At 38.3% G+C, this 72,089-nt stretch overlaps 1 protein-coding gene across 1 annotated transcript; it reads left to right on the plus strand.

Annotated features, from left to right (window-relative positions):
- The first annotated feature begins 6,271 nt into the window (after positions 1-6,271).
- On the plus strand, positions 6,272-59,451 carry LOC123037169. Its single transcript, XM_044456793.1, has 4 exons — positions 6,272-6,430; positions 6,527-6,588; positions 52,161-52,359; positions 58,282-59,451. The coding sequence occupies exons 1-4, from the start codon at positions 6,272-6,274 to the stop codon at positions 59,107-59,109; spliced, it is 1,248 nt and encodes a 415-aa protein (XP_044312728.1). The 3' UTR covers positions 59,110-59,451.
- The last annotated feature ends 12,638 nt before the right edge of the window (positions 59,452-72,089 follow it).

The following is a 72,089-nucleotide window of genomic DNA, read 5'->3' on the forward strand; positions in this document are numbered from 1 at the left end:
AGCCAACAATTAAGTAGTCAAGATTTCGGAAGAAAAAAGCTTTTGGAGCGGTTGAAGTCAAGGTACGATTACGACGTGCTTATATTTCTAGACTGCATCTCTAGTTTATTCGCCCTTCCAAGTCTTTCGAAGCCCGATCCTTCACAATTACAGCATCTTGTTGACAAAGCTTCAGCCATTCGCGGCTCTCTTCTGTCATTGGGGAGTGCAGAGGATATTATCAATAACGTAATTCACGTGCTTTTATCAAAAAAGGGCTTAATAGAACAAACAGCAATTATTCGAGCAGTTATCATCTTGGAATGAATGTTGATAGGCTCTAAATCGTAGATGTCAGTTTCTCGAATGTCAAACATGTGACGCTAGGAATTCCGATCAGAGGGATCAAAAACTAAAGTCTAAAACACAAAAATACATCGTTACCATAAAACGGTGATTATTTTATAGTAATTCAAGCGCATACTTTATTTGTAGCTGCAAAACATTTGGAGAGTTAGCAATTCAGCAACGCCAAGGCCCCACAATAATATCACCCTAATTACACGTAGTGTAAAAAACGGCATTATTCCGACAGCTGTCGTTAATAGCAGTCCATTAAGTTAATTTCATGACCGAAGAAACATCAAAGCGAGTTCAACTTGACATGTACAACAAAAAGTTGGTGGGATCGCTGAAGTCAGACAAAAGATTCATTATACCGTGATACAGCCTGAAGAATCAGTTCACATTCCAAAATAAAAATTACTAGAAGGCTTGATTCTAGCGGACCCTCAACTTCATGTTTCGTCAAAAACAGACCTTCTTATCAATACGGAAGAGTTCTTAGAAGCGATTCGAGAAGGACGGATCAGTCTGCGAGAAAACTTACAATGTTTAATAAACACAGCGTTTAGTTGGATTGTAGGTTGCAACACAGGCGTAGAAAGAACTACACAAATTCAATTATGTAATGTCATTCAAAAAAAGGTTTTACTCTACAAACTCGTAATCCAATTTTGGGAAATAGAATAGTGTAAAATTGACAAAAGCATTCTCATTGAAGAGGAGTAGCGCATCTGCCAAAACCACCACTGAAAAGTAACTTAAAGATATTGTCTTGGTATGTCCCACAAGACATGTAACCCTGAATTCGCCCTGACAGGAGAAATTGTAAAAATGTATAGACAGTTTTCTATTCACGAAGAAAATATAAAATTTCAATTAATTCAACTAGCGAGATAAATACTTACAAGTTGAATATACCGTAACTTACGGTACGTCAGATGCTTCGTTCTTAGCCGTACGAGCCTTGCGTTACAGCGCAGAAATCAATGGAAAGGACTGCCCAATCGGTGCGGCGGTGCCGCAAAGCGATTTGTATGTTAACGATGTATTAACTGGCGCGGATATCTTAATCGAATTCAAGGAAATAAAGCACCAGATCACCAAAATTGCTCGAATTTCGACATATTAGGGATTATAAGTCCTATTATAATAACTGGGAAAATGTTTCTTCAAGATCTCACATCTACCAGGGGGTTAATACATGAACTAACGACAACTCGCCCGAACTCTGCCCGAAATCCCCGATGGTCAGCGATGGATGGAACGCGTGACGTCCACGGCTTTGCGGATGCGTCCGAGCGGACGTACGGTTGCTGCTTATACATTCGTGTCCAGAAAAAAAGAAAATTGGGATCAATCTTCTGATGGCCAAATCTATGGTGGCACCACTCCACACACACTCATTGCCCAAGCTGGAACTAAGCGCTGAGTTGCTATTAAGTACAACGTGGCGAAAAATTGCAGGTTTACTAAAACATTATCTTATTTTGGACGGATTCAACTATGGTCCTTCGTTGGATGACAATGCATTCCTCACAATTACAATGTTTTGTAGCTAATCGAATTTCCGAGCTACAAGAGAACAACGACGAAATCTTCAGCAAAAAACACGGCAGATATGTCATATATGTCATATCATATGTGGTAACCTGGACCAGCGTTCTTGAGAGAACCAATGGAAACATGGAATCGAGTTGTACTGCGATGCGCCAGTACCGAAGGCTCTGTTGCAGTGTCCATAATCGGCAACAGATTATTATATACAAGAACTGTTCGGATTCTCGCTTATGTCTACCGAGCTATTAACAACGTTCAGAAAATAAACACTTTAAAGTAGAGGACGTCAGACACATTTCTGCGCGCGAAATGGAAAAGATATTTTGGAAAATTATTGCTCACATTCAAACTGTAGTCATTCTAAACTCAAGGGCAATAGCTCCCGCATTTGATGACCTGAATGACGACGAGGCCATTACTCCAGCTACCTCACGAGGACTCTTCAACGCTATATATCCGAAAGGAAAGCGCTACCTCGATCGTTGGCAAAGAGTTGCTTACCTCAAACAACAATTCTGGAATAGGGACACAGTGGACAATAAGGCAGCCAAACTTGGAGGTTGGCTAGTTTGTCGTTGTACCAAAGTAAAACATGCCTCCACAACAATGGCTCCTTGCAAAGAGATCCGAAAAGAAAGCGCTACCTCGATCGTTGGCAAAGTGTTGCTTACCTCAAGCAAAAATGTTTGTACCTTAGGCATACAGTGGACAACGAGGCAGCCCACCTAGGAGGTTGGCTAGCTTCCCGTTGTTCAAGAGGACAACTTGCCTCCACAACAATGGCTCCTTGCAAGGGCGACCAATGTCATCACTGGACGAGACACAGTCGTGCGCGTCTCCGAATTGAAAACTTTAAAGGGTATTTTAAGGCGTCCGATTCATAGGCGTCCGATAAGTCTTGAATTTGAATTTAAACGTAACTAAAAACATGTAGCAAAACACGGCTGCATTTAAATGTTTACCAACACAGCACCACGCATAACATTCTGTAAAATGAATCTAAATTTAATGTTAACGTGGAATCGCAGCTCACTTTGCTTTTGTCGATCACGCTAACAATTTGAAACCCGAGTTACTGGGTCGCCTAAACTTCTCTGTGCCTAATAGAATTACCAGGAACTTTATTCATCTTTCTTTAAATCATTGTAGATTAAACTATTATATGCATGAACCTTTTAGAATATTTAATGACTATAATAGACTATACTATACTATTTCTACTACTGACTCTTTCCCAATCTTAAAAGCAATTATTAAAAATAAATATTAGTATTAATGTTTTGTTTCGTATGCATTCTAATTTAGTCTATCCGTTTCCTTTTTCACATCTCGCGATCTCGTTGTTTATGCCCATTTGGGAATAGGGATCCGCGCGTAACAAGCACTGCTAGGTGTCGTAAGGGCCACTTATTTGCGCTGATCATAGTGCATCAACGTCCGAAAAAAAATTCACCAAGACGACAGTTCGACAGGCAATTAGCCACTGCGTTAAGTCTGATGTGTCTATATTGTTTAAAATTACCGAAAATCACAATGTTGGCTTGCTCGGTAAACAAAAGGTAAAATGGCAACTCAATTGTTTTCCAACGCAACAGCAACAATTCCATTGGGTGATGCTTCGAGTTGGTGTATGAAGTAGAAAACGCATGAGAAACCGCGAATCTTTTAAAATTGTTTATTGATTGGTTTAACCTTTTCAACTCTAAATTTTTAATATCCAACTCTATCGAAATGAAAAAGACATATGGTAAACAGAAGTTCAACGAGTCGTTTTGACTAAAATGACTGAAATTATGCGCTGGATATTATTGGCAAAGCTTATGGTTCCCTTCCAAAAAGGAATTTTGGTCAATAATGCATCCCTTAATGGTCTACTGGGATATTTGTATAAAAACTTTAAGATGGACTTTATACTAACAAGTATCTTATAAAACTTTTGGCTCCATGTGGCTCACAGCTTATTTTAAAGAGTGCTCAAGTAAAACTTTTAAGCGCTGTATTTGCCAAATTAAGAAAGATAATAAAACATTTTAAACGCAGACTTATTACACTTATATATTTTGATATATTTTTTTTAACTTTATATTGGTTTTAAGACTAAAATAACAAGTAAAATGAATGTCACAGCTTATTTCAGACAGCCCTTAAAATTATATCTATTTTTAAGATGATGAACTAAAAATGATAAATTAATATTTTGTATGAACAGCCTCCTGGTAAACAATCATTTTAAGTATTTTTGGAATTGAGTCGACCAATTTTTGAGTCACTTGGAGACTAATTTTGGCATATTCTTCGAGTAATGCGTTTTTTTGATCCGTCTTATTGATTATTTTACGCTTTCGAGCTTTTCTGTCCAATATACCAAACAAATTTTCAACATCATTATTATCTGGAGACTAGGCTGGTCGTTTCATACTAAGCGGGTAATTTCAAAGAGCCATGTCGGCACAGTTTTCGATGTGTGCTTGGGATAATTGTGCTGATAAAATAGAATTTTTTCACCAATCCAGATTTTTTTTTTTTTTTTGGCGGCACCCCTCCTATCCGGAGAACTCGTTAGTTATTAATCAAATGTCAAGATTCTTACTGAAATAAAACCTAGTTATAATCAATTACTAAGTAATTCCCCACGACTTCTACTCTGGGCTGGGTCGGAACTCTCTTTCAGCAACCACGTCTGACACAAACAAATTCTTGTGACGAACCCTGGCCATCCCTGAGTCACCCGACAAAGGTTAAAGTGGTTGCAGGAGATAAGCCGACACCAGCGGAGTAATGTCGAGCTGGGTATATCTGGCACCAAAGAGCGAACTAACGAAATACACGGAAGAGTTCGGATTAGGAACGGCAGAAAGAAGTTAGGATTTAAGACGCTTGTTGGCAGCGTTCGCAAAAAAAACGGATCATACAGAATCTGTCAGATAAAGACTCGCAGAACTGACAGAAAAATATAAGAGAGAAAAAAGCACGGCGAAAGAAACAAGTCCGGCGATCGTGGTAACCAGGGAAAAGGAGGGGATAATGGACATCAAAGGAGCAAGTCTAGGGGACGAAACGGAAGGAAAGTTAGAGATAAAAATGGAAACAGAAGTCATAGACCGGGTACGTGGATGGGGCATCCGGTACCAAGGAACAACAAGCCCACTGGAGTTCCTAAGCAAATTGGTGGAACACCACGCCGAGCAGGATCGTAACATGGACTCAGCTCAGAACAGAACTGCTGGAATACTTTCTGCCGCCGAGGTATGAGGAACAGTTGGAGAATCAGATTGCACAGATGAAACAGTGAGAAACGGAGCCCGTAAGAGAATACGCAATGGGACTAAGAAAACTGATGCAATTCACGAAACTCTCAGAAGAGGCCAAACTGGACCGTGTATACAAAAACAGCAGGAGCAAGATAAAGTTGTACACTAGGAGGGCAGGATTCAACTCGTTGACAGAGTTCCTCAAACTAGCGGAGGAAGTAGAAGAAATAGAGGCAGAGGACCGGACACAGGCAAGCCGACCTGCACAGCAGCAACTAGGACCGGAGATATGCATGCGCTGCGGAGGAACCTGACATCCGCCGAGGCTGTTTTGCTGGATCTGTATAAGAAAAGGTACGAGAACCAAGGAGTGCTGCAGGAGACCTGAGCAGTTAAGGCTGGCTGCTCAGGCGGCAATAAAGGAGCCAGCAGCAGGGGAAAAGCTGTGTTGCGACGGGTTCCAAATAGTAGCCCGGATAAGGGTCGGAAACAAGACAGCGAAAGGAACCGTGGACACAGGAGCATCAAGAAGCGCGATAAGCAGAAGCAGATATCAAGATCTGAAGCAACAAGGCAAATGGTGTGGAACCCGAGCAGAAATAACAATCGCCAACGGAGCAACGCAGAAGGCGATAGGAGAATTCGCGGCAGAAATCAAATTTGGAGGAAGAGCGTTCAGGGTAACATTCATGATACTAACAGAAGTGACAGGAGGAATACTGTTAGGAATGGACTTTCTAGCCGGGGCACGCAGCACGCTGAGGTGTGGAGGCTTGGAGCTAGAGATAAGAGCAGCCGGAGACAAAGTAGACCAACCGGACACAAAAACGAATACCAGGGACTTAGGCGTAGTCCAGTATGGAAAGGGAAAATAAAATGAGGTAGCAGACGCCTTACCCAGAGCAGCACAGGACGAGTTGAAAGCAATAGAGGTTACGGACAACTGGATCAAGGAGAAGCACAAGGGATCACAGCAGAAAAACTCAAGGAAGACGCGGACGAAAGTGGCAGTAAAAAACCCGAACACTTTTAAAACAAAGAGGATATACATTGGAGACACTAAGCCGTACGGAGGAACAAATACAATACAATACAAATACGCACGAAAGCGGACGACACCGGCGAAGAGGAGGGGCAACATGAAGACTCCGGCACCGCAAACAACCAGTAACCAAACCATAAGTGCTGTAGCCAGAATCGCCCAGGATAGCCGAGCAGCCGAGACAACGGACCGGGATATACTAGAGCTCCATGAGGAGGAGCACAACGACGAAGGATGGACACTACCAGAAGGAGCGGTAATATCAAAAACGGCAAGAGACAGTATCAAGGAAAAGCTCGCTCATTTCAGGCTCGCTACGTGGCAACCCACCCCGGGGTCTATTCTCCCGCAGCCGAGATCCCGTGCTGTTCCTCTCGAGCAGCTAGACGGCTCCCGATACCAGGCACTCGAAGTGTACGAAGGAAGCGAAGGCAGCAAGGGTGGCACCCCGCCAATACGGAGAACTCGTTAGTTATTAATCAAATGTCAAGATTCTTACTGAAATAAAACGGAACTCTCTTTCAGCAACCACGCCTGACACAAAAAAATTCTTGTGACGAACCCTGGCCATCCCTGAGCCATCCGACAAAACGACAAACCGTCACACCTGTTATGAGTAAAAGTTATGTGCTTACATTTTTGTTCATTTATTTTAATACGCCAATCAGATAGCCACCTCTCAACTACGATGAGGTGATTGGCTAGTTGTGCTGTTGCTTGGCGTGGGCTCTTCGAGTGACTAAGGATTGCAGGGTCGTCAGCGAACGTAGATGTTGTTAGCTGCTCGTTAACCAGTTCTGGTTGAGTTTCAGCCAGGAGGGCAAATCTGTTGTTATCGGATCTCCCGTCTCTTGGACACGATTTATTTTTGACTTATTACCCACCGCGGTGTTCTGCAGGCTAAGCTTACGCTTAATTTGGATATAACGATCCATGCCGGTCTGTATGACCGGGCCCGCTTGTTGAATACTTTCTTAGTTTTGCTTTATCATAGTTTTAGGTGACCGTATATTTGGCGCTGCAGTCGACGATATCGCAGTCGATTCTTCGGTAATTGCCGTTGCTGTAGAAGTTGTTAGTTTTGCTGCCATTGCTTTAGTTGCTGCTGTTACTTTTGGTGCGATTGCCGAAGTTTTACCGCTGCATGTTGCTGATGCGCCAAGGGTCGTTACTGATGGTGGGGGGGTTTTACATTGAGAACTCTACGCCGTTGGAGTGGGAGTACCAGTGAGTAGAGAGGGTGACAACGACCGTGATATTTGGGTATCTGGGTCTGACAGTAGAGCCCTGTGGCTCTTTGTAGACGTAGAGATATACGAGAAGTACCTATCTCTTCGGCTAACCGAGGTTTTGCGCTCTTTATTTGGTTTGTCGGTCATTAAACTTTTAGCGTGCAACTATAATAAAATAGTTTGCACTTGATTTAATCATACCACTGATTTTTTTGTTTTGCGTCTTTTCGCTCTATTGTGTAATAAACTAATTTAGTTTTTTGAATTCTATTTTTATTTCAACTTTTCACGGACCAAGCACGTGCGCTCTCTTCGGGGTTTATATTTCTATTTAAATTCTATTCAACGGTCAATTTGTCTTAGAGAAATTCGGGAATGCTTTAAAGTAATAGCAGACTATAATTCACGTCTGTTTGACCGCCTTTCAAATGTCAAAAATCGTTACAACGGATTTAAATTGCTTGTGAGATGACCCTCCGGAAAAATTTTAAGAAATAAAGCGGAAGTTCCGACCTATATTCGAAACAAGCAGTCGGGAGTTCGAGTCTGTTTGGCGTCAGGCTCACTAGTGGTCTTGCTAGTTACCGCCATTATAAATACAAGCAATCTCGGCTCCAATTTCCGAGCCCGCGCCCTGATCGACTCAGGATATATGAGAGCGCACATATAGACTGCCAAATTTCTAACGTCAGTACTGCTGGTGCTAAATCCAACCTCTGTGGCTTTTTGGTCGGACACCAGTCTATTTTTGGGTGAGTGCTCATTGCCCCAGTGTCAATGCGTACGACAAGGCGTTAGACAAACTTCTCAAAATAGTTTCTAATAGACCAAAAATTATTATTAAAATTATCATTAAAAAACTAACATTGTTATACCCTTGGAGAGTGTATTATAATTTTGGTGAAAGGTGTGCAACGCAGTAAAGGAGACATCTGCGACCCTATAAAGTATATATATTCTTGATCAGGATCGCGTCCTGAGTTGATATAAGCATGTCCGTCTGTCTGTCTGTCCGTCTGTCCGTCTGTCCGTCTGTCTGTTTCTACGCAAACTAGTCTCTCAGTTGTAAAGATATCGAATTCAAACTTTGCACACACCCTTCGTTCCTTTGCACGCAGTGTGTAAGTCGGGACGGCCGGGATATATCCTATAGCCGCCATATAACTGATTGATCGGAAAAGGATTTTGTATGGGTTTTATATTTGGCCAATCAATTCGACCTACCAAATTTCTTAAGGATCGGCCGACTATATCCTATAGCTGCCATATAACTGAACGATTGAAAATGCCTTAACTTACAGAGTATTCTGCAAGGGTATATCAACTTAGGCTCCGCCCGAAGTTAGCTTTCCTTTCTTATTAATTTTACGATTGCATAAGGCTTTTGTTTAAAAAATTGATTTTATTTATTTTAACTTTATTCTCTACAAATTTTGTGTTTTTTAGAGTAAAGCACACCGACCTATTATTATGAGGTCTCAAACTGTAATTAATTTATGGATCTGACTTATCTGAAAAGAAAGGATTGAGTGAACCCTAAAAATATTCTGAGAGAACTTTCAGTTTCTATTGAGTCGAATTTAAGTACTCTTGGATTCAAGTGCGTTTGCTCTTGGATATAAGTGATTTTTTTACTTACTACTTTATTATACCCTAGCAGAGGGTATTATAATTTTGGTCAAAAGTGTGCAACGCAGTGAAGGAGACATCTCCGACCCTATAAAGTATATATATTCTTGATCAGGATCACCTCCTGAGTTGATATAGCCATGTCCGACTGTCCGTCTGTCTGTCCGTCTGTCTGTTTCTACGCAAACTAGTCTCTCAATTTTAAATATATTGAAATTTTGCACACACCCTTCTTTCCTTTGCACGCAGTATATATGTCGGAACGGCCGGGATCGGCCGACTATATCCTTTAGCTGCCATATAACTGATTGATCGGAAATGTCATAACTTTGGTGTTTGTTAAGTTAGGAAGTTGGGATTTCCTATGGGTTTTATTTTTGGCCAATAAATCCGACCTAACAAATTTCATAAGGATCGGCCGACTATATCCTATAGCTGCCATATAACTGAACGATTGGAAATGCCATAACTTTGGTGTTTTTTAAGTTAGGAAGTTGGGATTTTTAATGTGTATTAAGAATGCATCATATGAATAATTTTGGAGAATATAATTTACAGAGTATTCTGCAAGGGTATATCAACTTCGGCTCCGCCCGAAGTTAGCTTTCCTTTCTTGTTTATGAAATTGGATTTTTATGTGTCTGGGAGCCAAAATTCGATTGTCTTAGAACGTGGGATCGTGACAATTGGAAGAGGGTTTTGTGTAGCATGCTGCTTTCCGCTTAGCCTTAGAGGCTTTCGTTGCAAGTGTGCCTAAAGGCTGACTCAAAAGACTTAACGTATACATGCTATGTGTGTATGTGTTCATAATATGGTAAAGTAAGCATATACATAGCCATTTGGTACTGTGGATATGTCACTTTCCCAACCTTTGAATTTGGCCTGTCCTCAGGATACAAAATATTGGTTTCTTCAATATTAGCTTGATTATCAAAAAACAAAATCAATTCGGCTGCGTGCAGACGTGTTTTATTAACGCTCCGGAAAAACAATTAGCCAATCAGTCGAAAACGTTCGAAAAAAAAAAATAAGCGCGAGGTTTTGCGTTTCGCGATGCAAATCGCATATCGTAAACTAAAGTTTTAATTAATTAAATAATTAATCTTTACGCACTAACTATAAACAAATGAGTAAGAACGTGGATCAGCGCACTCAACGACAAAAACAACAAGACGAAACCCGTGAAAAAATTCAGAGAGAACAAGACAAACGTCGTCTCTCTTTGGCCCGTAACAACGCCTATTTTACGGTGACGAGTAACACTCTAGAACCGAAAGTGCTTGAAGGTGCAAGTTTACTGACCGCCGAAAACCAGAGAGCTAACTCTTGCTCTCCCGCCCTGCTCTTCACCGCTCGAACGCCATGGAGTGAGCAATGCAAGACTCCAACAGAGCTTCTGCCGCCTAGCGCAACAACAACAGAAACTACTACGACTACTACAACGGTCTCTGTCGCCAACAATGCAATAACGACTCCACCCTCTTCTTGTGCGGGTAAAGCAACAACACAACCAAGTGCAAAAATCGGTGCAAACAGCAAAAACAAAGCTACGGTAGAAGAAGTGACAATTCTGCAAGCGGGTTCGGCCATTCAGACAGGCATGGATCGCTACATTAATATCTCCAAGCGCAAGCTAACACCCCCAAAAAACTCGGACGGCAATAAGCCCAAAATAAATCGTTCCAGCAAAGGCCCTGTAAATCCCGGGCCATTAGATGAAAACAGATTTTCCATTCTGGCGGAGCCTGAAACAGAGTCTGAACAATTAGCCCCAAGGAAACTAAAGCCCCCACCTATTTTTATTCGGGAGAAGATCTCGAATGCCCTAGTCAACAAAATAGTTGAGCTTGTCGGAAAAGATAACTTTCATGTTATTCCGCTTATGAAAGGGAATATAAGCGAAACTAAACTCCAAACCAAAACCGAAGACGATTTCCGAGCAGTGTCGAAGTACTTAAACGATGCCAAAAATAATTACTACACGTACCAGCTGAAAAGTTGCAAAGGTTTGCAAGTTGTGCTTAAGGGAATAGAACCCGATGTGACCCCCTGCGAAATTACAGAGGCCTTAAAAGAAAACAGTTTTTGCGCAAAAAATGTTATAAACATTATGAACAAAAACAAGAAGCCGCAACCACTCTTCAAGGTCGAGCTGGAGCCAGACAGCAGAACTTTGAAAAAAAACGCAGTGCACCCGATCTACAAGTTGCAGTACCTTCTGCACCGTAGGATCACAGTGGAAGAGCCGCACAAACGGACCGGACCAGTGCAATGCACAAACTGCCAGGAATACGGTCATACCAGGGCTTACTGCACCCTCAGGTCAGTATGTGTAGCTTGTGGAAACTGCCACGGCTCCGAACCCTGCCCTGCCAACAAGGAAGACTCTCTCACTAAAAAGTGTGTAAACTGCCAAGGAAACCACACAGCTAACTACAGAGGCTGTCCAGTCTACAAGGCGATGAAAAGTCGGATGCAACGAGCAACAACGGCACGCTCCCTGAACAAAACACTTACATGAGATTACAAACGACACCGGAAGTTTTCTTCGCAAAAGCAGCCAGATCATCATTTGGCCCTTCAATTACCACCAACGGAATTTCTAACGCCAGTGCTCTAAGATCAGGCACAGCTCACATAGAGCCGAAAATTGATAACATCCAGCAGGCCATGGGACAGCCACAAAGTAACATGGAATCTATGATGATTACTTTGCAACAAAATATGATGGAATTTATGTCCTTCATGAAAACCACCATGCAAACCCTTATGCAAAACCAAAATATCTTACTACAAATGCTTGCAGCTCAGCAGTCCAAATAAACCATGCCTAGCCTTCGAATAACTCTGTGGAACGCCAACGGTGTTTCACGGCATAAACCTGAAATAACTCAATTTCTGAACGAAAACCACATCGACGTTATGTTGCTGGCAGAAACGCATCTCACCAGCAAATATAACTTTCAAATACGGGGATACACGTTCTATGGCACAGATCATCCAGATGGTAAAGCGCATGGCGGCACTGGAATCTTAATAAGAGACCGCGTCAAACACCACTTTCACCAACGGTTTGCTAAAAATCATCTGCAAGCTACATCGATAAAATTACAGTTGGGCAACTGCAACCTTGCCATTGCCGCTGTCTACTGCCTACCCCGCTTTACAGTCTCCGAAGACCAATTCATGGACTTCTACAATTCGCTTGGAGAGCGATTCATAGCAGCAGGAGATTACAACGCCAAGCACAAGCACTGGGGATCCCGCCTTGTGACCCCCAAAGGAAGGCAACTATATAATGCACTCATTAAAACATGCAACAAACTGGACTACGTTTCACCAGGCAGCCCTACATACTGGCCTACAGATCCTAGAAAACTACCTGATTTAATTGATTTTTCTGTGACAAAAAACATCTCTCGCAATCTAGTATCTGCAAAATCGCTTTTGGATCTATCATCGGACCACTCACCAGTGCTAATAACTATTCTTCAAAGCCCGGAATTAATCGAGCACCCTCGCAGGCTGACGTCGCATCGAACCAACTGGCTGAAGTTCAAAAAGTACGTAAGTTCCCACATTGAACTATCTCCACAGCTCAACATCAAGGAGGACATCGACTGATACGCCGATGCCCTGGAGTCTGTACTCGTCGCAGCAGCCAAAGTCTCAACACCGCAAGGGAGGGATGGGCACACACACCAACACAAAACTAACCATGAAATCGAACAGCTTGTTCTGGAGAAAAGACGTTTGAGACGTACTTGGCAAACCAGCAGATCGCCATCCTCAAAACAAAGTCTTAAAGAAGACTTACCAGGGCTCTAAGGCAAGAAGAAGAAAAAGCACAACGCCAGTACATTGAGAAACTTTCACCCACCAGCACTAAGCATCCCTTGTGGAGGGCCCACCAAAAACTAAGTGCGCCGGCCGAAACAGTAATCCCCATAAGAGACTCTTCAGGCAGCTGGGCCAGAAGCGAGAAAGACAGAGCTTGTACATTTGCTTTACACCTTCGAAATGTTTTTCAGCCAAACCCTGCAACTAATTCATTCGCACTACCGTCGCCGTCAATTCAAATTGAATCTGAGACGGAGCCAATTCTGTTTCAACCAAATGAAATTGCAAAAGTAATCAGCGAGCAATTGAAACCAAAAAAGGCCCCAGGCGGTGATCAAATAACTCCCAAAATGTTAATCGAACTTCCAAACTGTGCAGTTGAGGTTATTTGTAAACTCTTCAACGGGATTACACAACTTGGCTATTTCCCAAAAAAATGGAAAAAATCGGTAATCATAATGATCCCAAAGCCAGGGAAAGATCACACAATACCAGCTTCGTATAGACCGATAAGTTTACTCTCGTGTCTGTCAAAACTGTTCGAAAAATGCCTTTTGACGCGCATCATTCCATATCTGAAAGAGCACAACGTTATTCCAGCACATCAATTTGGCTTTCGAGAAAGCCATGGAACAATAGAGCAAGTCAACAGATTAACAACAGAAATAAGGACTGCATTCGAGCTTCGGGAATACTGCAGTGCGGTATTCCTTGACGTTGCACAGGCTTTCGACCGAGTCTGGCTTGATGGCCTTATCCATAAAATCAGAACGATCCTGCCAGGAAACACTCACAGGATACTGGAATCGTACCTTTACAACAGAGCCTTCGCCGTGAGATGCAACACCACAACATCCGATGACTACGCTATAGAGGCTGGAGTTCCCCAAGGTAGCGCCCTTGGTCCAACTCTATTTCTCCTCTACACCGCAGATATTCCCACGAACGAGCGGCTAACTACTTCTATATTCGCAGACGATACCGCGATCATAAGTCGGTCCAAATGCCCAACTCAGGCAACAGCACTACTAGCTGATCATCTCGTTGTAGTGGAGAGGTGGTTATCAGACTGGCGTATAACAATAAATGCGCAAAAGTGTAAACACGTTTACTCTTAACAGACAAACGTGTCCCCCGCTAACCCTGAATAACACCCCACTTCCACAAGCTGACGATGTAACGTACCTTGGCATCCACCTAGACAGGAGACTTACATGGCGGAGACATATCGAAGCTAAGAAAATTCACCTAAAACTAAAATCAAACAGTCTCCATTGGCTTTTAAACGCGCGCTCCCTCCTCTGCCTGGACTTCAAGGTCCTGCTCTACAATTCAACGCTTAAGCCAGTCTGGACCTACGGCTCCCAATTGAAGGGAAACGCGAGCTGCAGCAACATCGACATTATTCAGCGAGCACAATCAAAAATCCTGAGAACTATCACTGGGGCACCTTGGTATGTTCGGAACGACAGCATCCACAGAGATCTTGGCATTCTACCCGTAAAAGATGAAATATCAAAACAAAAAGCGTCCTACCACACCAAGCTAACTTCTCATCCAAACCAGCTCGCCAGGGGCCTAGCCAGGGCTTCCATCCGGAACCGATTGCAACGCAATGACCTTCCAGCTCAGCAATAGTTATTAGAGCCCCTAAATTTTCGCGCCAGTCACCTTGACTGTCAGATAGCTTTTTAATTTAAGATTCTATATACTTATTGTTAGTCTCAATTCAGAGAAGATCCAGTAAATAAAATGCAAATGTTAAAAAAAAAAAAAAAACAATTGTGATGGTATGTGTGTCTTCACTTAGTTTTGGATATCTTACAATGAGTTAATTAGAAATACTTTTAAATTTATTAGCTTTATAAGCTTGTACTATATTAAACTTATTATTAAAATTACAAACGTGGTTATACAGATTATTTGTAGTACATTGTAATAGTTTTGTAACATTATAGTTCACATAAATGGTTTTGGTATATTCGTCAAATTTTATTAAAAAAAAATTTATTGAATCTTCTCCTTTCGGATACTAACAATAAGTGTATGAAATATAATAGTAATCTAACTAACAGTCATATGACTGGTACTGAGTGGGCCCTGAAAATTATTGCTGGGTTGGAAAGTCGTTGCGTTGTAGGCGAGTTCTGTTGGAAACCCGAGTCAAGCCTCTAGCGAGAGGATTGGGTGCTTAGAGAGTTTTTAATTCCAGCTAATTTTTTGTTTTTTCATCTTTTACTGCAAGAGTGCCGAGGTCCCTGTGGATGTTTTGGTTGCGAATATACCATTGTGCCCCAGTGATAGTCCTCAGGATTTTCGATTGTGCTGTATGATGTTTAAGTTTCTGCTGCTCCCTAGCTGGGAGCGATATGTCCAGGCGATCAAGCGTTTAATATCCAGTGGAAGCTGCTGGTCTTTAGTTCGATGTATCTTCTCCTGGTTAGTCGTCTGTCGAGGTGGACGCCGAGATACGTTACTTCGTTGACTTGTGGAATCGGCGTACTATTCAATAATAGTGGAGGGCATGTTTTCTTGTTGAGAGTAAACGCTATGTGTTCACATTTTCTTTCATTTATTTTAATAAGCCAATCAGATAGCCACCTCTCAACTACGATGAGGTGATTGGCTAGTTGTGTTGTTGCTCGGCGTGGGCACCTCGAGCGACTTAGGATTGCAGTGTCGTCAGCGAACGTATATGTTGTTAGCTGCTCGTTCGTAGGAATAACCGCTGTATATAGGACGAACAGAGGCTCAGGTGCACTTCCTTGCTTCGATGATGTTGTTGTGTTGCACCTTACTGCGAATAATTTGTTGTTGAGATACGCCTCAAGTGGTGTATGTAGGCAAGTGTGTTTTGATCTTATGCATTAGGCCATCGAGCCAGACTCGATCGAAAGCTTGAGATATATCGAGGAACATTGCCAATGCTTGAAGGCTCTGCGTATTTCTGATTTTAATTTGTTACCTTGTTCGATTGTTCCATGGCTTTGACTGAAACCAAATTGATGTGCCGGTTAACACTGTGTGCTTCCAGATATGGTGTTATTTATTTATCAATTTCCTCGAATAGACGTATGCTCCCACTGAAGAGTTTACAAATAGCCTCAATGGCTGAGTTTCGAAGTTCAATTAACATTTTTGGTGTTATTTGGTCACCAACCGGACCTTTTATTGCTTTCAGATCCCCGATGACTTTCGGAATCCGCTTTGGCTTAAACAATGTTGGTAAGGATATAGTTTCAGATTCGATTTGTGGAAGGACAAATGGACCAGTGGCAGGGCTCGGCTGAAAAACGCTTCGGAAATGTGAATCATAAAGTTTCGGCTTTATCATCGTCGCTGCGGGCCCAGCTACCCGATGAGTTTCTTATCGGAGTGACTGTTTCGAGTGAGCTCAGATTTGGGGGAGCCCTCCACAGAGGTTGTTTTGTACTGGTTGTCGAAATTTTTCCGATGTACCGTAGCTGTGGATTTTCAGCGTCTTTCTTCAGGAATCAGTTTAGTGTGCGAGTTCCTTTGTTAAGACGTTGTTTTGAAGATGGCGATCTGTTGGCTTGCCAAGCACGTCGCAGACGCCTCTTTTCCAGTACAAGGTGTTCCAATTGCAGATTTGTTTTAAATTGTGGTGTTGAAATAGTGGCTGCTGCCACAAGTACATCTTCAAGAGCATCGGTGAAGCAGTCTATGTCCGCTTCGATGTTGAGCTGCGGGGTTAGTTCAATGTGGGAGCTTACATATTTTTTATATTTTAACCAGTTTGTTTTGTGCGTTGTCAGTATCTGGGGGTGATCTGCAGTTTCTGGGCTTTGAAGAAGAAAGAAAGACACTGGCACTGTTTTTTTTTGTCACCGCAAAATCTATCAAGCCTGGGACATTTCGGGGTCTGCTGGCCAGTATTTGGGACTGCCAGGGAAATCATAGTCCAATTTGTTGCTCAGTTTTTTGATTGCATTATATAATTGCCCTACTATGGGAGTCACGAGTCGTGCGTATGTTTGGCATTATGGTCTCCTGCACCTAGGAAGCGATCTCCAAGTAAGTTGTAAAAATCCATGAATTGTCCTTCTATGGAAAGCTGTCCGTTTCCTGAGTGCACTTTGATAGACGAGGAACTGTGTTATTTAAAGTTTATGCTGGGAAACGCGATTGCCGTTCCACTTGTTATTCGTAGATTTGTCATCAATTATTTGGACTGCTTAGCTGCAAGCAACATGTTACAACGCTCCAATATTTCGTTCCATATTTTCTGGCAAATAAATTAAAATAGTCCCTTAACGCGAATGCATTACTTTTCTTTTTCTCTAAACTCTGACGTAACTCACGGATAGTTTATTTTTGTTTTTTCATAATGAAAAGTTTAGTTCCAAATTGGAAGAAAATCTAATACTTATATCATATATTCTAAATGCTGTTCAACATTTTACTTGTTATACCATCATGATGTTTAATAGGTTTACTTTTTAGGTTTATTTGTTTCGAGATAATTTCCACAACCTTATATTCCACATTTTCCCAATTTTTTGGGAACAGTTCGTCAAAGTTCAAAGTTGATTTATGTAGGTGCATGTAAAATTTGATTACACTTTTCTAGTTTTAGACTCATAAGTCATAATTCGCCCTGAGAATTTACGCAATATCTGATGACCAGCCATATCCATTGCGGCTGATTCAAGCCAAGCTATGTAGCGTCTATCATATACATCTATTACGGTGTATGAATTGTTATAAAAAATAGGAAAAACATCCAATACCAGCTTTTCCGGCATTGTCGGTTGGTCTTTTTAAAGTCCGACAAGGTCGTTAAAAAATCCACTCTCTGACTAGTCCTTTAAAAACAAGTGTAAGAAGTCTCAATTGATCGCTATTCAAGTGCTAATGTGTAATACCATTAAGTTCGAAGGACATAGAAAATATTTTGCATATTCTCAATATATTTTGCATGTTATTGAAATATTTACAATTTTCTCTTGCATAAAAAATGTCCTCTTTTAATATGTCGATTTAATTCGAATACAAGTTTAATACAGTGAAATCAAAAATTTAATGGTTCTTGAAGCCATGTATTAGTCTAAGAAATTGCGACAATTATCACACCCAGAACAATAATAAAACTAAGACAGAAATTCTTACTTAATTACACATTGTGCTCTTATTTTTTTAGGGACTATTTTCTTAAACTATCATTTGCCCATAAATGACGCGATTTTAAAATTAGTCAAGTATCCACCGCCGTGGTTAAAATGTAAAGCTTTTTTTTTACAGGGTTAACATGCTTGGTAGAGCATATTCCTTAAATGCGTATAGAACGGAGAAAACGAAATACAACTTATTTTTGGAAAAAGCAACTTATGGCTAGAAGTGCTAAGAGCGTAGTTATGAAATATGGCGCAATATTTATAACCAACGCAGTTTAATATGTTCTATTATTTTTCTGCTTGTGAAATAACAGTTGAGACAAATATTCATGAAATACTAGATTGTGATTTGATGCCGATTGACCTTTTTGCTTTATGTGCTAAATAAATTTGAATTAAAAGCTGTTTATCACAGGTAAATATTAAAATTAATCAATCTCTTAGAAGCCATATGCTCGGGCGACTTTTGGCCGGATAATATGGTTGTAAAAGAGTTCGAGGCTAAGATAAAGAAGAAGGGGCCCGTAGGAGTAAAACTTCCTAGTCGAGGCCAAACCAGTGTACCAATTTCAAAAAACTAACTTCTAACCTCATTCTTTCATTCCTATTAGAATGCAAGAGGTTTACATAGCAAGCTCACTAAATTGTATTCCGGTAGCCTTTCCTTTGCATCTCATATTATTGTGTTTACAGAAACCTGGTTAAAACCGGAGATCTTTAGCTCCTAAGTTTTTCCAGGTAAGTACACAATATATAGGTATGACCGTCCCTCTAGACGGGGAGGTGGAGTCTTAATTGGAGTTGATTTAAACCTCCCGTCTGAGGAGTTTTTTTTTATGAATTCAATACCATTGAATTTATTTGTGTAAAGTTATCGCTTCCTGGAAGCTCTATATACACAACTTGCTCATATATTCCGCCGTTGTCTGAACTTCCTGGTTATTTAAATCACCTTTCCGTTATTAAGTCCGTTGCAAATAAGCTTTCCGATAGGGATCAGTTGGTAGTTCTAGGTGATTTTAATATACCTGGAGTTACTTGGTCCACTGAGGATGGATCGAATGTCTTACTACCTATAGCATAGCATGATTTTATTGACGGCCTGCTTGACATATCCTTATCTCAAGTAAACCAAGTTCGAAATTCAGTAGGTCGCCTACTTGATTTGTGTTTTGTAACAAATCCTGAAGGTGTGTTTCTGTCCAGAATAGCACCACTCACGCAACCTGAAGATCCATATTACCCTACAATCGAACTTTCATTTGATACGGGTAGAGTTATAGAAGAAAAATCAGAAAAATCCAAACGAATACATTGAAACATGACGGCAACCACAGATCAGGCAATAGCCGATTTATTTGCCCAATTTTTTCAAACGACTTACTCTACTTTAGATTATTCATCACAGCTTTATTCTTACACCATGTCCAAGTCAAACCTCATATTCTGCCCCACTTAAACAGAAAGCTCTCTTCTTTTGAATCTTCTTCGTATTAAGCCTGTTTATTAGCCAGGCCCGATGGTATTCCTGGGTGCGTGCTTAGGTACTGCGCCCTGTGCAAACCTCTTTACAAGTTGTTTACCTTATCTCTAGAAACTTCCCAATTCCAAATATTTTTAAGGAATCATTTGTTATTCCTCTTTTCAAAAAAGGTAACAAGTTAGAAGCCAGTAACTACAGAGGTATTTCTAAGTTGTCAGCTATTCCTAAGCTTTTTGAAAAAAGCATTACTCCTCATTTGCAGCACCTTTGTAGATCAATCATTTCTCCGTGTCAACACGGATTTATTAAACGTAGATCCACAGTCACAAACCTTCTAGAGCTCACTACATTTGTGATAAAAGGCTTCAGTAGTAGTTTTCAAACAGACGTCATTTACACTGGCTTTAGTAAAGCATTTGAGTCTGTAAATCACTTACTTCTTGTTCAAAAACTTGAATTGTTAGGTTTTCCAGTTGATCTGCTTAAATGGACTTCAAGTTATCTAAATGGCAGGTCACAAAGGGTCCTTTTTAAAAATTCAATTTCTGAAATTCTCCGTGTTACCTCCGGTGTCCCACAAGGGAGCCATCTGGGTCCGATACTTTTTACATTATTAATTAACGATCTTCCCTCAATTATAAGTCATTCTCGCGTACTTATTTATGCAGATGATGTTAAGTTGTGCCTGCAGTATAAGGACATTTCCTGGCATTTAGAATTACAATCCGATTTAGATAATTTTCAAAACTGGTGCCGAGATAATTTACTAAAGTTAAACGCATCCAAGTGCAAGCTGAGGACTTTTTATCGGGTCAATCTGATATACGCGACTTACACATTAAGTGGCAGCTCTTTGGATAGAATAACTCTTGTAAACGATCTTGGCGTTCTCCTGGACCCTAAACTAAAATTTTCAAACCACATATCGTTCATGGTTAATAAAGCCAGAGGAGTGCTTGGATTTATTAAAAGGTGGTCAAAAGAATTCGATGATCCTTATTTAACTAAAACTTTATTTATTTCATTAGTCCGTCCGATTCTGGAGTATGGGTATCCCGTCTGGAGTCCACAATACGGAATATATATTCGTCGTATTGAATCTGTACAAAAAAACTTCCTTCTTTTTGCTTTACGGCGCCTAAACTGGGATGCAAATCTTAACTTACCTTCTTATTCTAGTAGACTTCTGTTGATTAATTTACCCTCCCTAGCCAACCGTAGAACGATGCTTGGTACTGTCTTCATTTATAAACTTATACATGGTGATATTGACTCCCCCGACTTGGTAAGTCGGCTAAGCTTTTCTGTGCCAAATAGATTAACTAGAAATTATATTCCCCTAATTTTAAATCATTGTAGATCTAACTATGCCTTGCATGAGCCTTTTAGAGTATTGTATTCTGACTATAACATACCTTTTCCAATAGTCTCAAATCTTGACTCTCTGCCGCTCCCAAAACGATTAATACTAGCTTCATTGGCACAAAGTTGATCTTACTATTACTTTTTCTCTGGGCTTTTACCTATATTTCCTTATCTCGCGTCTATCTTCTCGCGAATCGTGCCGTACGATACACGGCTGCGCCCCTCGGTCGGTTGGGCGGGTAAGTGGGCCGTGAAACTCCGAGCAAATAAAAAAAAAAACAAGAGAGAACGCTATAGTCGGGTGCCCCGACTATCAGATACCCGTTACTCAGGTAAAGGGAGTGCGAGGGAGATGGAGATAGAAACTTTGATCACGCATAACTTTTTAACGAATGGTCCGATTTGAAAAATTTCTTCTACATTTCGATAGGTATTGATAAACACAATAAAACTGCATTTTTACTTTTCCGAAATATTTAAATTTTTAAAATCGTATATAAGCGATTGTGGGCGTTAAAGGGGGCGTGGCACCATTTTGAAACAAACTTGCGCTGCGTAGGAACTTCTAAAATCTACATGCAAAATGCCAATTTTCTAGCTTTTATAGTTTCCGAGATCTCAGCGTTCATACGGACAGACAGACAGACAGACAGACAGACAGACAGACGGACAGACAGACGGACAGACGGACAGACGGACATGGCTAGATCGACTCGGCTAGTGATCCTGATCAAGAATATATATACTTTATAGGGTCGGAAACGCTTCCTTCTAGCTGTTACATACTTTTGCACGAATATAATATACCCTTTTACTCTACGAGTAACGGGTATAATAAAAATAATTACGAGTTGCACAAGAAAATGAAAAGACCCATCAGCTTATATTTAAACAATTTAAGCAAACAAAGAATTATTTGAATTTATAATTTTTTTTATTACTCAAAGGTAATGATTATTTTTAATTTTGTTAGTTTACGCTCTTTATACTAGAACTCTTTTACTCCCTCTCAATCTCTCCCGCTCTATTTTATAACTGTAATTTACTCTCTATGAACTTCTGGTAGACTTTTTTGGTTATTTCTCTAACTCTCTCTCTCTCTCTCTCTTGCTTGCTTTACATTGCATTTGTTTATGCTTAAAGTTGTTGTGTCGCACAAGCCACGCTCAGTCGATATAAGATTTATTCTCTCTTGCTCTCTTTATTCGATTTAATTCGTGATCTCCCGCTCTTATTTTTTTCGTGTTCTGTCCCCTTGTGGTTTTTGGATTTGATCCCAGTGCCAAATATACTTTGAGGTATTTTTCATATTTAATTTTTTGGTTGCTTTATACTTACAATGGCTCTTGTCTGTTCAAAAAAAAATTGTACTCTTGCGTCTTCAACTAAAGACCCTTTTATTTTTTGCTGGCTCTGCGATTCGATGATGCACGTTAAATGTGCAGGATTTACTGGCAGAGTTAAAGATTTCATTGATCTTAATTCTGGTCTCATGTGGTCATGTGGGTCCTGCAAGGAAATGGTAGTTGAGATGAGTGGCTTTATGAAGCAGACTCGCCTATTGAATATCTCAGGAGCTTTTAAACAACTCAATGAGGGGTTCAATTCCGTCTGTGCCCAGTTTAATAATAAACAAGAAAGAAAAGCTTACTTCGGGCGGAACCCAAGTTGATACACCCTTGCAAAATACTCTGTAAATTATATTCTCCAAAATTATTCATATGATGCATTCTTAATACTCATAGAAAATCCCAACTTCCTAACTTTAAAAACACCAAAGTTATGGCATTTCCAATCGTTCAGTTTTATGGCAGCTATAGGAATCCTTGTGAATATGATCCTTATGAAATTTGGTAGGTCGGATTGATTGGCAAAAAATAAAACCCATAGAAAATCCCAACTTTCTAACTTAACAAACACCAAAGTTATGGCATTTCCGATTAATCAGTTATATGGCGGCTATAGGATATAGTCGTCCAGTCCTTATGAAATTTGGTATGTCGGATTGATTGGCCAAATATAAAACCCATAGGAAATCCCAACTTTCTAACTTTACAAACACCAAAGTTATGGCATTTCCGATCAATCAATACCGCAAAAAAGCCAGTGTAACCGCCGTTAATACGATTGTGGAATCCACCTCAAATCCGAACTTGGTAGAAGCAGTTTCTGTTGACACAGGGGTAAATAAACCAACTGTGCCTATGGATACAGCTAGTTCGGGTGGAGACCCTGTTTCCAGAATAAAATCTTCAGTACTGGCTAAGTCAAAGAATTCGTTGCCGACCGTACCTATAGGTACAGTAGGCACCGTTCCTGGTCCTCAGCCTAGTGAGGTTCAGACTGCTGCTGGGGGGGCGTAAGAAACTTTCAGTTGTTCCACAAAGGAAGCAATTATTTGTTTCTAGATTAACCCCAAATACCACATCTGAGGATGTTTTGGAATTTAGTTGAACAATTTCGATTTAAAATATTTGCTCCGCCTGATGTGTTTAATGTATTACTTTCTGAAAGATTTTGGCTTAATTATGGTTTAGTAATTAAAGAATTTGTTTCCAATAAACCGAGAACAAATAGCAGGCCTTCCACTGTGCCAAAAAACTAAAAAGTTTATTTTTGGCGTATCAAAATGTTAGGGGACTAAATATGAAGCTACACAAGCTTTCAGCTGACTCCTCTGCATTCACTGAAGATATTTTGGCTTTTAGAGAAACTTGGCTAAAACCAGAGATATCTGACTCTGAAGTTCTGTCAAATAAATTTAATACTTAAAGGACCGATCGCCCCTCATGTAGGGGAGGCGGTGTGCTGATTGCCGTTACCTCTAGCCTGACATCTGAAAAAATTTTCACTCATATCCCAAACGAAATTGAATTTGTAAGTGTGAAAGTTTCCTTGCAATCTTCATCTATTTTTGTTACATGTTCTTATATTCCACCTGGCTCTGATCTAGTAATTTATGAGCACAATCTTTCCGCAATAAAATCCGTTCTATCCCTTCTTTCTAACAGAGACCTTTTGATTGTTTTGGGTGCCTTTAATCTACCTGATATTTCTTGGTCTCCTCTCACTGACTCACTTTTCGCTATACCTTTATCCGCCCATGATTTTGTGGATGGCCTTCTAGAATTATCGTTAAAGCAAGTAAGCTTTATATGAAACTCCTTAAATTGACAATTAGATCTTGTGTTTGTTTCAGACCCGTCTGAGGTCACGGTATGTAGAATTGACGCTCTTGTTGTACTTGAAGACCGATATCATCCAACAATGGAATTGACAATTGCCTCAAATCTAAACAGGCCTCCTTGGTTTACCAATGCGCTTCAAAGACTTAAAAACCTGAAATCAAACACTTATAAAAAGTATAAGAAATCGGGTAAGCCATCAGATTTTTCGAAATATGTAGTGGCTCGATCGGATTTTAATGTTTTCAACAGTCATTGCTATTCTATGTATTTAAATCGATGTAAATTTGAATTTTCCGAAACAGTTTTTCAACTTTGTTAATGCCAAGCGTAAGTCAAACATTGCCTTCATTCAACGGAAGCATCGACGGATTCTGATTTATTTACTGAAAATTACTGAAAATGTTCTCTTAATTGATTTGGCAACAAAAACGCCGAAGTCCAGATGGACTTCCTGGATGTGTGCTCAAGTTTTGTGAGTCAACCATTTGTAAACCAATTCTTAAACTTTTTAATTTGTCTATTTCATCATCAGTTTTTCCTACTATCTGGAAGGACTCTTTTATTATTCCACTTCAGAAAAAGGGTGCGAAGGCTGATGCCAAGAATTATATAGGTATTTCCAAATTGTTGGCAATTCCAAAAGCATTTGAACGTATTATCACCTCTCATTTGCAACATTTAAGTCCCTCGCTTATATCACCGTGTCAGCATGGTTTTGTTAAGCGAAGATCGACCACCACCAACCTTCTTGAATTGTCATCTAGTGTAATAAATGGATTTAAAAAAAAAATGCAGACTGACGTTATATAAGTTAACACCCAAAATTATATAAAGACCCAGACATAAGTAAGAGTAGACATTGATTGCACAACACATGCCCTCAATAAAGTTCACACTAAGTTCACTAAGCCACGTGCGCTGAGCTTGCACCTTTCGGTCAGCGATCGTGGGAAAAATCAGTTCTTAATTAGTTCTTAATCCAAATAAATTCTTAATCCAACTCAGTTCTTTTTGATTTGATTTTTTTTATATAAAAATAATAATCAATCTTTTAACTTATATCAGATTTTAGTAAAGCCTTTGAGTCCTACCATTCAAGTAACTTGCAATCCAAGTTAATAGATTACCAGAAACCCAAGCTGATCTAATTTGAATAAAAGAAGAGAATGGTTGCTCTTCTTTTATTCAAATTAGATCAGCTTGGGTTTCCTGGTAATCTATTAACTTGGATTGCAAGTTACTTGAATGGTAGGACTCAGAGGGTTATATTCAAGAATGCTGTTTCAAAATTGATCTACGTGACATCTGGAGTGCCTTAGGGAAGTCATCTGGGCCCTTTGCTGTTCACTTTGTTTATCAACGATCTTCCCTCTATCATAACACATTCTCGTGTACTAATGTATGCTGATGATGTTAAGCTTTGTTTATCATATAATGATATAGCGTCGGGACTTAACTTACAGTCAGATATTGATTGTTTTCATGGATGGTGTGAGTACAACCTTTTAAAGTTTAACGTTTATCAGTTACTTTCTTGAAAATATGCCACTCGACCGTATATATTCAGTTAACGATTTAGGTGTTCTTCTGGACCCTAAACTTAAATTTGACTGCCACATAATGTCCACTGTTAACAAAGCCATGAGTGTTCTTGGGTTTATAAAGCGTTGGTCAAACGAATTTGATGACCCTTATACGACCAAATTATTATTTACCTCCCTTGTCGTCCTATTTTGGAATATTGTTTGTCGGTTTGGAGTCCACAATATCAAGTGCACATTGACCGTATTGAGTCGGTACAAAAAAAATTTCTTCTATTTGCCCTTCGTAGTTTGAACTGGGATCAAAACGTAAGGCTACCTTCCTACCAGAGTAGATTACTGTTGCTTAATTTACCTACACTTGTAAATCGTAGAACAATGCTTGCTACTATTTATATGCAAAATCTGATAAGAGGAGATATTGATTCTACAGAACTTGTAAGCCGCCTAACTTTTAATGTTCCTGTTAGACTAACACGAAATTATATTCCTCTAAATTTGCCACGATGTACATATAATTTTTGTCTGCACAAGCCCTTTCGCGTTCTATGTAATAATTATAACAACCTTTATCATCTAATTTGCATTTCAACTTCTATCCCGTTATTAAAAACCATTATTTTAACTCATTTGCTTTACTCTTAGTTGTGCCTTTTATTTTCATTTGAGTCTTCTATCTATTTGTTTTATGTATTTTCCTCGCAAACTCGCATTTTTTGCCCAAATTGAAACTAGGGGCGTAACAAGCACGTGCTTGGTGTCGTCGGGCGACTTTTTTGTACTGCTCGAAGTGCATTAACGTCCATCAAAACCAAAAAAAAAAAAAAATTATTGTTAGGTAAAAAATTTCATCCATTATGATTATTTCTGAGTTTTATTCATAAACTCAACATAAAACGCTTAGGCGACCTTGATATGGGGAAGTACAAATGGTATATTTTTTCGCCTTCAAGTATAATATTAATTTAACATTTAAAACACTGTTTATTATAATATATTTGATTCACTTATTTGTGATCAAGTAATGCTTTTTTTAATACATTGTTTGTTTAAACCATTTAAATAGAAAAATTGATGATCTTAACGAATTTTTTATTTTTTCTACCAAAGGCTTGTTCCAATTCCATTTAAAAAATACTTAAAGCAGGCTACCCACAGTTAAATTTGTCTGGTTGGACGAAACTTTTGTCATTGGTGGTAGTGTTTGCGTCCATATTTCATGTTCGACGTTTTGACAAAAAGAAACGATTCTTTGTCGGCGCGAACAAATTCCACATTGTATAATTGCCAATCAAATCTAGCCGCAGAGTTTGTTTGCGTTTAAAATTAATTTTGTTTGTTAGCGATCTTTCGTGATTATTTTAAAGTTTTTCCGGCTCGAGGACATTGCACTAGATACAATTAGAGAAAAATGCAAAAAAACGAGAACGGAAGCTAACTTCGGCAAACCGAAGTTGCTAAAATTGTAAAAGTAGCGAAAAGTATACATAAATAAATTAGATTTGCATAGTTTCATGTCAATAGCTTTTATACTGCAAAAGCCGTCTTTAACAATTTTGATGAAGGTATGCGTAAATAAATAAGATTTGGAAAAATTCATGTCAATAGCTTTTACACTGCGCGAAATATCATCAATTCTTGCAAGGTATATCCGATTGTTTCTATGGGAGCTATAGGATATAGACGTTCGATCGGGGCGATTTTCAAACTTGATCTGCGTACACATGTTTTAGGACGACTGTGAAAGTTTCAGATCGCTAGCTTTTAAACTGAGCTCGCAAACTGTATTGAAACAGACGGACAGACGGGCATGGCTATATCGACTCCCCTATTGATCCTGATCAAGAATATATATACTTTATAAGGTCGGAAACGTCTCCTTCACTGCGTTACAAACTTCTGACCAAAATTATTATACCAAAAAAATTATAATTCCGTATTGTTAAAGGCTGCGAAAAGATCCCATTTTTATCCGTCCGTCTGTCCGTCCCTGTGTGTGTGTCTGTCCGTTTCTACGGAAACTAGTCCCTCAGTTTTAAAGATATCTGCTTGACACTTTCCCAAAAGTTGTCTTCCTATTGCAGGTAGTATATAAGTCGGAACGAGCCGGATCGGCCGACTATATCATATATCTGTCATATAACTGTACGATCGGAAAGGACATTTTTTTTATTTTTAGGAGGTTTTTAAAGTTGGGAAGTTGGGATATTTTATGGGTTTTATATTTGGCCAATCAATCCGACCTACCAAATTTCATAGGGATCGGTCGACTATATCCTATAGCTGCCATATAACTGATTGATCAGAAATGGCATTACTTTGGTGTTTGTAAAGTTAGGAAGTTAGGATTTTCTATGGGTTTTATTAGGTTAGGTTAGGTTAGGACGGCTGCCAGGCTGTAGCCTGGTACACCTAGACCTCTGTGGGTCCATTGTGATACCGTATGATCTCTATTTTTGGGTCCCCTATCCGTTAAGAGTCAGCCTGTAAGTTGGTCGATCAGCAGGTCCCCCATCCGGAGGATTTAATAAAAGAGCTTAGACTCTTCAGGTTAGTCTGCGATATTTCGGTCAGGTCGTTTATGAAAGGATATCCTAAGTGTTTCAGTCTGAGCCTGCATAGGGCTGGGCATGAACAGAGTAGGTGTTCCACCGTTTCCTCTTCTTCCTCATCCCTGCAGCTTCTGCAAAAATCGTTTTTTTGGGCTTTTAGCCTGCCGGCGTGTGCGCCAACGAGCCAGTGGCCTGTGAGTACTCGAATTAGCATGCTGCACTCAGTGCGGCTGAAATTGAGTAGTTCTGATGTTTTCTTATTGTTTATTTCAGGCCATGTCTGGTGAGAGATTCGGCATTGCGGTGTGTTTTGCCAATAAGTGTTGGCTAATTTGCTGAAGTGGTTTTTAAAAATTAGCTTACAAGTAGCCATCGGCATGCCGACATTCTCCTTTCCTGAAAGGAGAGGTATGGTGGTGCCTTGCCTGGCTAGCTCGTCTGCTATACAGTTGCCTACGATATCCCGGTGACCCGGAACCCATATAAGGCTGACAGTAAACTGATTAGCCATCTCGTGGAGAGATTTGCGACAGTCTGCTATTGTTCGGGAGTTTGTATTTGTCGAGTAGATTGATTTAATAGCCGCTTGGCTATCACTATATATGTTTATGTGTCTGTTCTGGGTGTTTAAGTCCCTTAAACAGACAAGTGCTTCCATTATAGCGTACACTTCCGCTTGGAAGACACTGCAGTGGTCAGGAAGTCTGAAAGACCGCCTGATCTCTAATTGCTCGGAGTATATGCCTCCACCTACGTGTCCGTCTAGTTTGGAGCCGTCTGTATATAGACAGATTGCGTCTATTGAGCCCGGTCGGCCACGATCCCAAACTTCCCTGCCTGGGACCAGAGCTTCGAAGGGCGTGTGATTGTATTCACGGGTTTTACATAGATCCGTTTTTGGCGGGATCAATTTGTCATGCTGAAGAATCTTAGCGTGACCATACAGTTGGGCTTTCCATTGCCCTGTATCCCTTAGTCGAATGGCTGCCGATTTCGCCCTTTCCATTCCTGCTAAGTCCAGGCTCTGGAGGTTCAAGATCGCATTCAGCGCTTCGTTTGGGGTAGTTCGAAGGGCTCCACTCATACACAAGGCCGCCATGCGCTGTACTTTGTTAAGTGGAGTTAAGATACATTGTTTGTGTAAAGCGGTCCACCACAGAGCCACTCCATATAGTAGGATTGGCTTGACTACCGCTATGTATATCCAATTGACGATTTTAGGGGACATACCCCATCTTAGCCCAATTGCTTTTTTACAAGAGTAAAGTGCAATGGTCGCTTTCTTGGTTCTCTCTTGGTTTTTTAGGCCCCATTTAAGACGCTTATCTAATACTAACCCCAAGTATCTTGCGTGCTCGCTAAAAGAGAGATTACAGTTGTTTAAAGTGGGTGGGTTAAGTTTTGGGATTTTGTATCTATTTGTAAAAAGGACTAGTTCCGTTTTTGAGGGATTTACCCCAAGTCCGTTCTTTGTAGTCCATTCCGATAGTGTTTTTAGTTTTGCGGTCATAAGATCGCATAACGTTTGTGGATACCTACCATTAAAGATGATAGCGACATCGTCTGCGTATGCCACTATTTTACAGCCTCCTCCTTCAAGAATCCGCAGTAGTTTATTTACCGCGATATTCCATAAAAGGGGTGATAGTACACCTCCTTGCGGAGTGCCTCTGTTCACTAATCTAGTCTTGGTCGAGGTCCCTAGTGTGGCCGTGACCAATCTGCTTATCAGCAATTTGTGGATCAGCCCTACCAGCGGTGGCTCAACCCCTAGTTCAGTGAGGGATTCTGTTATTGCCGTGGGGAGCACGTTGTTGAACGCTCCTTCTATGTCAAGGAAGGCGATCAAGGTGTATTCTTGTATACTGAGTGATTTCTCGATGTTGCTTACTACCAAGTGTAGCGCCGATTCGGTCGACTTACCTTTGGTGTATGCGTGTTGCGCCTCTGATATCTGCGTCGGGTCAATGATGTCTCTAATATGTAGACCTAACAGTCTTTCTAGGATTTTTAGCAGGAATGATGTCAGACTTATCGGTCTGAAATCCTTCGCTGTAGTATGGGTGGCTTTCCCTGCCTTAGGGATGAAAACGACTTTCGTTTCCCGCCATGCTGTAGGTAGTTCTCCTACTGCAAGAATGGTCTGGAATATTTTTCTCAGCCAGTTTATAGCTAGTTCTCCTGCTTGTTGAATATGTGCCGGTGTTATATTGTCCGGTCCCGGCGATTTGTATGGCTTAAAACTATGAATGGACCAGTTTATATTACGGTCTGATAGTAGGAGATTTAAGTTTATTCCTTCTCCAGTGTGTCTTCCTGGGGGATGTCCTGTTTGTAGGCTCCCTGGGAAGTAAGCGTCTAGGAGTAGGTTTAGGGATTCTTCACTAGAGTCCGACCATGATCCGTCAGCCTTTTGGAGATAGCCTAGGGATACGGCTGTCTTAGAAAGTATTTTTCTGAGCCTTGCGGCATCAGTTGTCTTTTCAATGTCCGAGCAGAAGTTCTGCCACGCAGTTCTCTTCTCGTTTCTAATGGCCTTTTTGTATGTGGCTAGTTCCTTTTTGTAGCTTTGCCAGTTTATGTCCTCATTTGCAGCTTTCGCTCTGTTGAACAGGTTTCTGCATTTGGCTCTGAGGATTGATAATTGCTGGGTCCACCAAGGAGGTTTTTTCCTTCCCCTTGGTTTCCCTAACGGGCATGCAGCTGAGAATGCCGCGTTGCATGCTTCTGTGAATTTGTTTACTATATTATCTAGCTCCTGAGTGCAGGGAGTGCTTTCTGGTGGCTTCCTGGGGAGGAAGTTCGATAGAATTTCTTTGTATTTATTCCAGTTTGCCCGCCTGGGGTTGGCAAAGCTGACCGGCGCAGGTGATACTAGGGACAAAGTTGTCTCTATAAACCTATGATCTGAAAATGAGTGCTCGTTGGAGACAGCCCAGTTTGTGACTGTGCTTATGAGTGAATCTGATGCCAGGGTTAGATCTATGATCGTTGGGTTTTATTATTGTCCTATCAATCCGACATTCCAAATTTCATAAGGATCGGCCGACTATATTCTATAGCTGCCATATAACTGAACAATTGGAAATGCCATAACTTTGGTGTTTTTAAAGTTAAGAAGTTGTGATTTTTTATGAGTATTAAGAATGAATCATATGAATAATTTTGGAGAATATACATAATTTACAGAATATTCTGCAAGGGTATATCAACTTCGGCTCCGCCCGAAGTTAGCTTTCCTTTCTTGTTTGTATTTTTATATGACATTTTTGCAGTATAAAAACAATTCACATGAAACTATGCAAATCTAGTTTATTTATGTATACCTTATTCCTTTCGCTACTTTTTCAATTTTAGCAATTTCGGCAAAGTCTGCAAGGGTATTAAAACTTCGGGTTGCCGAAGTTAGCTTCCGTCCTCGTTACCCTTGCGGAGGGTATTATAATTTCAGTCAAAACATTTTCAACCCCATAAAGTATATATATTCTTGATCAGCATCATAATCAGCATCACCAGGAGAGTTGAGCTAGCCATGTCCATTTAACCAAACAAAAAATTATTTGTATCTATAATTTCATTTTTATACCCGTTACTCGTAGAGTAAAAGGGTATATTGTATTCGTGCAAAAGTATGTAACAGGTAGAAGTAAGCGTTTCCGACCCTATAAAGTATATATATTCTTGTTCAGGATCACTAGCCGAGTCGATCTAGCCATGTCCGTCTGTCCGTCTGTCTGTCTGTCCGTATGAACGCTGAGATCTCGGAAACTATAAAAGCTAGAAGATTGGCATTTTGCATGTAGATTTTAGGAGTTCCTACGCAGCGCAAGTTTGTTTCAAAATGGTGCCACGCCCCATCTGACGCCCACAAGCCACAAGCTGTGGCCACAGTTTTGATGCTATTATGAAAATTTTAATTGATATGTATTTGTTTCGTCAATAAATATCGATTGGCCTAATAAAAGTTTGCCACGCCCACTCTAACGCCCAAAAACCCATTAAACGCTTAAGCCTGGCTAGCGCCTACATTTCCGCCTTTCATGGCGCCATCTAACGGATGACTTTGGAACAGCTGGCCAAGGTACTCAACAGAGTCAACGTTAATTCTCGATAAGGATTTATATTAAAGGAAATTGCGATGGTTTTCATTTGTCAATACCTAACTATATCCCAAGAACTATGCAAATCAAATCTAGTTAGCCAAATTGGAGATCTGAGTCAAACAATGGCGTATGTGTGTATGTATGTAAGCATATACATATGTATGTATTTACATTGTACACAGTTGCAATTGTCCGCAAAGATAACTCTTTTCAAAGAAAGCTATTCGCTATACCCGTTACTCGTGTTGTGCAAACTTTAGACTTCAATATACATAATACTATTTAAGAATGTATGTGTTTAGCCAATATATGTATGTATGTTTAATATTTCTAATCAATTTATTGCACTCAAAAACATAAACATAAACACAGCTGCTGGTGCAGGACAAAAGCTGCCTGCGCTAAAGCAGCGCTGGTGCTGATGCTCGTGCTGTAAAGCTGCCAGCTCTAAGAGATCGCCGAATTCAAATTGATAATATTAACTTTTTGTCCTTTTTTCCTGTGGTCACTATAATTCACATTATGTTAAAAAAAAGAAAACAAAAAAAAAACACAAGAAGGCATATTTATATTAAGTTGTTTAGCTGAGTAACAGGTATCTAATAGTCGAGGCACTCGACTATAGCGTTCTCTCTGGTTTTATAACTCAAAGGTAATGATTATTTTTATTTTTGTTAGTAAAACCAAGAAAAAAATAATAAAATAAAGCTGTTGACATGAATCTTTCCAAATCGTACTTTTTTATGCATACCTTGATTAGGGTAAAAGCGCTTGACGATCGGACGTCTATATCTTATAGCTCCCATAGGAACAATAGGGTGAAATCGGTCCAAATTTGATGATTTTCAGAATATTTCGCGCAGTGTGTAAGCTATTTTCCAAGTCTTATTTACTTACGCATATCTTGATCAGGGTAAAAGCGCTTGCCGATCGGACGTCTATATGTTATAGCTTCCATAGGAATTATTGTTAAAAGCTGTGAAAATATCCCTTTTTTTCTATTCTTATATGTCCAAAGGGTATTAAAACTTCGGCTTGCCGAAGTTAGCTTCCGTCCTTATTTTTTTATAATTCTCTTCTGTTCTAAGATTTCAAACAGCCATAAGTTCATAAAATACCCCAATTTTGAATTGTTATCTATAATCAAAAGTAAATTCCTTAAAAATTTCGAAATATATAATGTTATGGCAAGTATTCGAAAAAAAAAATTGAGTAAGTGTTTGCTAACAGATTTTCTATTATTCGTAATTTCCCATTCAATATGGCTGTATTTAAGTAATATTTGACTGAGGACTATATAGGGCTGCCAACTAGTTAAATGTGCTTTAAAAATAAATTTACTTTAGGAAAAAACAATCTTAAAGTTTTGGATAGGTTTGAAAATAAAACTTAAATCGCGCCTTCTCGGGATTTTAAAATTGGTCAAGTATCTACCGCAGTGGTTGAAATGTGAAGTTTTTTTACATGCTTGGTAGAGCATATTCTTAAAATGTTTGGTAGAGCGTATAGAACGAAAGCACTAGGGGGAAACGAAATACGACTTATTTTTGGGAAAAGCAAATTATTGCTAGAAGTGCTAAGAGCGTAGTTATGAAATATGGCGCAATATTTTAATATTATAACTTTAACAATGCAGTTTAATATGTTATATTATTTTTCTGTTTGTGAAATAAAAGTTGAGACAAATATTTATGAAATACTAGATAGTGATTTGATGCCGATTGACCTTTTTGATTTATGTGCTAAATATAATCATGGGCACCAAATTAAATTTGAATTAAATGCTGTTTTACAAACTATGTCTTATCACAGGTAAATATTAAAATAAATCAATCTCTTAGATTAGTCCCACAAGAAAACGTGAAGACCCATGAGCTTCAATTTAGATAATTTAAGCAAACCCACAATTATTTGTATTTATAATTTTGTATTTTTATTACTCTAAGGTAATGATTGTTTTTAATTTTGTTAGTACAACCAAGAAAAAAAAATTATTATTGTTAGGTAAGAAATCTCATCCATAATGATTTTCTCAGGTTTTTATATATGTAATATATTTGATCCACTTATTACATATATAAAACACAATGTTTTTTTTAATACATAGTGAAGATTTTTCTACATTTTACCTACAAAAATGTTGTTCTTATTCTTTCCCCACCAAAGTTGCCTTTTCTATTGCTTAATATATTTTTATACCCCAGCAAAGGGTATTATAATTTAAATCAAAAGTTTGAATTCTTGATTAGCATTACCAGGCGAATCGATCTATCCATGACCGTTTGTACGACAGTTTGTCTGTCCATTTCTACGCAAACCAGTGCCTCAGTTTCAAAGCCATTTGGATGAAACATCGCAAAAGTCTTCTTCTATTGCAAGTAGTATATATGACGGTAAAATTATTTTTGCATACCACTTCTATAGCCGTAAAGAAAAACTTATACCTTTTTTGTACCGTATTGTGGACTCCATTTTCCAAAATCGGCGGACCAACGAAATAATTATATGCTTAGAGGCATACCAATTATCGACTTGTTTTGACCTCCTTTTATGAAACCAATCACTCCTATGGCTTAAATAACCATGGACGAAATATAATTAGAAAACTCTAGTTTTGGGTCCACAAGGACCCCAAGAGTTTACAAGACTTATTCTATCCAAAGAGCAGCCACTTAACGTAAAAGTCGCATATTTCGGAATTTCACTACGAAAAGTCAATAGCTTTCAATCAGAGCTGCTTAAAGGAGACTGAAAACCCTAACAGGAAAAATTTCCGAACAAGAAGTAAGAGATTTTCAGAGTCAAATGCTTATTTAAAGTCAGTGTAACACGAAGAAGATCTAAAAGAAGACTGCAGAATACTAGGTTCGACTTGGATATATTGTAAAAATATAGCTGTGTTGATTGATCTACAGTAGAATAAGAAATCTAATAAGTAAAGTGGGGCGAATTGGATATTTCCTGATCTGTAGTTGTCGTCATGTTTTCAAACGACATCGAGGAAGGACTAATTCTTAAGTCTTACGCTTGGTCTTAACAACGTCAAAATACGGTTTCGGGTCCTGCGAGAACTGGAGCTCACAGATTTTGAGTGTATCAACTCTTTACCACGGAATACAGGAATTACAAAATTATTTTATTGCAGGTAAAAATGGGCATCGGACATATTATTGCATGAGTAAAATAAAGACCAATAAAAGCCAGAAATAAAATTATTTTGTCTGTCTTCCGAAAATAATTAATTCGTTTGGTTTAATTCTCGGATTTTTTAGATAGTAAAACTTTTGCTCCGTCCTCAGAGGACTCCAGATATATTAAACTCTCATAGAACTACCAACTGATTCCTATCGGAAAGCTAATTTGAAACAGTCTTGACAACGGAAAGGTGTTTTTATACCCTTGCAGAGGGTATTATAATTTCAGTCAAAAGTTTGCAACGCAGTGAAGGAGACATTTCCGACCCTATAAAGTATATATATTCTTGATCAGCATCACCAGGAGAATCGATCTAGCCATGTCCGTCTGTCCGTCTGTCCGTCCGTCTGTCCGTCCGTCTGTCCGTCCGTCCGTTTCTACGCAAACTAGTCCCTCAGTTTTAAAGCTATCTGCTTGAAACTTTTTGTCTTTTTTTGCAGGTAGTATATAAGTCGGAACGAGCCGGATCGGGCCACTATATCATATAGCTGCCATATAACTGAACGATCGGAAATGCCATAACTTTGGTGTTTTTAAAGTTAGGAAGTTATGATTTTCTATGAGTTTTATTTTTGGCGAATTAATTCGACCTACCGAATTTCATAAGGATCGGACGACTATATCCTATAGCCGCCATATAATTGATTGATCGGAAATGCCATAACTTTGGTGTTTGTAAAGTTATCAAGTTGGGATTTTTTATGGGTTTTATTTTTGGCCAATCAATCCGACCTACCAAATTTCATAAGGATCGGCCGACTATATCCTATAGCTGCCATATAACATCGTCTGCGTATGCCACTATTTTACAGCCTCCTCCTTCAAGAATCCGCAGTAGTTTATTTACCGCGATATTCCATAAAAGGGGTGATAGTACACCTCCTTGCGGAGTGCCTCTGTTCACTAATCTAGTCTTGGTCGAGGTCCCTAGTGTGGCCGTGACCAATCTGCTTATCAGCAATTTGTGGATCAGCCCTACCAGCGGTGGCTCAACCCCTAGTTCAGTGAGGGATTCTGTTATTGCCGTGGGGAGCACGTTGTTGAACGCTCCTTCTATGTCAAGGAAGGCGATCAAGGTGTATTCTTGTATACTGAGTGATTTCTCGATGTTGCTTACTACCAAGTGTAGCGCCGATTCGGTCGACTTACCTTTGGTGTATGCGTGTTGCGCCTCTGATATCTGCGTCGGGTCAATGATGTCTCTAATATGTAGACCTAACAGTCTTTCTAGGATTTTTAGCAGGAATGATGTCAGACTTATCGGTCTGAAATCCTTCGCTGTAGTATGGGTGGCTTTCCCTGCCTTAGGGATGAAAACGACTTTCGTTTCCCGCCATGCTGTAGGTAGTTCTCCTACTGCAAGAATGGTCTGGAATATTTTTCTCAGCCAGTTTATAGCTAGTTCTCCTGCTTGTTGAATATGTGCCGGTGTTATATTGTCCGGTCCCGGCGATTTGTATGGCTTAAAACTATGAATGGACCAGTTTATATTACGGTCTGATAGTAGGAGATTTAAGTTTATTCCTTCTCCAGTGTGTCTTCCTGGGGGATGTCCTGTTTGTAGGCTCCCTGGGAAGTAAGCGTCTAGGAGTAGGTTTAGGGATTCTTCACTAGAGTCCGACCATGATCCGTCAGCCTTTTGGAGATAGCCTAGGGATACGGCTGTCTTAGAAAGTATTTTTCTGAGCCTTGCGGCATCAGTTGTCTTTTCAATGTCCGAGCAGAAGTTCTGCCACGCAGTTCTCTTCTCGTTTCTAATGGCCTTTTTGTATGTGGCTAGTTCCTTTTTGTAGCTTTGCCAGTTTATGTCCTCATTTGCAGCTTTCGCTCTGTTGAACAGGTTTCTGCATTTGGCTCTGAGGATTGATAATTGCTGGGTCCACCAAGGAGGTTTTTTCCTTCCCCTTGGTTTCCCTAACGGGCATGCAGCTGAGAATGCCGCGTTGCATGCTTCTGTGAATTTGTTTACTATATTATCTAGCTCCTGAGTGCAGGGAGTGCTTTCTGGTGGCTTCCTGGGGAGGAAGTTCGATAGAATTTCTTTGTATTTATTCCAGTTTGCCCGCCTGGGGTTGGCAAAGCTGACCGGCGCAGGTGATACTAGGGACAAAGTTGTCTCTATAAACCTATGATCTGAAAATGAGTGCTCGTTGGAGACAGCCCAGTTTGTGACTGTGCTTATGAGTGAATCTGATGCCAGGGTTAGATCTATGATCGTTGGGTTTTATTATTGTCCTATCAATCCGACATTCCAAATTTCATAAGGATCGGCCGACTATATTCTATAGCTGCCATATAACTGAACAATTGGAAATGCCATAACTTTGGTGTTTTTAAAGTTAAGAAGTTGTGATTTTTTATGAGTATTAAGAATGAATCATATGAATAATTTTGGAGAATATACATAATTTACAGAATATTCTGCAAGGGTATATCAACTTCGGCTCCGCCCGAAGTTAGCTTTCCTTTCTTGTTTGTATTTTTATATGACATTTTTGCAGTATAAAAACAATTCACATGAAACTATGCAAATCTAGTTTATTTATGTATACCTTATTCCTTTCGCTACTTTTTCAATTTTAGCAATTTCGGCAAAGTCTGCAAGGGTATTAAAACTTCGGGTTGCCGAAGTTAGCTTCCGTCCTCGTTACCCTTGCGGAGGGTATTATAATTTCAGTCAAAACATTTTCAACCCCATAAAGTATATATATTCTTGATCAGCATCATAATCAGCATCACCAGGAGAGTTGAGCTAGCCATGTCCATTTAACCAAACAAAAAATTATTTGTATCTATAATTTCATTTTTATACCCGTTACTCGTAGAGTAAAAGGGTATATTGTATTCGTGCAAAAGTATGTAACAGGTAGAAGTAAGCGTTTCCGACCCTATAAAGTATATATATTCTTGTTCAGGATCACTAGCCGAGTCGATCTAGCCATGTCCGTCTGTCCGTCTGTCTGTCTGTCCGTATGAACGCTGAGATCTCGGAAACTATAAAAGCTAGAAGATTGGCATTTTGCATGTAGATTTTAGGAGTTCCTACGCAGCGCAAGTTTGTTTCAAAATGGTGCCACGCCCCATCTGACGCCCACAAGCCACAAGCTGTGGCCACAGTTTTGATGCTATTATGAAAATTTTAATTGATATGTATTTGTTTCGTCAATAAATATCGATTGGCCTAATAAAAGTTTGCCACGCCCACTCTAACGCCCAAAAACCCATTAAACGCTTAAGCCTGGCTAGCGCCTACATTTCCGCCTTTCATGGCGCCATCTAACGGATGACTTTGGAACAGCTGGCCAAGGTACTCAACAGAGTCAACGTTAATTCTCGATAAGGATTTATATTAAAGGAAATTGCGATGGTTTTCATTTGTCAATACCTAACTATATCCCAAGAACTATGCAAATCAAATCTAGTTAGCCAAATTGGAGATCTGAGTCAAACAATGGCGTATGTGTGTATGTATGTAAGCATATACATATGTATGTATTTACATTGTACACAGTTGCAATTGTCCGCAAAGATAACTCTTTTCAAAGAAAGCTATTCGCTATACCCGTTACTCGTGTTGTGCAAACTTTAGACTTCAATATACATAATACTATTTAAGAATGTATGTGTTTAGCCAATATATGTATGTATGTTTAATATTTCTAATCAATTTATTGCACTCAAAAACATAAACATAAACACAGCTGCTGGTGCAGGACAAAAGCTGCCTGCGCTAAAGCAGCGCTGGTGCTGATGCTCGTGCTGTAAAGCTGCCAGCTCTAAGAGATCGCCGAATTCAAATTGATAATATTAACTTTTTGTCCTTTTTTCCTGTGGTCACTATAATTCACATTATGTTAAAAAAAAAGAAAACAAAAAAAAACACAAGAAGGCATATTTATATTAAGTTGTTTAGCTGAGTAACAGGTATCTAATAGTCGAGGCACTCGACTATAGCGTTCTCTCTGGTTTTATAACTCAAAGGTAATGATTATTTTTATTTTTGTTAGTAAAACCAAGAAAAAAATAATAAAATAAAGCTGTTGACATGAATCTTTCCAAATCGTACTTTTTTATGCATACCTTGATTAGGGTAAAAGCGCTTGACGATCGGACGTCTATATCTTATAGCTCCCATAGGAACAATAGGGTGAAATCGGTCCAAATTTGATGATTTTCAGAATATTTCGCGCAGTGTGTAAGCTATTTTCCAAGTCTTATTTACTTACGCATATCTTGATCAGGGTAAAAGCGCTTGCCGATCGGACGTCTATATGTTATAGCTTCCATAGGAATTATTGTTAAAAGCTGTGAAAATATCCCTTTTTTTCTATTCTTATATGTCCAAAGGGTATTAAAACTTCGGCTTGCCGAAGTTAGCTTCCGTCCTTATTTTTTTATAATTCTCTTCTGTTCTAAGATTTCAAACAGCCATAAGTTCATAAAATACCCCAATTTTGAATTGTTATCTATAATCAAAAGTAAATTCCTTAAAAATTTCGAAATATATAATGTTATGGCAAGTATTCGAAAAAAAATTGAGTAAGTGTTTGCTAACAGATTTTCTATTATTCGTAATTTCCCATTCAATATGGCTGTATTTAAGTAATATTTGACTGAGGACTATATAGGGCTGCCAACTAGTTAAATGTGCTTTAAAAATAAATTTACTTTAGGAAAAAACAATCTTAAAGTTTTGGATAGGTTTGAAAATAAAACTTAAATCGCGCCTTCTCGGGATTTTAAAATTGGTCAAGTATCTACCGCAGTGGTTGAAATGTGAAGTTTTTTTACATGCTTGGTAGAGCATATTCTTAAAATGTTTGGTAGAGCGTATAGAACGAAAGCACTAGGGGGAAACGAAATACGACTTATTTTTGGGAAAAGCAAATTATTGCTAGAAGTGCTAAGAGCGTAGTTATGAAATATGGCGCAATATTTTAATATTATAACTTTAACAATGCAGTTTAATATGTTATATTATTTTTCTGTTTGTGAAATAAAAGTTGAGACAAATATTTATGAAATACTAGATAGTGATTTGATGCCGATTGACCTTTTTGATTTATGTGCTAAATATAATCATGGGCACCAAATTAAATTTGAATTAAATGCTGTTTTACAAACTATGTCTTATCACAGGTAAATATTAAAATAAATCAATCTCTTAGATTAGTCCCACAAGAAAACGTGAAGACCCATGAGCTTCAATTTAGATAATTTAAGCAAACCCACAATTATTTGTATTTATAATTTTGTATTTTTATTACTCTAAGGTAATGATTGTTTTTAATTTTGTTAGTACAACCAAGAAAAAAAATTATTATTGTTAGGTAAGAAATCTCATCCATAATGATTTTCTCAGGTTTTTATATATGTAATATATTTGATCCACTTATTACATATATAAAACACAATGTTTTTTTTAATACATAGTGAAGATTTTTCTACATTTTACCTACAAAAATGTTGTTCTTATTCTTTCCCCACCAAAGTTGCCTTTTCTATTGCTTAATATATTTTTATACCCCAGCAAAGGGTATTATAATTTAAATCAAAAGTTTGAATTCTTGATTAGCATTACCAGGCGAATCGATCTATCCATGACCGTTTGTACGACAGTTTGTCTGTCCATTTCTACGCAAACCAGTGCCTCAGTTTCAAAGCCATTTGGATGAAACATCGCAAAAGTCTTCTTCTATTGCAAGTAGTATATATGACGGTAAAATTATTTTTGCATACCACTTCTATAGCCGTAAAGAAAACTTATACCTTTTTTGTACCGTATTGTGGACTCCATTTTCCAAAATCGGCGGACCAACGAAATAATTATATGCTTAGAGGCATACCAATTATCGACTTGTTTTGACCTCCTTTTTATGAAACCAATCACTCCTATGGCTTAAATAACCATGGACGAAATATAATTAGAAAACTCTAGTTTTGGGTCCACAAGGACCCCAAGAGTTTACAAGACTTATTCTATCCAAAGAGCAGCCACTTAACGTAAAAGTCGCATATTTCGGAATTTCACTACGAAAAGTCAATAGCTTTCAATCAGAGCTGCTTAAAGGAGACTGAAAACCCTAACAGGAAAAATTTCCGAACAAGAAGTAAGAGATTTTCAGAGTCAAATGCTTATTTAAAGTCAGTGTAACACGAAGAAGATCTAAAAGAAGACTGCAGAATACTAGGTTCGACTTGGATATATTGTAAAAATATAGCTGTGTTGATTGATCTACAGTAGAATAAGAAATCTAATAAGTAAAGTGGGGCGAATTGGATATTTCCTGATCTGTAGTTGTCGTCATGTTTTCAAACGACATCGAGGAAGGACTAATTCTTAAGTCTTACGCTTGGTCTTAACAACGTCAAAATACGGTTTCGGGTCCTGCGAGAACTGGAGCTCACAGATTTTGAGTGTATCAACTCTTTACCACGGAATACAGGAATTACAAAATTATTTTATTGCAGGTAAAAATGGGCATCGGACATATTATTGCATGAGTAAAATAAAGACCAATAAAAGCCAGAAATAAAATTATTTTGTCTGTCTTCCGAAAATAATTAATTCGTTTGGTTTAATTCTCGGATTTTTTAGATAGTAAAACTTTTGCTCCGTCCTCAGAGGACTCCAGATATATTAAACTCTCATAGAACTACCAACTGATTCCTATCGGAAAGCTAATTTGAAACAGTCTTGACAACGGAAAGGTGTTTTTATACCCTTGCAGAGGGTATTATAATTTCAGTCAAAAGTTTGCAACGCAGTGAAGGAGACATTTCCGACCCTATAAAGTATATATATTCTTGATCAGCATCACCAGGAGAATCGATCTAGCCATGTCCGTCTGTCCGTCTGTCCGTCCGTCTGTCCGTCCGTCTGTCCGTCCGTCCGTTTCTACGCAAACTAGTCCCTCAGTTTTAAAGCTATCTGCTTGAAACTTTTTGTCTTTTTTTTGCAGGTAGTATATAAGTCGGAACGAGCCGGATCGGGCCACTATATCATATAGCTGCCATATAACTGAACGATCGGAAATGCCATAACTTTGGTGTTTTTAAAGTTAGGAAGTTATGATTTTCTATGAGTTTTATTTTTGGCGAATTAATTCGACCTACCGAATTTCATAAGGATCGGACGACTATATCCTATAGCCGCCATATAATTGATTGATCGGAAATGCCATAACTTTGGTGTTTGTAAAGTTATCAAGTTGGGATTTTTTATGGGTTTTATTTTTGGCCAATCAATCCGACCTACCAAATTTCATAAGGATCGGCCGACTATATCCTATAGCTGCCATATAACTGAACGATTGGAAATGCCATAACTTTGGTGTTTTTAAAGTTAGGAAGTTGGGACTTTTTATGAGTATTAAGAATACACCATATGAATAATTTTGAAGAATATAATTTACAGAATATTCTGCAAGGGTATATCTTTCTTGTTAATAATGATGCAGTTCAACGGCGAAATATACAAGCAAATAATTTTAACAGTATGGAATTCCTTAAAACTAACTCCTCTGACGTGAAAATAGAGTCCAAGCAAAGACCAATATAATCTCTAAGATGCGTAACGCCCATACATTGGTTTTGCAATATGCAGCTCGTTTTTTGGTGGCGGCAAAAATTCCGCTCTCTCCGCTCGCACAAAGTTGAGAGCGTAAAAATCTAAAAATAGAATTGCACGAATAAGGAAGTGCGTATCTGTGCGTATTTGTTCGAGAAGACGATTTTCGTCCAGAAATCATTTCTGGACTAAAAAACTAATTGTGTGTCAAAAGAACTTCTATGATTGAACAGGATGTTTATTTAAATTGCATTTATGTTTAAATGGCAATGAAGCTTGATTTAAAACTTTTTTATATACATACCTTAAAAATGAATATCTGCGTATTTAATTCATAGTTTCGTTTTACATATTTAAATTATAGCTAAAAACATAACTTTTAATATAAAACATATAAAACTGCTTGATTAAATTTAAAAATATTTCAATAAAGTTTAATATATTTAAATACGATTGTTAAACAAAAACAAATCGAAGTTTATTTAAATTAAATATATTTAAAGGATAAAGAGTATTATTCATGTCTGTTTTTTATAAACTTTAAAATAAAAATATTAAATTTAATTTTAATTCAAATATATTAAACTTTGATTTAATGATTAATGGGAATATTAAATTTAAATTTAATTCAAATATATTAAACTTTGATTTAATGACATAAAATATGTAAAGTAAATACGAATATCATCATATCTAATATTATAAACCTGCATATAAATATTTTCATATTTAATCAAGCAGTTTTATTTAAAATTTTTAATAGTATATTTAATATATTGACTATTTAAATTATTTAATCAATTTAATAGAATATTTAACATTTTAACTATTTTAATTATTTAGTATATAGATATACAAGTACATATACAAATATTTATTATTTATTTTTACAGGGTGGGTTTAATTATCAAAATTTTCTACATTTTTTCCTAAGGTAGCTAGGAGTATATTTAAATATAATACAAGTACATTTTTTATAAGTTATCCATATTTAGTATTTCGTATGAAAATAAAATTTGGCTTAATGATTTTGTGCCTTTTAAATTTGATTTGAAGCTTTTTTGGAAAGAAAAACGCGAGTTATGGTATAAACCAAAACGATGAATTCCTTCTTCGTGGAATTGGTGGTGATGTTTATAAGTTTAAGTATTTATTGTATCGGGAACGGTGGATGGAAAATATAGAAACTCGACTTCCTTCAGTTTTGTCAAATTCAAGACTGACTTCTATAATATTCAGCAGTGGCCAAGAAAACGCTGCTGCCAAAAGTACATAGTTCTTATCCCTAAAGATTATAAAATGAAAGACCGATTTTTAAGGGGATACGGCCACAGCCCAAACCGTAAGAGCAAGAGCAGCCAAATTTGTTCACAGTTTTCCATTGGGGGCGTGGGCGCCCACTTAGATCCGATATGTCCCCCCAGTGGCCCCAAACAGCTCCAACATCCATTATTCTGAGCAAAAAAAAGTTTATGTATTTAAGCTTAACTTCTAAAGTGGTTGGAATTTCGATATTTGGTTTTTTCCAAATTTTAGGTTTTGAAAAGGCCTAATTAGAAATCTAAAAGAAATTTCGATATCCCCCATAATTTGGGGGCTACATTTAAAATTAACTTTTCGATTTAAAAAATCTAAACCGCTGCTCCGATCAAGATGATTTTTCGCTCAATAGTTATTCTATAGCACAAATGCTTAAGTTTAATTTTTCAAGTTTTTAACATTTTTTTAAGTATTTTTAACGAATTTATTTAGATTTTCTAAGTTATTGCGTTGCATTTTGCGTGAGCCTGTCGAGAGAGCGAAACCCAGAGAGCGGATGCCAAGAGAGCGACGGCCGAGAGAGCAACAGCCAAGAAAACTGATGAGGGGGAGGGGTAGTGCTGCAGGGAAAGGGGGGGGGAAAGAGGCAATTTAAGTTAAATTTGTTTTGGATTTTAAAAACTTAAACTGCTGCTCCGATCAATAGGATTTTCGATCAATAGTCAGTCCTGTGGATCAAATCCTTAGGTTTTATTTTTTATTTTGTAGCAGAAGTAAGAGCCTTATTTAATTTACACCATGGAAGAAAATAGAAAATTACTACAAATTCTGTAAGCAAAGCCAAAATGTTTCCAAGTTAAATATTAATCTTAAGATTCGAACTTTTGACCAAATACGTATGTACATATGTATATTTGGATATGTTTTGATTTGCTTATATGTACAATACATGTACATACATACAATGTGTGTGTATGTTTCTATTCGAAAGTAGATAATGTGCTTAAATACAAATAAAATGATTTATTATACCCGTTTATCGATCAAATGTGGAATCTGAAAATAATATGTTACTTTGCTGTTTTTGTATTGGATGCCAATCTTTTACTGTGTGTACAAAGGTTTTCGTTTCATTCAAAACAAGAAATTTGAAAACAACAAGTTCCAATTTACAAACAAGTATACATATTTATGCGCAAATTAAAATTGCATTGATAACATTGTAACTGATAAAAAGTATACTAGCTCACGACTTTTACTTGGATCACTTTCATTTATTATATAGCTCTGCCAGTATCCTTCTGATTCTCTCTCTTGAAGGATCTTCTACAAAGGTTGTTTACACAAAGGTTTTCAAAAAACGCCCAAATAAGAAATAAGAAAGTCCTGACAACCCATTTTCCTAACTCTAAACTAATATTATGCGAATGAGCAAAAAGTCGTATACAATACAATTTTACAAAGCGTTGGGGCTGAGATGGGTGAAATATTTTTTTTGGATGCACCTGGAGGGACAGGTAAAACCTTCTTGACAAACTTATTGTTCGAAGTTCAAAAAAAATAGCCCTAGCTGTAGCATCTTCCGGTATAGCTGCTACCCTGCTCAATGGAGGTCGAACTGCTCATTCTACATTTAAACTTCCTTTGGATTTAGTTAATTTAGAAACACCTCATTGCTCTATTTCAAAGCAATGTAATATGGCTGCGGTGTTTAAAGATTGTAAGTTAATTGTTTGGGATGAGTGCACAATGTCACATAAAGTTGGGCTTGAAGCCATAAATAGAACCCTGCAAGATATTAATGAGAATACTATGTTGATGGGGTGTATTACAGTCCTGCTAGCTGGAGACTATCGCCAAACCCTTCCTGTTGTGCCAAGAGGTACAAGAGCTGACGAAATAAAGGCCTCATTTCATTCATTTTTATGTCCACAGATAAAACAAGAAAGGAAAGCTAACATAGGGGGGAAACAAAAAAAATGCAGAATACTCTGTAAATTATATTCTCCAAAATTATTCATATAATGCATTCTTAATACTCATAAAAAATCCCAACTTCCTAACTTTACAAACACGAAAGTTATGGATTTAATCAGTTATATGGCAGCTATAGGATATAGTCGGCCGATCCTTTTGAAATTTGGTAGGTCGGACTGATTGGCCAAATATAAAATCCATAGAAAATCCCAACTTCCTAACTTTACAAACACGAAAGTTATGGCATTTCCGATCAATCAGTTATATGGCAGCTATGGGATATAGTCGGCCGATCCTTATGAAATTTGGTAGGTCGGATTGATTGGCCAAATATAAAACCCCCCATAGAAAATCTCAACTTCCTAACTTTACAAACACGAAAGTTATGGCATTTCCGATCAATCAGTTATATGGCAGCTATAGGATATAGTCGGCCGATCCTTATGAAATTTGGTGAGTCGGATTGATTGGCCAAATATAAAACCCATAGAAAATCTCAACTTCCTAACTTTACAAACACGAAAGTTATGGCATTTCCGATCAATCAGTTATATGGCAGCTATAGGATATAGTCGGCCTGCTTATATACTGGTGCAAAGGAAAGAAGGGTGTGTGCAAAGTTTCAATTCGATAGCTTTAAAACTGAGAGACTAGTTTGCGTAGAAACAGACAGACGGACAGACGGACAGACAGACGGACGGACGGACAGACGGACAGACGGACAGACGGACATGGCTATATCAACTCGGAGGTGATCCTGATCAAGAATATATATACTTTATAGGGTCGGAGACGTCTCCTTCACTGCGTTGCACACTTTTGACCAAAATTATAATACCCTCTGCAAGGGTATAAAAACTAGCGGTCACGAAAAATATGCGAGTGCACTTAAAAGGAGACAGTTCTGCAGGAATTTTTGCCGAAGCTCTTTTAAAAATTGGGAATGGCGTCCATCCAACAGTTGATGGAAAAATAGTTATAACATCACGCTTAGGAAATGTAGTCAAAAACGTTCAAGACCTTACATCCAAAATATTTCCTGACATTTCCAACATATCATGTAAAAGCTTATATGGCTATCTGAGCGCGCCATTTTGACAACGAAAAATGAAAGAGCAACCACTATTAATAATTTATTGCTAAACTCATTTGATGGTTTAGAAGTCTTCTATAAATCGGTCGACTCTGTTCCTGATGCTGATAATGCTGTATGCAATGGGACACGATTGCAGATAAAAGGTCTTCATAAGAATGTAATCGAAGCAACAGTATTTACGGGGTGCGCGAAGGGGGAAACAGTATTTATACCCATTAATACCATCCAGTCTGCCGTTTCAGTTTAAAAGGCTACAATTCCCTCTAAAAGTTTGCTTTGCAATAACTATAAATAAATCGCAGGGGCAGAGTTTGAAGCTGGCTGGACTAGATCTTAGAGAAGATTGCTTCTCTCACGGACAATTTTATGTCGCATGCTCTAGAGTTAGCTCTGCCAGTAGCCTTATTATTCTCGCTCCTGAAGGATCTTCTAAAAATTTTGTTTACACAGAGGTTTTAAAGTAATCATATTAATTAACATTATTAAACCTAGAAAGTTTCAGTGGAATAGGTCTAATTGGAGATACCACATTAAAAAAAACGAGCCAATTTCTCTACCTCAGGGGTGGTGTGGAATTGGGAAAGTCTTGACAACCGTACTCAAAACTAATTTTAAGCGAACGAAGTCGCGCCGGGTACAGCTAGTATGTATATATATGTATATCTTACATACTAATACAAAGTGCATAAACATAAGTGTGTAGTTCGAGTGCCGCTGCTTCGAGTGGCGATCCGCTGAGTCGGTGTCGCGTTTCCTGGTTGAGAGGAGTTGGGGTTTCCTCTCAAGTGCAGTGTTGACAAAAATGGGTCCAAGAGCAACGACTGGCCCTTTGGTCGGTCGTTGTTCTAAATGTCAATTAAATCTAAAGTTGCAACACTTTAGTTTATATGTGTCGAAATTAGGGTAGCTCGGGGAGGTTTCGTTGGGGGCTCAGCGTGCCGTGCCTGTACGGTAACTCGCGCAAACCTTTTTTTTTTCCCCTTTGGGTTGTTCTTTTTTCTAAATAATTAAAATAGTTAATATACAAATATTTATATAAATTTAATTTATATTATGATAATAATTTTATATAATGCTATTATAATACGTATAATATAAAAATACCACATATTTTTAAATCCGTATATTTAAAATACAATAAATATAAAAATATTCATCCTGTTCAATCGCAATATTTCTGAGGCTCCTAAAAATCGTTCACACGTTGCACGCTGAATACCCTAATGACAATTATTCCAATGTAAAGTCATGTATGAAATAAATTATGTATCTTTATATACGTATGTAGATATATTTGGTCATTACTAAAAAACATACTACATAAAATAAGTATTTTTAATTATGTTAGAATTTAAAATAAAGAGTATATTTCGACAGCGCGCTGCAGCGAATTTCTTCGCTTGTGAATACATGTGCACACATACAGTCTTCGGCTGTCGCAGTATGCGTGCAAGAGAGCGGCTGGCTCTAGAGCGCTCTCTCGCTGGCTTTTGGGCAAGAGAGCGAAAAGCCAGTTGAAAACCAGCACAAAAAATTCGTGTGCAAAAAAATCGTATGGCGTTACGCATCTTAGAGATTATATTGGTCTTTGGTCCAAGCCAATTAAGAATCCACGTCCCTGTCTAGAGTGACGGTCATCCCTAAAGATTATAAAATGAAAGACCGATTTTTAATTTTTTGCGTGAGCCTGTCGAGAGAGCGAAACCCAGAGAGCGGATGCCAAGAGAGCGACGGCCGAGAGAGCAACAGCCAAGAAAACTGATGATGGTGAGTGGTAGTGCTGCAGGGAAAGGGGAGGGGAAAGAGGCAATTTAAGTTAAATTTGTTTAGGATTTTAAAAACTTAAACTGCTGCTCCGATCAATATGATTTTCGATCAATAGTCAGTCCTGTGGATCAAATGCTTAGGTTTTATTTTTCATTTTGTAGCAGAAGTAAGAGCCTTATTTAATTTCCACCATGGAAGAAAATAGAAAATTACTACAAATTCTGTAAGCAAAGCCAAAATGTTTCCAAGTTAAATATTAATCTTAAGATTCGAACTTTTGACCAAATACGTATGTACATATATTTGGATATGTTTTGATTTGCTTATATGTACAATACATGTACATACATACAATGTGTGTGTATGTTTCTATTCGAAAGTAGATAATGTGCTTAAATACAAATAAAATGATTTATTATACCCGTTTATCGATCAAATGTGGAATCTGAAAATAATACGTTACTTTGCTGTTTTTGTATTGGATGCCAATCTTTTACTGTGTGTACAAAGGTTTTCGTTTCATTCAAAACAAGAAATTTGAAAACAACAAATTCCAATTTACAAACAAGTATACATATTTGTGCGCAAATTAAAATTGCATTGATAACATTGTAACTGATAAAAAGTATACTAGCTCACGACTTTTACTTGGATCACTTTCATCCCTAAAGATTATAAAATGAAAGACCGATTTTTAAGGGGATACGGCCACAGCCCAAACCGTAAGAGCAAGAGCAGCCAAATTTTTTCACAGTATTCCATTGGGGGCGTGGGCGCCCACTAAGATCCGATATGTCCCCCCAGTGGCCCCAAACAGCTCCAACATCCATTATTCTGAGCAAAAAAAAGTTGATGTATTTAAGCTTAACTTCTAAACTGGTTGGAATTTCGATATTTGGTTTTTTCCGAATTTTAGGTTTTGAAAAGGCCTAATTAGAAATCTAAAAGAAATTTTGATATACCCCATAATTTGGGGGCTACATTTAAAATTAACTTTTCGATTTAAAAAATCTAAGCCGCTGCTCCGATCAAGATGATTTTTCGCTCAATAGTTATTCTATGGCCCAAATGCTTAAGTTTAATTTTTCAAGTTTTTAAAATTTTTTTAAGTATTTTTAACGAATTTATTTAGATTTTCTAAGTCATTGCGTTGCATTTTGCGGGAGCCTTTCGAGAGAACGAAACCCAGAAGCCAAGAGAGCGACGGCCGAGAGAGCAACAGCCAAGAAAACTGATGATGGTGAGTGGTGGTATTGCTGCTTGGAAAGGGGAGGGGAAAGAGGCAATTTAAGTTAAATTTGTTTAGGATTTTAAAAACTTAAACTGCTGCTCCGATCAATATGATTTTCGATCAATAGTCAGTCCTGTGGATCAAATGCTTAGGTTTTATTTTTCATTTTGTAGCAGAAGTAAGAGCCTTATTTAATTTACACCATGGAAGAAAATATAAAATTACTACAAATTCTGTAAGCAAAGCCAAAATGTTTCCAAGTTAAATATTAATCTTAAGATTCGAACTTTTCACCAAATACGTATGTATATTTGGATATGTTTTGATTACATAGTTATTCTATGGCCCAAATGCTTAAGTTTAATTTTTCAAGTTTTTAACATTTTTTTAAGTATTTTTAACGAATTTATTTAGATTTTCTAAGTTATTGCGTTGCATTTTGCGTGAGCCTGTCGAGAGAGCGAAACCCAGAGAGCGGATGCCAAGAGAGCGACGGCCGAGAGAGCAACAGCCAAGAAAACTTATGAGGGGGAGGGGTAGTGCTGCTGGGAAAGGGGAGGGGAAAGAGGCAATTTTAGTTAAATTTGTTTTGGATTTTAAAAACTTAAACTGCTGCTCCGATCAATAGGATTTTCGATCAATAGTCAGTCCTGTGGATCAAATGCTTAGGTTTTATTTTTCATTTTGTAGCAGAAGTAAGAGCCTTATTTAATTTCCACCATGGAAGAAAATAGAAAATTACTACAAATTCTGTAAGCAAAGCCAAAATGTTTCCAAGTTAAATATTAATCTTAAGATTCGAACTTTTGACCAAATACGTACATATATTTGGATATGTTTTGATTTGCTTATATGTACAATACATGTACATACATACAATGTGTGTGTATGTTTCTATTCGAAAGTAGATAATGTGCTTAAATACAAATAAAATGATTTATTATACCCGTTTATCGATCAAATGTGGAATCTGAAAATAATACGTTACTTTGCTGTTTTTGTATTGGATGCCAATCTTTTACTGTGTGTAAGTTAACACACCCAGTTCCCACAAAGACAAATTGTCGAGTTGCAGGCCATATCCGGTGGCCAACACGCGCAGTAAGGAAACCGCCGACTCTGCACTCCGAGGGCAGTTGCCCGGAGCCCGGTCAGAGCACTCGCGGAGCGAGTGATCGCCACCGGCCGGATATCTGCTGCTGACCTGGCGCTTTATTTCTGGCGCTGGGAACACTTACTCAGCGGATGATCGCCACCGGCCGGATACCAAGTGCTGACCCGGCACTTTAGCGGCAGCGCTGCGACCAGGCAAAAGCCTCGAGCCGCGGCCGGACCGGGACCTTAAGTTAGTCTAAATTTGTACTCCGCAGCCTTAGCTGTGTTTTGTAAATCAAGTATTGTTTATCCTCTACCTTAACAGGTTTAGGAGTAATAAATAATAAACTTAACATCGCACCGTGTCTTTATTATCCTCTGCCTTAACAGGTTTAGGAGAAATAGGGATTAATTAAATACCAAATACCAAACCAAAATAACTGGCGCTCAACGTAACCGATCCCGCGATGCTCGGTACCGTGCGAATTACAAAAAGTAATTTGAAATTCAAAAGTATTAAAAATACTCGCGCGACACCGTGCAGTGAATTTAAAAAAATAATAATAAATAAATAATTAAATTGCCTATAAAATAAAATAGAAAAACGGCAAAATAAATAAAGCAAATAAAGCATCGATACTGACAGCAGAGACATATAAAATTAAACGCTAAGAAATCAGCGACGGGAAATAAAGGGGAACACAAGACCTCTCACCCGCCACCCGAGAAACTCAACGAGGAGCAGCAGCAACGACAGCAGCAACAACAACGACAACTGTAGCGGCGACAGAGACGACTGCAACGGCGGCAGAGACAACAGCGGCGACAGAGACAACTGCAGCGCCGGCAGAGACAACTGGCAGAGAAGGCAGCGCGTGCAGAACCAACAAATAAAAAATCTCGACGGCGGAGTAACCATAAGAAATGTGAGTAGGCTTCTTGTCTTTTTTTTCACTCGCCAATAAATAAAGTATTCGGAGAGCTAAAATTGCCGGTACAGTGGGCACATTATTATTTTCCCCACACAAATTTTTTTATTTTTAATTAATAAATAAATAATAAAGTATTCGGAGAAGTAAAATTGCCGGTACAGTGGGCACACATTATTATTTTCCCCACACAAAATTTTTGTTATTTTTGAACAAATTAATTATTAATTGCCAAGTGAAACAAGGAGTGTTTTTCTGGAAATATTAAAATATTAAAATTATAATAAAATCTATTAACGGTGGGAGCATTAGTATTCCCCGTGTATTAAATTTTTATTTCAATTAATAAAATGAATTATTAATTAAAACAAATTTTTCAAGATATTTAAAAAAAAAAAAAATTTTTTAAATTACCATTCCCACATCTAATTGTCGGAGTGAGAAAACATTAAAACTCATCTACAAAATATTCAGGAAAGCTCTTGATCGGATTTCGTCGCACCCATAGAAACTGGTGCTACACATTTTTATTTGAATTTTTTTTTCTCTCTTCTACTGTCGTTGTGGAAAAAAATAAATATTGAAAATAAATTATTCTCATGAAATATTTCGAAATACGGATCTATGTATAGGTTACGGTTTTCAGCGAGGAGGTTCTCGAGGAATATAGGAAACTCTTAAATACAAACGTAAAAAATAAAAATTACCAACATTCCGAGGCAGATTACCCATCTAGCAGTAGGGCAGTATTCATTCGAGACAGCGTTCTCAACGTCACAAACCCAGAAACCCAGCAAGAAGTACAAGATATGCAAGCAGAACAGATTGCAAATATGGAGGCCGCCATAGCTGGCGCACTCCAAAAACAACAGCAGCTATTTGATGAAAAATTAGCCGCAATTGTAGGGGAGTTAAACTCATTAAAAGTTAAGGATAATGTTACACGAATCCAAACATTCGAAGAAATTAAATTAGAACCACAAAGAGTACGTTGTGACGAACCTCTTGACATGGTCAAGTCAGTCCCAGAATTCGACGGTAAACAAGAAAATTATGTTTGCTGGAGACAAGCTGCCACCGCAGCCTACAAAGTATTTGAGGGCTATGAAGGCAGCAGCCGACATTATCAGGCTGTCGGAATACTGAAAAACAAAGTAAGGGGACCAGCGGCTGCTGCGCTATCCTCTTTCAACACGGTATTCAATTTTCATGCCATACTGGCACGCCTAGACTTCACGTATGCGGACAAAACTCCGACACACGTAATTAAACAAGAATTAAGCCTGTCGAGGCAGGGGGAACTACCTCTGCTCAAGTATTACGATGAAATAGAACGGAAGCTAACGCTTCTAACTAACAAAACTATCATGACACACGACGCAGCCGCAGCGGCCGTCCTAAATGAACAACACAGAGAAGACGCTTTGCATGCGTTCATATCTGGGTTAAAAAAATCACTGAAAATAGCCGTTTTTCCGGCACAGCCACGGGACTTGCCATCAGCATTAGCGTTAGCGCAAGAGGCTGAATCAAGTAACGAAAGGAGCATATTTGCGGCTACCTTCGCCCGGCACAGTGAAGAAAAATCATTTAAGCCGAGCAACCAGCGACAAGCAGGTTGGAAAAATTATGAGCAGAACCAAAATCAAGGGGCAATAAAAAAAAACCCTCACTTCGTTAGGACCCAGAAAGGAGCCAACAACCAAAATGGTTCTTTCCGTCAGAAACCATATAATAGCACAGGGAATAATCAGGGCCAGCCAACACCAGAGCCAATGGAGGTTGATACCTCCTCCAGATTTAGGCAGCCCACAACATGGCAAAAAGGGCAGTCGGCACGGTTTCAACAAAAAATAAACTTCATGCCGGAAGAAAAACCCGACGACGAAGATTATGACTCCATTGCCCAGGCCTGCGCTACTGAGATGGAAGACGAGTTAGACGCAGAGGACTCCTGTAATTTTTTAGGGTAAAGTCCCTGCTCCCCTACATTACGCGTAAGGTAGCAGGAAGTGAAATAAAATTACTACTAGATACAGGCACTTCCAAAAATTATATCACTCCACCCCCGGGGCTAAAAGGCATCGTGGCGGCGGAAAAACCTTTCACAGTGAAATCAATACATGGCTTCACCAAAATAGACAAAAAATGTCTAGTTTCAGTTTTTAACGTAAAAACACCCTTTTTTATATTAAATAACCTTAAAGACTTTGACGGTATTATCGGGCTCGACTTGCTTAAACAAGTGAATGCGAAACTCGATTTTACTGGGAATATCCTGCTTACAAACAATGGAACTGAAAAGATCCAGTTTACTAAAGCAGAAAACGTTAACTTTATAAAAATCGATGATGAGGATGTTCCCCTGGCAATTAAAGCCACCTTTGACAAAATGATTGTAAAAAATCATAGGGCCTTCGCCGACCCAGACGAAGCATTGCCGTTTAATATAAACACGATCGCCACGATTAAAACTGACGGGGAGCCGGTGTACTCCAAGTCGTACCCGCATCCCATGGGTGTAACCGAATTCGTCAATGCAGAGGTTAAACAACTTCTTGCGGACCGCGTAATAAGGCCATCCAAGTCCCCATATAACAACCCTACCTGGGTTGTAGACAAAAAAAGGCACAGACCAAAATGGCGTTAAGAAGAAGCGATTGGTTATCGACTTTAGGAAGTTGAATGAAAGAACCGTAGATGATAGATACCCTATCCCTACAATTTCGACAATACTGTCGAACATGGGCGAGTCACAATTCTTTACGACACTCGACCTCAAATCAGGTTTTCACCAGATAGAGCTGGCGGAGAAGGACAGGGAAAAGACTGCCTTCTCTATAAACAACGGCAAGTACGAATTCTGTAGATTGCCATTCGGACTTAAAAACGCCCCAAGCATATTTCAAAGGGCCATCGACGACGTGCTTAGAGAAGGAATCTCTAAGTTATGCTACGTGTACGTAGATGACGTCATAATATTTTCTAAGACAAAAGAGGACCACGTTAAAGACGTGGATTGGGTACTAACCAAACTCCTGGAAGCAGGCATGAGAGTATCCCAGGAAAAATCAAAGTTCTTTAAAAAGAGCGTTGAGTACTTGGGGTTCATTGTGTCACAAGGGGGGCTTAGAACTTCACCTGAAAAGGTAAAAGCCATAAAAGAATTTCCCCAACCAAAAACACTTTTCGACCTCAGATCCTTCCTGGGGTTAGCAAGCTACTACAGGTGCTTTATCAAAAACTTCGCGACAATCGCAAGACCCCTGACAAACATCCTAAAGGGAGAAAATGGGAAAGCCAGCAAATACCAGTCAAGGAAAATTGACATAGATTTCACCAAAGAACAGAGAGAAACTTTTGACAGACTAAGGGAAATCTTGGCGTCAGAAGATGTTCTGCTCTCGTATCCAGATTTTAAGAAACCATTCGATTTAACAACGGATGCATCGGGCTTTGGTTTGGGGGCGGTGCTATCCCAAGATGGCCGCCCAATCACAATGATTTCACGTGCCCTACGTGACTGCGAAAAAAATTATGCGACCAATGAACGAGAACTCCTCGCCATTGTTTGGTCACTAAAAAACCTCCGGAATTACCTTTACGGAGTAAAAGACTTACAGATTTTTACCGATCACCAGCCACTAACCTTTGCTGTCTCGGACAAAAATCCCAACGCGAAGCTAAAACGTTGGAAGGGGATTATTGATGATCATGGCGCAAAACTAGTTTATAAGCCAGGCAAGGAAAACCTTGTGGCGGACGCATTATCCCGCCAGAACATAAACGCCTTAGAAGACGGACAGGAATCAGATGCAGCCACAATACACAGCGAACAGTCGCTTACGTACACGATTGATACAACTGACAACCCAGTAAACTGTTTCCGAAATCAAATAATAATTGAGGACGGAAACAGCTTCTCGATAGACACATTTATCTTGTTTAAGAGTAAGGTGAGGCATACAATTAGAACACCTAATCGGGAAAACCTTCTAAATACGCTACAAGATGTCGTAAACGCTGAGGTAGTAAACGCAATTCACTGCTCCCTACCAACTTTGGCATTTATTCAACATCAGCTGGTCGAGTCGTTCCCTAGCACTTCCTTCAAGTACGCGAAGAGCTTTGTTCAGGACATAACGGACACAACCGAACAGAGGGAGATCGTCATAACAGAACACAACAGGGCTCACCGAGCTGCACAGGAAAATGTGAAGCAAATCCTTAGAGATTACTTTTTCCCAAAAATGCTTCGGCTAGCAACGGAAATCACCTCAAACTGCAGAACCTGCTCTATGGGAAAATACAAACGCCATCCATCTAAGCAGGCGATAGCGGAAACACCTATTCCTTTTTCCGTGGGAGAAATCCTACACATCGATATCTTCTCAACAGACGGAAAACTTTTCCTCACTTGCGTAGATAAATTCTCGAAATTCGCCACAGTGCAAGCCATCGCATCGAGGGCTATTGTGGACATTAAAGCCCCCTTACTACATGTAATAAATTTTTTTCCAAAAACAAAAACAATCTATTGCGATAATGAAAGATCACTAAACTCTGAAACCATTAAATCAATTTTGCTTAACCACTTCAATATCACCATTTCCAACGCTCCACCCCTACATAGCACCTCAAATGGGCAAGTGGAGAGGTTTCATAGTACTCTGGCAGAAATAGCCAGATGCCTGAAACTGGAAAACAAACTAAATGACACTGTCGAATTAATCCTTTTGGCAGCTTACAAATATAACAATTCAATTCACTCAGTAACCGATAGGAAACCAATGGAAATAGTTCACTCAAAGTCCACAGAATTCGAGAGAGGAATTAGTAGGAAAATTCAACAGGCCCAAGAAAGGAGCCTTGACCACGTAAACAAGGGTAGGACTTATAAGGACTATCAGGTCGGTGAAAGAGTTTTTCTTAAAGCAAACAAACGCCTGGGAAATAAACTCTCACCGCTATGTTCGGAAGAAGTTATTGAAGCAGACCTGGGGACAACGGTCCTAATTAGTGGGAGGGTGGTCCACAAGGACAATCTGCGCTAATCATCTTCGCTAGATTCCCGACCCATTTTTATACTTTTTATATTTTGTATTCTTTTTATTCTTATATTCCTTTTTTACAACTTTATATTTCTCTAGGTTAGGAAGGTGCATTTTACTTTTGGCACTAACGGCTGTTAGGACGGACGCGACAGTAAAACTGAACGACTATACGAACGCAGACTATATCCCAATAGAGGACGGTAGCATAGTAGTTTGGGAATCTTACGGATACTTACAGCACGCAACGAACATGACGACCTACGAAGACTACGCCGACCAGACTGAAACATTGACGAGGACTTTTACTGACGACCATAGAATACCGGTTATAACAACAGACCTTAAGCACATTCGCAAGTTGGTAGCTACCCTAAAAATCCATCATAGGTCCGCTAGAAGTATAAACTTAATTGGGACAGCTTTAAAGGTCATTGCAGGCACTCCCGACTTCAATGATTGGGAACAGATAAAATTCAATCAAGAGCAACTAATGAACGCAGACGAGGGGCAAACTGAATTAAATATTAAATTTCAGGAACGTTTAAACGAACTCGCGAGCGCAATGAATCAAATTCAAAAGTTTGAAACCAATAAAGAAACACACCTCTTGGAAATCATTTTGGCAAAAAATAGAATCGTTATCACAGATCTGGAAAATATCCTAATGGGCTTAACCCTAGCAAAATTAAATATTGTAAGTCCGGCAATTCTAGATAGCTCCGACATTGGCGAATTTAGGGACAAGCAGCCTATTAACATTAGTTTAATAGAAATATTAGAAGTATCTAGTATAAGTGTTTTTCAAAATTTCGATATCCTCCATTTTCTTATTAAATTTCCTAATCCTAAGTTCGTATGTAAAAAGATAACGGTCTACCCGGTCCAGCACAACAAAAAAATACTGGACTTTGAAAAAGGAAACCTAGTCGCTGAGTGCCCAGGGCGAAATCTCAACATCGGATACTGCAAGACGACGGTTGGCGCCACCTTCTGCAGGGAGCTGCAAAATGGTACTTGTGCCCAGCAACTAGTTTCCGGAGCCACTGCGCACTGCTCCACGCTTCCAGGGCATCTGGATCCAGTTACGGTAGTAGATCACGGCACCCTCATAGTGAACGAGGCCAACATGACCATAACCGACGACCAAGGACGGGACCAAAAAATATCTGGGACCTACCTGGTAACCTATTCCGACAGAATAAGTCTCAACGGAACTTGGTTCATAAATCAGCTGGGAAACTCGATGAAAAAACCCGCCGTATCGGCCATGGCCGTTGTCAACGTCACGGCACACCAAAACCGGCTAAGTCTCCCATTTCTCCACGAGCTGAGCCTGAGAAACCTTCACCACATCGGGACCCTTAGAGAAGAGCTTTCCTTGGGCTCCCTCCTCAGCTACTCCATCACCCTACTCGCCTCCTTCCTACTGTGTTCCACTGTTTGGCTCGGCTACCACCATCTGAAGACCAGGAGCCCCGTCAAATCAGGGGCTAATGGTGACGTAGAAGCAGCAGGTCACCGGGACGGCGACCACTTAAAAGAGGGAGAAGTTAACACACCCAGTTCCCACAAAGACAAATTGTCGAGTTGCAGGCCATATCCGGTGGCCAACACGCGCAGTAAGGAAACCGCCGACTCTGCACTCCGAGGGCAGTTGCCCGGAGCCCGGTCAGAGCACTCGCGGAGCGAGTGATCGCCACCGGCCGGATATCTGCTGCTGACCTGGCGCTTTATTTCTGGCGCTGGGAACACTTACTCAGCGGATGATCGCCACCGGCCGGATACCAAGTGCTGACCCGGCACTTTAGCGGCAGCGCTGCGACCAGGCAAAAGCCTCGAGCCGCGGCCGGACCGGGACCTTAAGTTAGTCTAAATTTGTACTCCGCAGCCTTAGCTGTGTTTTGTAAATCAAGTATTGTTTATCCTCTACCTTAACAGGTTTAGGAGTAATAAATAATAAACTTAATATCGCACCGTGTCTTTATTATCCTCTGCCTTAACAGGTTTAGGAGAAATAGGGATTAATTAAATACCAAATACCAAACCAAAATAACTTGTACAAAGGTTTTCGGTTCATTCAAAAAAAATTTGAAAACAACAAATTCCAATTTATAAACAAGTATACATATTTGTGCGCAAATTAAAATTGCATTGATAACATTGTAACTGATAAAAAGTATACAAGCTCACGACTTTTACTTGGATCACTTTCATCCCTAAAGATTATAAAATGAAAGACCGATTTTTAAGGGGATACGGCCACAGCCCAAACCGTAAGAGCAAGAGCAGCCAAATTTTTTCACAGTATTCCATTGGGGGCGTGGGCGCCCACTTAGATCCGATATGTCCCCCCAGTGGCCCCACTCCAACATCCATTATTCTGAGAAAAAAAAAGTTTATGTATTTATGCTTAATTTACAAAGTGGTTGGAATTTCGATATTTGGTTTTTTCCGAATTTTAGGTTTTGAAAAGGCCTAATTAGAAATCTAAAAGAAATTTCGATATCCCCCATAATTTGGGGGCTACATTTAAAATTAACTTTTCGATTTAAAAAATCTAAGCCGCTGCTCCGATCAAGATGATTTTTCGCTCAATAGTTATTCTATGGCCCAAATGCTTAAGTTTAATTTTTCAAGTTTTTAACATTTTCTAAGTCATTGCGTTGCATTTTGCGGGAGCCTTTCGAGAGAACGAAACCCAGAAGCCAAGAGAGCGACGGCCGAGAGAGCAACAGCCAAGAAAACTGATGATGGTGAGTGGTGGTAGTGCTGCAGGGAAAGGGGAGGGGAAAGAGGCAATTTAAGTTAAATTTGTTTAGGATTTTAAAAACTTAAACTGCTGCTCCGATCAATATGATTTTCGATCAATAGTCAGTCCTGTGGATCAAATGCTTAGGTTTTATTTTTCATTTTGTAGCAGAAGTAAGAGCCTTATTTAATTTACACCATGGAAGAAAATAGAAAATTACTACAAATTCTGTAAGCAAAGCCAAAATGTTTCCAAGTTAAATATTAATCTTAAGATTCGAACTTTTGACCAAATACGTATGTACATATGTATATTTGGATATGTTTTGATTTGCTTATATGTACAATACATGTACATATATACAATGTGTGTGTATGTTTCTATTCGAAAGTAGATAATGTGCTTAAATACAAATAAAATGATTTATTATACCCGTTTATCGATCAAATGTGGAATCTGAAAATAATACGTTACTTTGCTGTTTTTGTATTGGATGCCAATCTTTTACTGTGTGTACAAAGGTTTTCGTTTCATTCAAAACAAGAAATTTGAAAACAACAAATTCCAATTTACAAACAAGTATACATATTTGTGCGCAAATTAAAATTGCATTGATAACATTTTAACTGATAAAAAGTATACTAGCTCACGACTTTTACTTGGATCACTTTCATTTATTATATAGCTCTGCCAGTATCCTTCTAATTCTCTCTCTTAAAGGATCTTCTACAAAGGTTGTTTACACATAGGTTTTCAAGAAACGCCCAAATAAGAAATAAGAAAGTCCTGACAACCCATTTTCCTAATTCTAAACTAATATTAAGCGAATGAGCAAAAAGTCGTATACAATACAATTTTACAAAGCGTTGGGGCTGAGATGGGTGAAATATTTTTTTTGGATGCACCTGGAGGGACAGGTAAAACCTTCTTGACAAACTTATTGTTGGCAAAAGTTCGAAGTTAAAAAAAATGGCCCTAGCTGTAGCATCTTCCGGTATAGCTGCTACCCTGCTCAATGGAGGTCGAACTGCTCATTCTACATTTAAACTTCCTTTGGATTTAGTTAATTTAGAAACACCTCATTGCTCTATTTCAAAGCAATGTAATATGGCTGCGGTGTTTAAAGATTGTAAGTTAATTGTTTGGGATGAGTGCACAATGTCACATAAAGTTGGGCTTGAAGCCATAAATAGAACCCTGCAAGATATTAATGAGAATACTATGTTGATGGGTGGTATTACAGTCCTGCTAGCTGGAGACTATCGCCAAACCCTTCCTGTTGTGCCAAGAGGTACAAGAGCTGACGAAATAAAGGCCTGTTTAAAATCTTCATTTTTATGGCCACAGATAAAAAAACTAGCGGTCACGAAAAATATGCGAGTGCACTTAAAAGGAGACAGTTCTGCAGGAATTTTTGCCGAAACTCTTTTAAAAATTGGGAATGGCGTCCATCCAACAGTTGATGGAAAAATAGTTATAACATCACGCTTAGGAAATGTAGTCAAAAACGTTCAAGACCTTACATCCAAAATATTTCCTGACATTTCCAACATATCATGTAAAAGCTTAGATTGGCTATCTGAGCGCGCCATTTTGACAACGAAAAATGAAAGAGCAACCACTATTAATAATTTATTGCTAAACTCATTTGATGGTTTAGAAGTCTCCTATAAATCGGTCGACTCTGTTCCTGATGCTGATAATGCTGTATGCAATGGGACACGATTGCAGATAAAAGGTCTTCATAAAAATGTAATCGAAGCAACAGTATTTACGGGGTGCGCGAAGGGGAAACAGTGTTTATACCCAGGATCCCATTAATACCATCCAGTCTGCCGTTTCAGTTTAAAAGGCTACAATTCCCTCTAAAAGTTTGCTTTGCAATAACTATAAATAAATCGCAGGGGCAGAGTTTGAAGCTGGCTGGACTAGATCTTAGAGAAGATTGCTTCTCTCACGGACAATTTTATGTCGCATGCTCTAGAGTTAGCTCTGCCAGTAGCCTTATTATTCTCGCTCCTGAAGGATCTTCTAAAAATTTTGTTTACACAGAGGTTTTAAAGTAATCATATTAATTAACATTATTAAACCTAGAAAGTTTCAGTGGAATAGGTCTAATTGGAGATACCACATTAAAAAAAACGAGCCAATTTCTCTACCTCAGGGGTGGTGTGGAATTGGGAAAGTCTTGACAACCGTACTCAAAACTAATTTTAAGCGAACGAAGTCGCGCCGGGTACAGCTAGTACCTCTATAAAACTTTGGAGCTTACGATCTCCGGCTTTAACCAGTTTTCTCTAAACCCGATATCATGGAATGCAAAGAAAAGACAATCAGTACACAATTAAGTTCGATTGCTACTCTTGCATTCTGATAGGTCAGAAGGAGGTTAGAAGTTAGTTTTCTGCAGAGAGCGCCTAACAGGCGAGCTTCGAACTCTTTTATTATCATACTAGCTGTACCCGGCGCGATTTCGTTCACTTAAAATTAGTTTTGAGTACGGTTGTCAAGACTTTCCCAATTCCACACCACCCCTGAGGTAGAGAAATTGGCTCGTTTTTTTTAATGTGGTATCTCCAATTAGACCTATTCCACTGAAACTTTCTAGGTTTAATAATGTTAATTAATATGATTACTTTAAAACCTCTGTGTAAACAAAATTTTTAGAAGATCCTTCAGGAGCGAGAATAATAAGGCTACTGGCAGAGCTAACTCCAGAGCATGCGACATAAAATTGTCCGTGAGAGAAACAATCTTCTCTAAGATCTAGTCCAGCCAGCTTCAAACTCTGCCCCTGCGATTTATTTATAGTTATTGCAAAGCAAACTTTTAGAGGGAATTGTAGCCTTTTAAACTGAAACGGCAGACTGGATGGTATTAATGGGTATAAATACTGTTTCCCTTCGCGCACCCCGTAAATACTGTTTGCTTCGATTACATTCTTATGAAGACCTTTTATCTGCAATCGTGTCCCATTGCATACAGCATTATCAGCATCAGGAACAGAGTCGACCGATTTATAGGAGACTTCTAAACCATCAAATGAGTTTAGCAATAAATTATTAATAGTGGTTGCTCTTTCATTTTTCGTTGTCAAAATGGCGCGCTCAGATAGCCATATAAGCTTTTACATGATATGTTGGAAATGTCAGGAAATATTTTGGATGTAAGGTCTTGAACGTTTTTGACTACATTTCCTAAGCGTGATGTTATAACTATTTTTCCATCAACTGTTGGATGGACGCCATTCCCAATTTTTAAAAGAGTTTCGGCAAAAATTCCTGCAGAACTGTCTCCTTTGTTTGTCTCCTTTGGTTTGGCGATAGTCTCCAGCTAGCAGGACTGTAATACCACCCATCAACATAGTATTCTCATTAATATCTTGCAGGGTTCTATTTATGGCTTCAAGCCCAACTTTATGTGACATTGTGCACTCATCCCAAACAATTAACTTACAATCTTTAAACACCGCAGCCATATTACATTGCTTTGAAATAGAGCAATGAGGTGTTTCTAAATTAACTAAATCCAAAGGAAGTTCAAATGTAGAATGAGCAGTTCGACCTCCATTGAGCAGGGTAGCAGCTATACCGGAAGATGCTACAGCTAGGGCCATTTTTTTTGAACTTCGAACTTTTGCCAACAATAAGTTTGTCAAGAAGGTTTTACCTGTCCCTCCAGGTGCAACCAAAAAAAATATTTCACCCATCTCAGCCCCAACGCTTTGTAAAATTGTATTGTATACGACTTTTTGCTCATTCGCTTAATATTAGTTTAGAATTAGGAAAATGGGTTGTCAGGACTTTCTTATTTCTTATTTGGGCGTTTCTTGTAAACCTATGTGTAAACAACCTTTGTAGAAGATCCTTTAAGAGAGAGAATCAGAAGGATACTGGCAAAGCTATATAATAAATGAAAGTGATCCAAGTAAAAGTCGTGAGCTAGTATACTTTTTATCAGTTACAATGTTATCAATGCAATTTTAATTTGCGCACAAATATGTATACTTGTTTGTAAATTGGAATTTGTTGTTTTCAAATTTCTTGTTTTGAATGAAACGAAAACCTTTGTACACACAGTAAAAGATTGGCATCCAATACAAAAACAGCAAAGTAACGAATTATTTTCAGATTCCACATTCGATCGATAAACGGGTATAATAAATCATTATACCCGTTACTCGTAGAGTAAAAGGGTATATTGTATTCGTGCAAAAGTATGTAACAGCTAGAAGGAAGCGTTTCCGACCCTATAAAGTATATATATTCTTGATCAGGGTCACTAGCCGAGTCGATCTAGCCATGTCCGTCTGTCCGTCTGTCCGTCTGTCCGTCTCTCCGTCTGTCCGTCTCTCCGTCTGTCCGTCTGTCTGTCCGTCTGTCTGTCCGTATGAACGCTGAGATCTCGGAAACTATAAAAGCTAGACGATTGGCATTTTGCATGTAGATTTTAGGAGTTCCTACGCAGCGCAAGTTTGTTTCAAACTGGTGCCACGCCCCCTTTAACGCCCACAATCGCTTATATACGATTTTAAAAATTTAAATATTTCGGAAAAGTAAAAATGCAGTTTTATTGTGTTTATCAATACCTATCGAAATGTAGAAGAAATTTTTCAAATCGGACCATTCGTTAAAAAGTTATGCGTGATCAAAGTTTCTATCTCCATCTCCCTCGCACTCCCTTTACCTGAGTAACGGGTATCTGATAGTCGGGGCACCCGACTATAGCGTTCTCTCTTGTTATCAGTTACAATGTTATCAATGCAATTTTAATTTGCGCACAAATATGTATACTTGTTTGTAAATTGGAATTTGTTGTTTTCAAATTTTTTTTGAATGAACCGAAAACCTTTGTACACACAGTAAAAGATTGGCATCCAATACAAAAACAGCAAAGTAACGTATTATTTTCAGATTCCACATTTGATCGATAAACGGGTATAATAAATCATTTTATTTGTATTTATGCACATTATCTACTTTCGAATAGAAACATACACACACATTGTATGTATGTACATGTATTGTACATATAAGCAAATCAAAACATATCCAAATATACATACGTATTTGGTCAAAAGTTCGAATCTTAAGATTAATATTTAACTTGGAAACATTTTGGCTTTGCTTACAGAATTTGTAGTAATTTTCTATTTTCTTCCATGGTGTAAATTAAATAAGGCTCTTACTTCTGCTACAAAATGAAAAATAAAACCTAAGCATTTGATCCACAGGACTGACTATTGATCGAAAATCATATTGATCGGAGCAGCAGTTTAAGTTTTTAAAATCCTAAACAAATTTAACTTAAATTGCCTCTTTCCCCTCCCCTTTCCCTGCAGCACTACCCCTCCCCATCATCAGTTTTCTTGGCTGTTGCTCTCTCGGCCGTCGCTCTCTTGGCTTCTGGGTTTCGTTCTCTCGAAAGGCTCCCGCAAAATGCAACGCAATGACTTAGAAAATCTAAATAAATTCGTTAAAAATACTTAAAAAAATGTTAAAAACTTGAAAAATTAAACTTAAGCATTTGGGCCATAGAATAACTATTGAGCGAAAAATCATCTTGATCGGAGCAGCGGTTCAGATTTTTTAAATCGAAAAGTTAATTTTAAATGTAGCCCCCAAATTATGGGGGATATCAAAATTTCTTTTAGATTTCGAATTAGGCCTTTTCAAAACCTAAAGCTCGGAAAAAACCAAATATCGAAATTTCAACCAGTTTAGAAGTTAAGCTTAAATACATCAACTTTTTTTTTGCTCAGAATAATGGATGTTGGAGCTGTATGGGGCCACTGGGGGGACATATCGGATCTTAGTGGGCGCCCACGCCCCCAATGGAATACTGTGAAAAAATTTGGCTGCTCTTGCTCTTACGGTTTGGGCTGTGGCCGTATCCCCTTAAAAATCGGTCTTTCATTTTATAATCTTTAGGGATGAAAGTGATCCAAGTAAAAGTCGTGAGCTAGTATACTTTTTATCAGTTACAATGTTATCAATGCAATTTTAATTTGCGCACAAATATGTATACTTGTTTGTAAATTGGAATTTGTTGTTTTCAAATTTCTTGTTTTGAATGAAACGAAAACCTTTGTACACACAGTAAAAGATTGGCATCCAATACAAAAACAGCAAAGTAACGTATTATTTTCAGATTCCACATTTGATCGATAAACGGGTATAATAAATCATTTTATTTGTATTTAAGCACATTATCTACTTTCGAATAGAAACATACACACACATTGTATATATGTACATGTATTGTACATATAAGCAAATCAAAACATATCCAAATATACATATGTACATACGTATTTGGTCAAAAGTTCGAATATTAAGATTAATATTTAACTTGGAAACATTTTGGCTTTGCTTACAGAATTTGTAGTAATTTTCTATTTTCTTCCATGGTGTAAATTAAATAAGGCTCTTACTTCTGCTACAAAATGAAAAATAAAACCTAAGCATTTGATCCACAGGACTGACTATTGATCGAAAATCCTATTGATCGGAGCAGCAGTTTAAGTTTTTAAAATCCTAAACAAATTTAACTAAAATTGTCTCTTTCCCCTCCCCTTTCCCTGCAGCACTACTCCTCCCCCTCATAAGTTTTCTTGGCTGTTGCTCTCTCGGCCGTCGCTCTCTTGGCATCCGCTCTCTGGGTTTCGCTCTCTCGACAGGCTCACGCAAAATGCAACGCAATAACTTAGAAAATCTAAATAAATTCGTTAAAAATACTTAAAAAAATGTTAAAAACTTGAAAAATTAAACTTTAGCATTTGGGCCATAGAATAACTATTGAGCGAAAAATCATCTTGATCGGAGCAGCGGTTTAGATTTTTTAAATCGAAAAGTTTATTTTAAGTGTAGCCCCCAAATTATGGAGGATATCGAAATTTCTTTTAGATTTCTAATTAGGCCTTTTCAAAACCTAAAATTTGGAAAAAAAACCAAATATCGAAATTCCAACCACTTTAGAAGTTAAGCTTAAATACATCAACTTTTTTTGCTCAGAATAATGGATGTTGGAGCCGTTTGGGGCCACTGGGGGGACATATCGGATCTTAGTGGGCGCCCACGCCCCCAATGGAATACTGTGAAAAAATTTGGCTGCTCTTGCTCTTACGGTTTGGGCTGTGGCCGTATCCCCTTAAAAATCGGTCTTTCATTTTATAATCTTTAGGGATTTTCCAGCCAAAAGTGGCAAGAGCATATCGCATCAAAACTCTCGTTACGTTTTTCGTTTTATAAAAATCGAACGGCTGTATCATATACATAGGTTCCAAACAAACAATTAAAATGGAAAAAAACTATAACATCGTTGTTTCTTAACATAAAATATATCAATACACTCTGAGTAGTAATTTTTATAAATTTCAAAATTAGGGTTTCGGTTTAATAAGAATCGGACGACTATACATTATAATTCCCATAGAAACGATTTAAGAATTAATCGGCAAATCGACCTAGCTTCATTGTTTTAAAGCGTCAAAATTGAAATATAGAATAGTTAATTTTTGTAATAGCTGCAAAAGTAAATAAACATAGGCTTGCCGAAATTTGCTTTTTTTCTTATTTCTGTGAAAAGTTAAAAAATCCCAAGGGATACACACTTAAAATTTAAAAAAGAAATTAATAAAAAGGACAAATGTCGCAAATAATGAAAACAAATGTAAAAAAATTTGTTAGCCACCATTTAGATAAAAAGAAATCGAAATAATCATTTCAAGGAATTTTTTGATTTCCGAGCATTGTTATTGGTCTACAAAGTTAAGCTCTTCTAACTTACTTTCCGCTAAACAATATCGATCTATATTCATAAAACCAGTTTTTTCTATCGAGCTGCTTAAGACAAACAAAATTATTCCAGGATCCTTAAGAAGTCCTGCATGATAATTATACCCGTTACTCGTAGAGTAAAAGGGTATATTGTATTCGTGCAAAAGTATGTAACAGCTAGAAGGAAGCGTTTCCTACCCTATAAAGTATATATATTCTTGATCAGGATCATTAGCCGAGTCGATCTAGCCATGTCCGTCTGTCCGTCTGTCCGTCTGTCTGTCCGTCTGTCTGTCCGTATGAACGCTGAGATCTCGGAAACTATAAAAGCTAGAAGATTGGCATTTTGCATGTAGATTTTAGAAGTTCCTACGCAGCGCAAGTTTGTTTCAAAATGGTGCCACGCCCCACGGAAAAGTAAAAATGCAGTTTTATTGTGTTAATCAATACCTATCGAAATGTAGAAGAAATTTTTCAAATCGGACCATTCGTTAAAAAGTTATGCGTGATCAAAGTTTCTATCTCCATCTCCCTCGCACTCCCTTTACCTGAAACGGGTATCTGATAATCGGGGCACCCGACTATAGCGTTCTCTCTTGTTTTTAAATTAGCTCATACATTTTTTTGAAATCGACAAACAAAATCTCATTTAATTTTCACATTTCATGAAGTACCAAAATATTTTTTTAGTTACTTTTAAATGAAGCAAGTTTCATTTTCTGTGTTTGGCCGTTTTCTTTTTATACATTTTTTTCTTTTCCCAAATCTACCCTTTCACTTTCGGAATCTAGAGTTTCTTGATCTAAGTCTTGTTCGAGAAATTTTCACAGTGAGACCAGAAACTAGACCCAAAACTTGATATTGTTTTTTTTTTCATAAATACGTTTATAACTTCAAGTTCAGATTCATAAATTCTTTTATAAGTTATTTATGAAAATTAAAATTTTTTAAGCCTAATCTACTATATTGCACGAAAAATCCTTAAAGAATGTTTCAGTTTTCCTGTGGGCTAATATTCTTGCGCTTCGAAAAGTTAAATGAAGTGTGGCTCATAACAGAACAGACGAAACCGGATCCAGGTGCCCTTTAAGAGCTTCTATTTGATTATATTATGAAAGTCCACAACTATTTTGATTTAAAAATGTTTATTTTTATTACTGAAACGTAAAGATTGTTTTTAATTTTCTTACCAAAACCAAGAAAAAAAGATATTTTTAGGTAAGAAATCTCATCAATTATGATTATTTCTGAGTTTAGTTCTTAAACTCAACTTAAAATGCACATTGAAATAGGGAATTGGTAAAGAATTAATGTATATTTTTACGCCTTCAAATAATAATATTAATTTAACATTTAAAACAATGTTTATTTTATTAAATTTGATCCACTTATTTGTGATCTAGAAATGCTTTTTTAATACATTTAAATAGAAATTTGAATAAAAAAATTTACGATCTTAACACATTTTTTTAATTGTTTTGTGTTTTCCATGTATTTGGCTGTTGAGATGGCCAAATATTTTGCTGTTGAGAAGGCCAAAAATTTACCTGAGTCTGAAATGGGCCTTGTCTAAGTTGATTTTAAACCGGTCGCTTAGAGCGCATAGGCACATCAGCATTCGCCAAATGTACTGGATCTTGCCTTTCCTGGTTACAGTAAATAGGTACTTGGCGCTTGCTAAATTAAGTGTTTTTTTTTTTTTTTTTTTTTCGCGCGGAGTCCCACGGTTCACTTACCCGCCCAACCGACCGAGGGGCGCAGCCGTGTATCGTACGGCACGATTCGCGATAAGATAGACGCGAGATAGGAAAATAAAGGTAAAGGTCTGGGGAAAAAAGTAATAGTTAGATCAATCTTGTGCCAATGAAGCAAGTATCAATCGTTTTAGGAGCGGCAGAGAGTCAAGATTTGATATTACAGGAAAAAGTCTATTATAGTCAGAACATAATACTCTGAAAGGCTCATGCAAGGCATAGTTAGATCTACAATGATTTAAAATTAGGGGAAAATAATTTCTAGTTAATCTACTTGGCACAGAAAAGTTTAGCCAACTTAACAAGTCGGGGCAGTCAATAACACCATGTATAAGGTTATAAATAAAGATAGTACCAAGCATCGTTCTACGGTTGGCTAGGGATGGTAAATTAATCAAAAGAAGTCTACTAGAATAAGAAGGTAAGATAAGATTTGCATCCCAGTTTAGGCGCCGTAAAGCAAAAAGAAGGAAGTTTTTTTGTACAGATTCAATTCGACCAATATGTATTCCGTATTGTGGACTCCAGACGGGAGACCCATACTCCAGAATCGGACGGACTAGCGAAATAAATAAAGTTTTAGTCAAATAAGGATCATCGAATTCTTTTGACCACTCCTCTGGCTTTATTAACCATGGACGAAATGTGATTAGAAAATTTTAGTTTAGGGTCCAAGAGAACGCCAAGATCGTTTACAAGAGTTATTCTATCCAAAGAGCTGCCACTTAACGTGTAAGGCGCGTATATAGGATTGGCCCGATAAAAAGTCATCAGCTTGCACTTGGAACCGTTTAAATTTAGTAAATTATCTCGGCACCAGTTTTGAAAATTATCTAGATCGGATTGCAAGTCTAAATGGCAGGAAATGTCCTTATACTGCAGGCACAACTTAACATCATCTGCGTACATAAGTACGCGAGAAAGACTTATAATTGATGGAAGATCGTTAATAAATAATGTAAAAAGTAACGGACCCAGATGGCTCCCTTGTAGGACACCGGAGGTAACACGGAGAATTTCAGAAATTGAATTTTTAAAAAGGACCCTTTGTGACCTGCCATTTAGATATCTTGAAATCCATTTAAGCAGATCAACTGGAAAACCTAAAAGGTCAAGTTTTTGAATGAGAAGTAAGTGATTTACAGAGTCAAATGCTTTACTAAAGTCAGTGTAAATGACGTCTGTTTGAAAACTACTATTGAAGCCTTTTATCACAAATGAAGTGAGCTCTAGAAGGTTTGTGATTGTGGATCTACGTTTTATAAATCCGTGTTGACACGGAGAAATGATTGATCTGCAAAGGTGCTGCAAATGAGGAGTAATAATTTTTTCAAAAAGCTTAGGAATAGCTGACAACTTAGAAATACCTCTGTAGTTACTGGCTTCTAACTTGTTACCTTTTTTGAAAAGAGGAATAACAAATGATTCCTTCCAAATATTTGGGAGGTTTCTAGAGATAAGGTAAACAACTTGTGAAGAGGTTTGCACAGGGCCTTAGCGCAATAGCTAAGCACGCACCCAGGAATACCATCGGGCCCTGGCGAATAAACAGGCTTAATACGAAGAAGATCCAACAGAAGAGAGCATTCTCTTAAAGTGGGACAGAATATGAGGTTTGACTTGAACATGGTGTAAGAATAAGGCTGTGATGAATAATCTAAAGTAGAGTTAGTCGTTTGAAAAAATTGGGCAAATAAATCGGCTATTGCCTGATCTGTGGTTGCCGTCATGTTTTCGAACGACAGCGAGGAAGGAAAAGAATTAGATTTACGCTTGGTGTTAACAAAATTATAAAACTGTTTCGGGTCCTGAGAGATCTGAACCTTACAACGGTTTAAGTAACTATTATAACACTGAGCATTAAGCACGGTAAATCTTGACCGAGCACTTAAATATCTAGTAAAAACAGATTGAGAACCGGTATTTTTATATTTCCTAAAAAGTCTGGACTTTACATTTCTTAAGTGTGTCAACTCTTTGCTAAACCAAGGTGATTTATTGGAAGTTGACGGATAGTACCACGGAACACAGGAATTAAAAGATGAGTTTATTGCAGTATAAAAAACATTAACTGCATCGGACATATTAATGCATAAGTAAAGATCAGACCAATTAAAGCCAGAAATAAAATTATTTAGCCTCAGAAAGTCTGCCTTGCGAAAACAATGCATTCGTTTGGATTTTTCTGATTTTTCTTCTATAACTCTACCCGTATCAAATGAAAGTTCGATTGTTGGGTGATATGGATCTTCAGGTTGCGTTAGTGGTGCTACTCTGGACAGAAACACACCTTCAGGATTTGATACAAAACACAAATCAAGTAGGCGACCTAATGAATTTCGAACATGGTTTACTTGAGATAGAGATATGTCAAGCAGGCCATCAATAAAAT

The sequence above is a fragment of the Drosophila rhopaloa genome, unplaced genomic scaffold (genome assembly GCF_018152115.1).
Source record: "Drosophila rhopaloa isolate 14029-0021.01 unplaced genomic scaffold, ASM1815211v1 contig_151, whole genome shotgun sequence".
NCBI lineage: Eukaryota > Metazoa > Arthropoda > Insecta > Diptera > Drosophilidae > Drosophila > Drosophila rhopaloa.

Bases quoted from the DNA above. Each gene is read 5' to 3' on its own strand.
- LOC123037169 (XM_044456793.1), top strand. From the start codon at position 6,272: ATGAAGACTCCGGCACCGCAAACAACCAGTAACCAAACCATAAGTGCT. The intron at 6,431-6,526 runs GTAATATCAAAA...ATTCTCCCGCAG, and splicing joins GGACACTACCAGAAGGAGCG to CCGAGATCCCGTGCTGTTCC. The intron at 52,360-58,281 runs GTGAGTAGGCTT...GTATGTAAAAAG, and splicing joins GCGGAGTAACCATAAGAAAT to ATAACGGTCTACCCGGTCCA.